General features: G+C 41.1%; 2 protein-coding genes across 2 annotated transcripts; one reads left to right on the top strand and one right to left on the bottom strand.

Moving 5' to 3' along the window:
• Nucleotides 1–3075: 3075 nt before the first annotated feature.
• CTRB1 (chymotrypsinogen B1) lies at nucleotides 3076–17450 on the bottom strand. Its single transcript, XM_070952879.1, has 7 exons — nucleotides 17399–17450; nucleotides 13782–13885; nucleotides 12671–12750; nucleotides 9073–9151; nucleotides 7407–7587; nucleotides 4531–4664; nucleotides 3076–3237 (listed from the first exon to the last, which is right to left on the bottom strand). Exons 1-7 carry the CDS (start codon nucleotides 17448–17450, stop codon nucleotides 3076–3078), a joined length of 792 nt encoding a protein of 263 aa, XP_070808980.1.
• Nucleotides 17451–32108: 14658 nt separating this feature from the next.
• On the top strand, nucleotides 32109–60590 carry LOC139323724 (chymotrypsinogen A-like). The gene is made up of 7 exons (XM_070953188.1): nucleotides 32109–32148; nucleotides 34318–34421; nucleotides 43475–43554; nucleotides 45828–45906; nucleotides 56993–57173; nucleotides 58322–58455; nucleotides 60429–60590. The coding sequence occupies exons 1-7, from the start codon at nucleotides 32109–32111 to the stop codon at nucleotides 60588–60590; spliced, it is 780 nt and encodes a 259-aa protein (XP_070809289.1).
• The last annotated feature ends 358 nt before the right edge of the window (nucleotides 60591–60948 follow it).

Genomic DNA, 60948 nt, shown 5'->3' on the forward strand with positions numbered 1-60948 from the left:
GAAATATTAAAAAGGCAGAATATTATGTTTCCCTGGATGGGAAATGGAGAAGCATGTTTTAAAGACAAAGCAGCTCCCATCTTCCTGTCTCCCCCCCCCCTTTTATCAATGGACCAGAGGCAGAAACCCAATCCTTTGTTAATGAACCATCATCTGCAACACAATGGGACCCATCTAGCAACAGAAACTCACAAAATAGGACCCATCTAGCCACAGAAACTCACTGTCAACTTGCAAAGCTTTCAAGTTGCCATGAGCAGGAGGGCATCTTTCGGAAACTTCACACTCACCACATGGCACCTGGGAAGATTACATCAGCCAGCAAGGCTAGCTAAGACCCCCCACCCCCTGGGAGTCTGACAAGCAATCAGGATACTCTTTTGGGGGTCCAGGAAGTTCAAAGCCAGAGAGGGCATAAAACCCGGGGACTCACACCATCTCTGCCCTTTTCTGTTCAGGAACTCAAGCCATGTGATCCTGTCCACCATTAAACCATCTTTCCAAGCAGTCTCCATGTTTCCAGTGTCTTTTTCCCCACTTGGAGCAGAACCCAGAAGGATATTTCTTCCTACATTGGCACAGTGTTTCATATCTATAAAAGATACAGGACATTATAGTTGGAAGGGACCTTGGAGGTCTTATAGTCCCAACCCCTGGTCAAGTAGGAGACCCTACACCACTTCAGACAAATGGCTGTCCAGTCTCTTAAAAGCCTCCAGTGATGAAACACCCACTACTTCTGCAGGCAACCCGTCCCATTGATTAACGCTTCTTATTGTCACCCCAGTCTTACTTTTCACCAGACTACATACGCAATTCCTGTAATTGTTATTCATATGTTTTAGTCTCCAGCCCCCTAATCATCTTGGTTGCTCTTCTCTGCACTCTTTCCAGAGTCTCAACATCTTTTTTTATATTGTGGCGACCAGAACTGGATGCAGTATTCCAAGGGTGGTCTTACTAAGGCCTTATAATTATCATATAATTATATACTAGCTGTACCCCGCCACGCGTTGCTGTGGCCCAGTCTTGTGAGTATACAATATTTTTTCACCGAGTGCCAATAATGTCCCTCTGTAGCTCAAGTCATGCCTACTTTGCCTCCGTCCCAGTTTGCCGTGGGTGTAAGAGCTGGTTTCCCAGCTTGCCGGTATAACCGCCTTCACCTTCGCAGCTCTCCGCATCACAGGCGGCATCGGGGTCCCTGCCAAAGGTACAGCATACTCCATTAGTCAAGAGGACGCTTGGCGGCGGTTGACATTTGCCGCCATTTTGCTTGTGGGTTTGGCGGCGGCGGAGCTGAGGGGAAAAGACCCGCGCCTACCATTGTGGCGCTGCGACGTTAAAGATCGCTGAAGATAGTATAGCGTTGCTTTTACGTCCAACAGATGGCGCTGATTTTCAAAAAAGCATGTTTTTACCTGTCACAGGTGTGACATCTATATAATATAGGTATATAAAAACACATGTGTATTTGACTGCAACGTTGTGTTAAAATTTCAAAGCAATCGGTGAAGAACTTTCAGAGATTTAGGATTTTGAACAAAAGAACATTTACATTTTTATTTATATAGATTATAGGCAGGAGCCTGGATAGCTCTGCAGACTAAGCACTGTAATTTAACACCAGCTGTCTGCAATTAAAGTAAGTTCGAATCTCGCCAGGCTCAAGGTTGACTCAGCCTTCCATCCTTTCTAAAGTAGGTAAATTGAGGACCCAGACTGTGGGGGCAATAAGCTGACTTTGTATAAAATATACAAAAGTATGAAGGCTATTGCTTAATGCACTGTAAGCCGCCCTGAGTCTTCGGAGAAGGGCGGCATATAAATCAAATTAAATATATATATATATATATATTTGTCTTCTTAAGCAGGAAGCAGGAAGAAAAACTGCTGTCCTCCAATCGCGACACAGAGTTGCAGGCTAGCCAGCATACGTCAGCAACAGCAAATATAGATAAGCGACAGCTCCGACCTCGCAACAGAGAACCCATAGCTTCTAAATGAAACAGAGCCTGAAGATGACAGGGTGTGAGCCTGTCGAAACGTTGCTTTAAGAAAAACTTTTAAAGTCACTGGTAGGATTTTAGCTGAGGTTTTAAAGGACCTTGCAGAGTGCTCTGTAAGGATTTTTAGAAGATTTTAAGCTGGGATTTTAATCAGGATTTTAAATATTTTAACCAAATTATTTACAATGACGCGGGAAAACACCCGAGATTTTAATTTTTTGCATATATATATATATATATATATATATATATGTATGTATGTATGTATATGTATATGTATATGTATATGTATATGTATATGTATATGTATATGTATATGTATATGTGTATATATATATATATATACTTTTATATATATATATATATATATGTTTTTCTTCTAGCCAGTTTTTCCCTACGTAACCAAGGTTTTTTGTAGCTCCAGCTCAGTAGAATCACATCTACTCGGTTCTGGGCTTTTTTCCTTTCTAACACCTAGCAAGCTCTAACTGCTAGGTGGGAGACCTAAATAGATCCATTTCTAGCTCGTTAGCTGTCATCAGTAGGCCACACCCATATCTTATGTATCCTCCCTGTAAAGGCACAGTATCAATTTTCTTACTTCTTCGTAGGGTTTATGTGTGTTTTTCTTCTAGCCAGGTTTTCCCTACGTAGCCAAGGTTTTTTTGTAGCTCCAGCTCAGTAGAATCACATCTACTCGGTTCTGGGCTTTTATATATATTTTATATTTTATATATATATATATATATATATATATATATATATATATATATATATATATATGTATGTATGTATGTATGTATGTATGTATGTATGTATGTATGTATTGTAAGGCCTTATAATTATATCATCTGCATTTTTGAACTGCACCCATGAAGTTCAAGTGGAGCTGCACCTGTTTAATAGCCGCCACATTCTGATTAATAGTGGCATCCCAAGAACCTGTTTAAGAATCCTGCTGCAACTCTGAGACACTCTACACAGAATGCTGGGGGGGGGGGGTAAAAAAAAGAACGATGCAAAATATCTGCTGCTGCTTTTATTGATATTCCATCATTGAAGAGTGTTAGTTATTAGCAAGGATGGATTCAATGAAGGGCAGAAGTTCCGTAACACGGGCATAGACCCCGGGCCTGGAGGGAGAGCAGGTGCTGCTGCCCCAGGAGACGATCCCAACCAGATTCCAGGCTCCATTCTTCTGGCAGACCAGAGGACCACCAGAATCGCCCTGCAGGAGAAACCAGAGAAGAATGTCATCAGTGGCTGCTTGAACGTTGGGTTGGATGGGACTTTGGAGGAGGTCACAAGGGGTAGATCTTCAAGGATGGAGACATTGGCCTTGAGCAGGTCTTTGCTTCCTAAAACCAAAGCAGAATGGCCGGGGAAAGCCAACTCCAGGGACAAAGAAGGACCAGAAAAGACCTGGAGACCTTTATAATACAAATTCATTGACTCTCTGAAGATGGTGAGAACTTAATAATGACTTAATAATAACAGAGTTGGAAGGGAGCTTGTAAATGTTTTAGTCCAACCACACCCCCGCCCAAGCAGGGGACCCTACACCATTTCTGACAGATGGCAGTCCAGTCTCTTCTTGAAAGCCTCCAGTGATGAAGCTCCCACAACTTCTGAAGGCAACTTCTGTTCCGTTGGTTGATTGTTCTCACTGTCAGACAATTTCTCCTTATTTCCAGATTGAATCTCTTCTTGATAAGTTTCCATCCATTATTCTTTGTCTGATCTTCAGGTGCCTTAGAAAATATCTTGACCCCCTCCTCTCTGTGGCAGCCCCTCTAATATTGGAAGACTGCTATCGTGTCTCCCCTGGTCCTTCTCTTCACTAGACTAGCCAGGCCCAGTTCCTGCAACCGTTCATCGTATGTTTTAGCCTCCAGTCCCCTCATCATCCTGGTTCCTCTTCTCTGCACTTTTTCTAGAGTCTCAACATCTTTTTATAGTGTGGTGACCAAAACTGGATGCGGTATTCTAGGTGTGGCCTTACTAAGGTTTTGTAGAGTGGTATTAGTACTTCACTTCATCTTGACTGTATCCCTCTGTTAAGGCAGTTTAGGATCGCATTGGCTTTTTTGGCTGCCGCCGCATACTGCTAGCACATATTTAGCTGGTTGTCCACTAAGACTCCGAGATCCCTCTCACAGTCACTGCTATTAAGCCTGGTTTCTCCCAATCTACATTTGTACTTTTGGTTTTTCTTGCCTAAGTATAGGACTTTACTTTTCTCCACATTGAATTTCATTTTGTTAGATAGGGCCCAATGTTGGAGTCTGTCAAGATCCATCTGGATGTTGAGCCTATCTCCCCACAATGTAACAATGCTTGTCTAGAAGTTCACCAAGTGGGGGACATGAAGTTAGCAAGGCAGGACTAAGGAAATGAGAGAAGAATCAAAGATGGTTTTGTAACTTAAGACCTGCTCTAGGGAGCGGAGAGCAGGGATTCTAGGAAGATACACAACCACCGCTAGAAATTACAGACTGAGATGATCAGAAAAAAGCCATACCATGCAAGAAGATGCCCCTGCAGCTCCAGCACAGACCATCACGTCAACGATGCGGTTGCCCCAAAATTTCTTGCACTCCTGATTGGTCAGCAGAGGAAGAGCCACCTGTTGCAATTTGTTGGGTGAGACCCTGTCTGAAATAGATCAAACGCATAGGAATGAGACAAGACGCCCTCATTTTTATCTCTGACACAATGCTGGAAATGTCCTCAAACACCAGGATCTTACTACCATATGTGGTGGACTTGTCCCGAAGCAAAAAATTATTGGTTCAAGATTAAAAGCTGGCTGGAAGAAATGATACAACAACGTATTGAATTTAAACCAGAGTTGTTCCTATTGGGTATCTTTCCAGAAAAAATTAGTAAGGAAAATGTAAATTTGATTATACAAGGAATAACAGCTGCAAGAATTGTGTATGCTCAAAATTGGAAATCAGAGAAAACACCCTTGGAAGAAAAAATAATTTAAAAAAATTTAGACTGTGCAGAAATGAATAGATTAACCTTGATGATTAAAGATAAGGAGGAATCTGAATATTTTAAAACATGTAATTATTTTTATAGTTGGTTGGAAAAGAGATATAAATATTGATACTATAATTGTGTATAAATGATGACTATAATATTGATTTAGAAATGAAATGTTAGAATAGTTTGGATGTATGTGAAGATAGAAGAAACTCATGGAAGATGGAAAAGAAGCCTAGAAGATAACACCGAGGCATCACAGGGAAGGGAGGATTGATGTATTAAATGTTTGTTTGTCTTAAAAAATAAAAATAAAAAAATATTATAAAAAAATATTTATCTCTGATGCTTGGCTCGGGGATAAATCCATGCAGATTTCTCAGTTTTAAAACCCTTGAAATAAGATCTTCTTTTGTTCCAATCTTGATGGTCTTCGTAGCAGCATGGGTTCTCATGTGAAATGGAGTTTGCTGGCTTCTAGCTTTTGTCCATCAATGGGAAAAAAATCAAGTTTTGGAAGTTGCATAGAAACTGTAGCATTTACTTTTCAAAAAAAGACTGAAGTTGGAGTTTGGGCCTTTAAAAAGCTTGCTTTGGAGAAATTAAATAATAAAGTACCAGAAAAGTAGGTTAAAGGGAATATATATTTAATATTACATGTTTTGACAGCAGCAAGAATTGTATTTGCACAGTATTGGAAAAATGAGGAAACACCTAGAGAAGAAGATGTAATTTAAAAAAAATTTCAGATTGATTGACATTAAAGATAAAAGAAAAAGAAGATGCAGAATATTTTTGAACATGGGACTTGTTTTACAAATGGTTGGATAACAGAGATAGAAATTAGGAGCAGGAAAAGTATTATTATATAAGCAAAATGATCCAGACTACGCTGTTCACTAAGCACCTGTGTATGTAAAATGAAAATGTATAAATAAATCATTTTAAAAAATGAATAAAGAATTCAGGGAGAAATTAGTTAGCAATGTATGTTGGGAGAAGGTGTAAAATATTAATGATATTCAGCTTATATTGAAACTCTAAGGTTTTCTTCTCTATAGTAGAATAGAAAACTGCTGGCTAATTGATTGACTACATAGCATCAGGTCGTAGTTCACTGTTAGCAACCACATACAAGTAATCCTCAACTTACAACCTGCCCTTTAGCAATTATTCAGAATTATGACAGACCTCCCTAGAGGTACTTAGGACCTGGTTCCAAAGTTCCAGCATCTGCCCCCTCACAGTTACATAACCACCATGTCAAGCACTTGGCAACCAATAGTACTTAGACTCATATACCGCTTCACAGTGCTTTCCAGCCCTTGCTAAGCAGTTTTACAGAGTCGCCTATTGCCCCCAACAGTCTGGGTCCTCATTTTACCGACCTCGGAAGAATGGAAGGCGGAGTCAACTGTGAGCCGGTGGGGATCGAACTCCTAGCAATCGGCAGAGTCAGCCTGCAGTACTGCATTCTGACCACTGCGCCCACTAGAGCTCTATTTACCGCCATTATTTACAAAAAGCTTCTATTTACTGCCATTTGCTGTGTCCCACAGTTATGCAAAGCATTTTATGATGTTTTTGCCAAAACCCAGGAATTTACTTCCTGTTTTCAACAAAACTAGGCCATAGTAAACAATTGAGTCATTTAACCCCTGCGATGCTCACTTAATGACTGCCGCAAAAAAGTTTGTAAAATTGGGTAGGTCAAGTGTGTGACCTGCTTTACAACAGTTGGAAGTCAAGGAGATAGACTTTATCCATACTGATCTGTCCGAAACCTGGCTAATTGCAAGAACAGTAACAGAATAACGGAACAGGATAACCGAGATGGAAGGAACCTTGGAGGTCTTCTAGTCCAACCCCCAGCTTAAGCAGGAAACCTTATACTATTTCAGACAAATGGTTATCTAATCTCTTCTTAAAAATTGCTCCAGTGTTGGAGCATTTACAGCTTCTGGAGGCAAGTCGTTCCGCTGATTAATTGTTCTAACTGTTAGAAAATTCCTCCTTAGTTCTAGGTTGCTTCTCTCCTTGATTAGTTTCCACCCATTGCTTCTTGTCCTGCCCTCAGGTGCTTTGGAGAATAGCTTGACTCCCTCTTCTTTGGGGCAGCCCCTGAGATAGTGGAAGACTGCTATCATGTCACCCCTAGTTCTTCTTTTCATTAGGATTAGGAGTGACATGATAACAGTGTTCCAATACTTGAGGAGCTTCCCCAAAGAAGAAGAGTGTCAACCTATTCTCCACAGCAGCTGAAGGCAAGACAAGAAGCAACGGGTGGAAACTCATCAAGGAGAGAAGCAGTCGAGATAAATAAAATGACCCAGATTTCTGTTCATCAGAATGTCCCTTCCTGTCTCTTTTACTGCCTATCCCCAAGAAAGAGAGTCCCCGTTTTACCAGTATGAAGCAAGTATCCCCATCCACTGGTGACGCAGGTCATCCCACCAGGGAAAGCGTCGGTGGCTTTTGGGAGACACACAGGAGATACGCGAGCCGTCAGCCGGGCTGGAGTGGCCAACTTGAGCAACATGATGTCATTTTGGATGGTGAACATGTTATACCGGGGGTTTTTGAAAACCTAACCGAGGAAAGAAAGAGAAGGGTTTAGTTAAAGCCAAGAGAAAGCTGGGATCATCTCTTGGAAATGGCTCTTGTGGCAACGATTACACAAATGGTAAAATCTCTCTGGATTCCCATAGATTACATGGACACATCTCTGCATTGTCTTGATGGTTTGTTCATTTTATTTTTATTTTATTTATGTGCTACCCAGAGACAATTCTGGGTGGCTTACAAGCATTAAAACTAGTATGCATTAAAATAATAATAAGAGAGCACGTTTCATCGTGCTCTCAAAACATTTTTATTTCAGCAGGCTGGCCTGGCCTAACTTTCCCTTTTAAATTTTTAAATCGTTTAATCTGTTTTATAAATTGGGTGTTTTAAATTTTCGGCCAAAATATTTAATAATTTTAATGGACTTTTAATGTTTGTATTATCTTTATTTTATCTTGGCTGTTCACCGCCCTGAGTCCTCCGGGAGTAGGGCGGTATAGAAATTTGATAATAAATAAATAAATAAATAAATAAATAAATAAATAAATAAATAAATAAATAAATAAATAAATAAAAATAAATAACAGTAATAAGGTAAAGGTAAAGGTTTCCCTCGCACATATCTGCTAGTCATTCCCAACTCTAGGGGGCAGTGCTCACCTCCGTTTCAAAGCAGAAGAGCCAGCACTGTCTGAAGACATCTCCGTGGTCTTGTGGCCGGCATGACTCAATGCCAAAGGCGCACAGAACGCTGTTACCTTGCCACCAAAGGTGGTCCCTATTTTTCTACTTGCATTTTTTTGAACTGCTAGGTTGGCAGAAGCTGGGATAAGTAACGGGAGCTTACCCCGTTATGCGGCACGGGATTCGAACCACTGAACTGCCAACCTTCTGATCGATAAGCTCAGCGTCTTAGTCACTGAGCCACCGTGCCCCCCTAGAATAACAGCTACCGTTAAAAGATGGGGATGAGGGGAACAAGAAATATATGAGTAGAGGTGGGGTCTTTCCTAATCCAATGGCCCCTTCCAGAAGGCTGCAGCCCCCATGGGCAGGAGGGGGCAAAGCTAGGTCTTCTTCAAAGGTAGGTTTTCAAACTCCCAGCAGAGTTTATAGAGCTGGGTTTCTCTAATCTCCCATCCAAATACTAACCAAGTCTGAACCTGCTTCGCTTGTTACATCATCCAAAAGTTGGCTAGCTGTGGCCATCAACTTGGATTGCCTCCTGATGAAGTTCCACTCCTGATGACTTCATGAACATCTCCAGAAGTGGTGGGCCATTGAGTTTCTTTTAGGCTGTCTAATCAACAGCCTAATTTCTTTCCATGTTCCATGTCCACAATGCTCTTTGTTACAAGCCATGCATTCATGAAGCCACCTATTCAGACTGAGCCCCCCAAAAATCTAGTTTAGCATCCTTGTTGTGCTGCTCATTCTCCAAGGCTGTGCAATCTGATGGGTATTTTTGTCCCTCCCCGTGCTTCCATGTCACAGTTGCCCTGCTCACCTTGGCTATCTTGATGATTTGAATGTCTTCCTCAGGAGCACTTTTGTCAAATGCACCCAGCACCACCAAGTGGCTTGTCCTGGCACGGAAGTGGAAAATTAGGAAAAATTAGGAAAAAAGATATTCATTCATTTGAAGCCACTTATATCCCCAGTCACAACTACGGTACTGGGGGTTAACATCCATAACATTTTAGCCATTCTGGAACTGACACAATTTAGCCCAGTGTTTCTCAACCTTGGTAGCTGCTGGCTGGGGGATTCTGGGAGTTGAGGTCCACCCATCTTCAAGCTTCCAAGGTTGAGAAACACTGATTTAGCCTTTATTTTAGCACATCCTTGACCAACGAGTAAAATGCTTATGGAACGATTTTGGGCCATCAGACTTCCAAATGCAATGTAACACCACAATCAGATTTAATATGATAGACTTGCAGGGCCAGCGTAATGTGCAACTGCAGAAAAAACCATGGCTAACAACCTGCCTTCCATGGAGGACCTGTATACTGCACGAGTCAAAAAGAGGGCTGTGAAAATATTTACAGACCCCTCGCATCCTGCACACAAACTGTTTCAACTCTTACCCTCAAAACGACGCTCTAGAGCACTGCACACTAGAACAACTAGACGCAAGAACAGTTTTTTTTCCGAACGCCATCACTCTGCTAAACAAACAATTCTCACAACACTGTCAAATAATTTACTAAGACTGAATTGCTATTCTTCTTCTCTTCCTTACTAGTATGTATCTCTTCCCACTTATTACTATAACCATGTTGTTTGTATCTTTCAATTATATTGTTGTTATTTGTTTCCTAGTACGATTTGATAGCTTATTAGTAACCTTGACTATCACTAAGTGTTGCATCTTTTTATTCTTGACGAATGTATTTTATTCTCCTGATGTACACTGAAAGCAGATGCAACACTTAGTTGCAATCACACTTGGCCAATAAAGAATTCTATTCTATTCTATTCTATTCTATTCTATTCTATTCTATTCTATTCTATTCTATTCTATTCTATTCTATTCTATTCTATTCTATTCTATTCTATATTTATACCAGTGTAATATAATGTTATATACATATATGTATGTGGGAATGTGTGGTAGTTATTACTTATTTGGGTTTAGGGATTTCTTTTTTCCCCTTTATTTATTAAGTTATTGAGACATATTTTTGTTTTCGGGGGGGCGTGGACTGCACCAGTGGTGGGCTTCAAAATTTTTTACTACCAGTTCTGTGGGAGTGACTTGGTGGGCGTGGCGTGGCATGGCTTGGTGGGGGTGGCTTGGTGGGGGTGGCAGGGGGACGATACTGTAAAATCTCCATTCCCACCCCAATCCAGGAGAAGGATACTTCAAAATCCCCATTTCCTCCCGATCAGCTGGGACTTGGGAGGCAGAGAATAGAGCCAGTCAGAATTTTTACTACCGGTTCTCCGAACTACTCAAAATCTCTGCTACCGGTTCTCCAGAACTGGTCAGAACCTGCTGAAACCCATCTCTGGGCTGCACCAAAGGAGGCTCATTCAATTTCATTGTACACTGCATGTTGTGCATTGACAATAAAGGTTTGAATTAAATCAGTCCTTGTGTATCGCTCTGGAAATGGAAAATCAGAGCAGATATGCCCACAAGAATTGTGGGGGCCTTGAAAGTATGCTGGGGGTGCTCTCCCCAATGGGAGTGTGAGCGGCCATGAAAAACACCCACTTACTAGGAAACAAGGGAGTGAAATGGCTGTGTGCCTTAGGATGATTGCAGCCCTCTCTGTGGGTTGTTGGCTTTAATTCTGGGCAAATAAATATATAACATCATAAATAATGTTGAGTACTCAATTTTAATATAGAATACAGGATGAGAAGAGTTAGAATAGACCTTGGAGGTCTTCTAGTCCAACCTCCTGCTCAAGACCCTATATGCTATCTGGGAAAAGGGTTGTCCACTCTATTTTTGAAAATGTCTGGTAGTGGAGCATCAAAACCTCCAGAGATAAGCCGGTCCACTGATTCACTGTTCTCACTGACAGCAAATTTCTCCTTAATTCTAGGTTGGATCTTCCATCCATTACTTCTTGTCCTGCCCTCAGGTGCTTTGGAGAATAGGTTGACCCAGTGGTGAAATCCTCCACGGATTGCCACTGGTTCGCTGCCCACATATGTGCAGTGCGCACATATACACAGTGTGTGCCAAAAGTGCACTGCGGGTGCATGCTTCGCGTGGAAAAATAAGGCTTAAGGTACCATATTTTTCGGGGTATAAGACACACTGGAGTATAAGACGCACCTACCTTTTTTGGTGAGGAAAAGAAGAAAAAGAAATCTCCCTCTGCCTCTGAGCAATTTTGCCTCCTTGCAGCAAACAGCAAACAGCCTGCTTTACTTTCATTTTCGTTTTCAGCATAGCTTGATTAGCACAAGGAAAAAAAATATCTGCTCCAGCAATTTACCTCCTTGCAGCAAGCAGCAGAGCCCTGCTCAAAACAGCTGAGAGCAAATCAACTGAGAGTCGGGAGGCCGATCCAATCAACTTGTGCTAATTAGGCTGTGCTGAAGCTGAAAAGAGCTGTTTCTTCTTGCTGTTTGCTGCAAGGAGGTAACTGCTGCGAGGCAAAGGCCAAAGGCGGGGGCCAGTGGGTGGGCAGGGCTACATTCAGTGTATAAGATGAACCTAAATTTTTATTCCCTTTTAGGGGAAAAAAAGATGCATCTTATACTCCGAAAAATACGGTAAATAGAACGGGGGGGGGGGGAACAGCTGTGCCGCATGATTTAGCTTCGCTAGAAAGCAGGATTTCCTGCTTTCTAGCAAATATAAACCGTGCGACACAGCTGATCGTCGGAAATATCAGTTTTTATCACTACCGGTTTTAGCCCGAAACGGTACAAACCATTTTAGACTCCAGTCCCCGAATCATCAGGGGTGTCAAACTTGATTTAATTGAGGGCCACATCAGGGTTGTTTTTGACCTCAGGGGGGGCGTGGGCGTGGCCAGGGGGCATGGCCAGCTTGACATTACTCATGTCAGGGGCGCTTGTGGTGGTCCAAGTGCTCTGCCAGTGAAAACGGGCTCCCAAACTCCGCTTTCGACTGTGACGGCTTCCTGCAACCCTCTGCGAGAGAAAAGGGAGCTCTGTTTTTGCTGGCAGAGGCATCACGGGCCAGTTCTTCGCTGTTTCCAGGGCGATCCCAGTGGCCAGATCTAAGCAACCTGTGATCTGATCTTGGTTATTTTTTTCTGCACTCTTTCTAGAGTCTCAACATCTTTTTTAATTATTGTGGTGACCAAAATCGGATGGAATATTCCAAGTATGGATCATTAAGAGTCTTAATGATTTTCTAAGAATAGCGATGAGGCCCATGCACAACACAGAAGTTTTTGATAAAGTGAAAATTAAGCTTAAGTGAAAATTAAGCCACATGCCAGCTTCCCACTTTCAATTAATTTTTTATGTTGTCTAGGAAACTCTTTCTCAAGGGCCTTGTGGTCTATGACCTCTACAATATTGACCCCAAGCCTAGAAAGGATCTAGTTCCTCAAAAATTTGAACCCCAGAATCTCTCTGGTTAGATCTTCCATGAGCACCATTCTTACCTGACACCGCAGTGGGCAGCAGTGACCACCCAATTCTCATTGATCAGAGAACCTCCACAGAAATGGAAGCCAGTGTTGTCCTGCAGAATGGAGGAGATTGGGTGGATTGTGAGAAAAAGGTCCCGAGATGCTCAGCTTCTCAGCTCACCAGCCCTCTGGGCTGTAGACCAAAATTGTCAAAAGTTTATCTACCCCACTCATCCTCCCCATGTTTGCCACCTGTCCTGATGACCAGAATTGTAATAAGAGTTCTCTTCTCCATCACTTTAGATCAATGATGTTCAACCTTAGCAACTTTAAGATGGGTGGACTTCAACTCCCAGAATTCCCCAACCAGCAAGGCTGGCTGGGGAATTCTGGTTGTTGAAGTCACCCATCTTAAAGTTGCCAAGGTTGAGACATTTCTTTTTAGGTCATTGCATCTGCTGCATCTTATCCCAGCAGAAGTTCTCACCTGGCACCAAAAGGTACATCATTTTTTGACTCTCCACCCAATGCAATAGCAATAGCACTTAGACTTATAAACCGCTTCATGATGCTTTGCAGCCCTCTCTAAGTGGTTTACAGAGTCAGCCCATTGCCCCCAACAATCTGGATCCTCATTTTACCAACCTCAGAAGGATGGAAGGCCGAGTCAACCTTGGGCCACTCTGGCAGTCGGCAGAGTCAGCCTGCAATACTGCATTCTAACTACTGCATACCATGAATAGATGGATAGATGGATAGATGGATGGATGGATGGAAGGAAGGAAGGAAGGAAGGAAGGAAGGAAGGAAGGAAGGAAAGAAGGAAGGAAGGAAAGAAGGAAGGAAGGAAGGCAATAGTAATAGCACTTAGATTTATATATTGCTCACAGTGCTTTCCAGCCCTCTCTAAGCAGTTTACAATATCAGCCTCTTGCCCCCAACAATCTGGGTCCTCATTTTACCCACCTTGGAAGGCTGGAAGGCTGAGCCAACCTGGAGCCTGGTGAGACCCAAACTGCCAAACTACTGGCAGCCGGCAGTCAGCAGAAGTAGCCTGCATGACTACACTCTAACCACTGCGCCATCACCAACTCATTTGGTCTTCTAAATTTCTAGGCAAAGTAAAACAGGTGCTGCATTCTTACCTGCAGGGAGACCTGCCAAGGCCATGAGCCGGGCACAGCATCTTCCCCATTGACTATCCGGGCATAGCCACTGATTGAAGGAGTGATGGCGGGAACACCACAACCTGGCAATGAATCAGAACGTTAATCCCAAAGACGGTCTTTGACCTGGACTCAGACCTGGGAAGGGAATGAACCTGTTTGTCAACCTTGAAGCTGACTTGACCAAAGCCATTTTGAAGCTTCAGTGTTGCCACACTGGGACTGAGGGACAGGGGAATAGAGATAGCTGGGGTTTTGTAGCCAAAACGAAATACTTTCTCCAGGGACGTTCTCACACCTGGTTGGAGAGAGGAGGAGTGACGTTACCAGGCAACCTGATTGGAGGATGTAGCTGATTGCTTGGGGAAGGGGAAAAGCTTTACTTTTAATTAGGTGAAAACCGCGGGAACCTTCAGAGTCGGTTTTCACTAGCCTGTGCCAATATGATATATCCAATAATCCCTACGCACAGTCACTCATGCCCTCGTCACCTCCCGTCTGGACTATTGTAATGTTCTCTACATGGGGCTCCCCTTGAGGAGTACTCGGAGGCTCCAACTGGCGCAGAGTGCGGCCACACAGGTGGTTATGGGAGCGACGTGGCGTTCCCATGTAACACCTCTCCTGCGCGAGCTGCACTGGCTCCCAGTGGTCTTCCGGGTGCGCTTCAAGGTTTTGGTTATCACCTTTAGAGAGCTCCATGGCTTAGGATCTGGTTATCTACAGGACCGCCTGTTACCACCAATAGCCTCCCACCGGCCAGTACACTCCCATAGAGAGGGGCTCCTCCGGGTGCCGTCAGCCAAACAATGTCGACTGGCGGCCCCCAAGGGGAGAGCCTTCTCTGTGGGGGCACCTACTCTCTGGAACGAGCTCCCCCTGGAGATACGGAGGATCCCGGATCTGCGCACCTTCCATCGCGCACTCAAGACTTTCTTATTTCATCAAGCTGGCCTGACCTAAGTTTTTTCCCCTATTTAAATGGAAATTTTAAATTTGGTTTTAAATTATTGGGGTTTTAAATTTTTCTCAGCCAAATTATTTAATTCGTTTTTATTCTATTTTAAATTTTTGTATTTATGTGTTTTATTCTGTGGCTGTTCACCGCCCTGAGTCCTTCGGGAGTAGGGCGGTATATAAATCCAATTTTTTTTTTAAAAAAACTATTCTTTAAGGAATCTACTGGCCTCGGAATTTTGTTTGCTATGGGATTATTATTTGGAACCTTGACACTGTTATTGCCAAGGGTAGAGCAGGGGTGAAATGCTACCGGTTCGAGCTGGTTCGCCCAAACTGATAGTAAAAAATGCTACTGGTTCACCGAACTGGTAGTAAAAAAAGTTTTTTAAAAAAGTTCCGAAGATCATCTGAGCGACATGCAATGGTTGGAACTTTTTTTTTTTTTTTTACTTTTTAAAGCATTTTTAACTACCGGTTCCAGAGAACCAGCAGTAAAAAAATGCTTAAAAAGTTAAAAAAAAAAAAAAGTTCTGACCATCGCATGTCGCTCAGATGATCTTCGGAACTTTTTTTTTTTTTTTACTTTTTAAGCATTTTTTACTTTTTTTAAAAAAAAGTTTTTTATTTTTATTTTTCATAAACACATTTACATGTACAGTCATTTCCATCATTTTTCATTCATCTTTTCTTTTAACTTTCATTTTTAATTTTTACTTTTTCGGGGCTGTCCTTTAACCCTTTACCTTCACTCCAACCTTTCTTCTTCTCCTCCCCTTCTCTTCCCCTGTTTCTCCTCTTACTTCCTTCATTCTTCCTCTCCTTCTCTTTCCTATTTGCCCTTCTCTTCCCCCACTCCTCTCTTCTTCCCCCCTTCTCCTCTACTCCTCTTTCCCCTCCCTCTTCTTCCTCTCCTTTTCCCTTTCTTCTTTCTCCTCTCTTCTCTTTTCCCTTCCTCTCTCTCTACTCCTTCCCCTCTCTCCTGTTGTTTCCCTTTTCAGTTCAATCTAAAGTGGTATCTCCGGAACCAGTAGTTAAAAAGCTTTAAAAAGTAAAAAAGAAAGGTTCTGACGATTGCGCGCCACAGCTGTGATCATCGGATCTTTTTTTTACCTTTTTAAAGCATTTTAAAACTTTAAAAAAGTTTTTAAAAAGGTTCCCAAACTCGCACGCCACAGCTGATATCCCCCCTTGCTGTTCTACTTATCTTCCCAAGCCTCCTTTTGGCGTGTGTACAGCACGCATTTGGTGCGTACTGTGCATGTGTGCGCACTTAGCGCGCAGCCCGCATGCGCAGCCAGCAAACCAGTAGCAAACCGGTTCAGACTTCACCACTGGGGTGGAGCCCATGATTTACTTTCCGTACTGGAGGCCGGGTGTGTAGTGAACACAGCACTTGTGAAGAAGAACAAACCCAGTGGGATCTTCCGTATCCAGGAAGCCTCCAGGTCAGGAGTTACAAAAAGCAGAAATTTAAGCCAGTCTCTTGTGGCTGGATAATGCAGGTGGCATCTCAAATCAGTGGTAATAGCTGAAAAGGACATAACTGATGGAGGCCCAGTTGACAACTCCTGGATTTCAGTTGAGCGGTGGTTAGTTTTGCAGGGACACGGTGGCTTAATGGTTGAGACACTGAGTCTTGGACCGTTAAAGGTCTATAGTTCAGCAGTTTGAGACCCGAGTGCCACGAGAGGGTGTGAGCTCCCGTCAAGTGTCCCAGCTCCTGCCAACCACGCAGTTCAAAAGCATGTACATGCAAGTAGATGAATAGGTACTGCATACAGGTAGTCCTAAACTTATGACCACAATGGAGACCAACATTTATGTTGTTAAGTGAGACATTTGTTAAGTGAGTTTTGCCCCATTTTATGACTTTTCTTGCCACAGTGAATCACTGCAGTTGTCAAATTAGTAACAGGGTTGTTAAATGAATCTGGTTTTCCCCTTGACTCAGCTTGTCAGAAGGTCCCAAAAAGGGATCACGTGACCCCAGGACACTGTGACCGTCATAAATATGAGTCAGTGGCCAAGCATCCGAATGTAAATCGCGTGACCACAGGGATGCTGCAATGGTCATAAGTGTGAAAAACGGCCATAAATCCAGGGGTGAAATGCTCCCGGTTTGGACCAGTTCAGCTAAACTGGTAGCAATGCTGGACAGTGGTTCAGAGAACCAGTAGCAATGGCGGCACAAGGCTCCGCCCACCCACCAGGTCGTGGTTACTTCCTGGTTTTAACCAGGAAGTGACCTGTTTTTTACCCTCTGCGCATGTGCAGAAGGGTTTGCGCATGCGCAGAGGGTCCAAGCGCGCATGCAATGCGTGTACCTCCGAACCGGTTGGGAAGGTAAGTAGATTTCACCCCTGCATAAGTCCCTTTTTTCAGTGCCATTGTAACTTTGAATGGTCACTAAACGAAGTATTGTAAGTCGAGAACTACCTGTCAAACCTTCAGGGACACCTGTGCCTTCGTGTTTAGTTTGGTTGAAGGCCATGAATTCAGAGTCCTTTTCAGAGATGTCAAAGGGAGCTTCCAGCCTCTTCCCTCCCCTCGGGGACCCGTCTCTTACCGCCGTAGAGAAACGTACGTTGGGTCTCCATCCCAACTACAAAGGGCAAGAACAAGCTTAGGATACTCACCACTGGCGGCACCCAGGAGAGCCAAGCAGGAGAGCAGCCAGATGAGAGCCATCTTGCTTCCGGAGGGAACTAGGAGGAGGGTGAGAGCCGTGGATCCTTATATCGGGAGCAGGGATGGACATGTGGCAGAGAAGAAGGTGTGTCTGGGCTGGTTTCCCACCATCTTATCGCTTCAAGACCTTGAAGATAAGCTCAGCTCCCCGCAGGTCAGGCCGAGTGGGTGGATGGGCAAGGGGCCAGGTGACATGGCAAGAAATGGCCATGGGGGGTGGCTGGCTGTGAGGCAGAAGGCTTCTGCTGAAAGCCTCACCCTTCAAACTTGCAACCCATTGACCTGTGTTCGAATGGAGCCCTCTTCAGAACAGAACAGAACAGAACAGAACAGAACAGAACAGAACAGAACAGAACAGATTAACAGAGTTGGAAGGGACCTTGTAGGTCATCTAGTCCACCACCACCCTGCCCAAGCAGGAGATCAGTGATGGCTAACATTTTTGTCGTCACATGCCAAAAGTGGTGTGTGTGTGTGTGTGTGAGACGCGCCTGTGTGTGTCCACACCCATAATTCAATGTATCCCGCCCCTCCGAGCAACCCCTGTTTTTGGTATGTGATGGCATGGTGGGCCGGGTAGGCCGTTTTTTTTCGCCCTCCCCAGGCTCCAGAGTCTTTCTTGGAGCCTGGGGAGGGCGAAAATGGCCTTCCCCACCCTGGTGGAGGCCCTCCGGAAGCCAAAAACAGCCCGTTTCCTGACTTCCAATGGGACTGGAAGCCCCGTTTTTCGCCCTCCTCAGGCTCCAGAGGCTTTCTTGGAGCCTGGGGAGGGTGAAAACAGCCTTCCCAACCCCACACGGAAACCCTCCGGAGGCTGGAAACGGCCCGTTTCCCGACTTCCAGTGGGCCCAGAAGGCCCAAAAATCAGCTGGCCGGCGCGCGCATGCACGCTGGAGCTGAGCTCGGACAACACTTGCATGCCCACAGATATGGCTCTGTGTGCCATCACCATCATGGCCCTACACTATTTCTGACAGATGGCCATCCAGTCTCTTCTTGAAAGCCTCCAGTGATGAAGCTCCCACAACTTCTGAAGGCAACTTCTGTTCCACTGGTTGATTGTTCTCATTGTCACAAAGTTTTTCCTTATTTCTAGGTTGAATCTCTCATTCTAGCTGTGACTTCTAGATACCTTATTTTGGAGGATACAGTGTTGATGCTTTGGGAATCCTTGCTTAATTAAAATTTGCTTCTCAGTGTACCAATAGTTTAGCTTCCTACAAAAACTTGCGAAAGGAGAGAATGAAACCATTAACTTCTTAGGGACAACCACAAGAGTTGGGGTGGACATGTGTCTCTTTAAGAAAGAACCCTCTCTCCCTCTATAAAAATGGGAAACTACTTCCTCTGCTTTCATCCGTGTGGAGCATATGAGATTGCAGTTGGTCAAGGCAACAAGAGGGAGCTCTTTGCTCTTTGCACCAGGAGGCTAGCCTCGTGGTGCGACCAGAACAATCTGGAACTGAACACACTCAAAACTATAGAAATGGTGGTAGACTTCAGGAGAAACCCTTCCATACTTCCACCTCTCGCAATACTAGACAACACAGTATCAACAGTAGAGACCTCAACGTGTAAGCCAACCATCTGCCCGGTATACAAAGTATACGGACTATTGATAGTATTGATATTGGAGGGAAAGAAATTTTTCAACAAAAAATTAATCAAAGAAGCTTTTGTGGACTATTATACCAAACTATATGCTAAAGAGGAGGTGCAGAATGGACTTATAGAAAAATATTTAAACGATAAAAGAGTTACAAAAATTACTGATCAACAAAAGGAAAGAATGAATTATCCTATAACAGAGGAGGAGATAATAGTAGCAATTAAACAGCTAAAAACAGCTAAAGCTCCTGGCACGGATGGTTTGACCGCAGTGTATTACAAAACTTTGCAAGCTGAAATGGTGGAACAACTCAGAGATTTATTTTGCAATATTCAACAAGAGGGTAAAATACCCCCATCATGGACAACAGCTTACATATCTTTGATACCAAAAGAACAAGTCGGTCCTAAAAAAACAGAGAACTATAGACCAATATCTCTTTTGAATACAGATTATAAAATTTATGCGAAAGTATTAGCCAACAGGTTGATGCCAGTAATCCAAAAGGTGATTCATGATGATCAAGCGGGATTTATCGAGGGTAGACACATGAAGGATAATGTAAGGCAAGTAATAGATTTATTGGAATATCTTGAGAAGAATAAACAGATTCCTGCAGTGCTGGTCTTTTTGGATGCAGAGAAGGCCTTTGATAGAGTGGATTGGAATTTTCTACTAAAGACTTTAAAAAAGATGGATTTTGGGGATCAATTTATACAGGCGATTTCAGCAATTTACCAAGAGCAAAAGGCACAGATTATTATTAATGGAAGTTTGACAACAGAGTTTAAAATTGAAAAAGGAACAAGACAGGGATGTCCGTTGTCCCCACTTTTATTTATTCTAACATTAGAAGTCTTGCTAAATACAATACGGGACTCTAATATCTTGAAAGGGATAATGATTAGGCAAGAGGATTACAGAATAAAGGCATTTGCAGATGATCTGGTTGTTACCCTATCACAACCAATGGAATCAATAATCCTGATGAAGGACATTATACAAGACTATGGTAAAGTTTCAGGTTTTAGACTGAATCCAAAAAAGACTAAAATGATAGTTAAAAACATGACACAAGATCGTAAACATGAGCTTGAAAGGAGGGCAGGTTTTGAGACTGTACCTAAGGTAAAATATCTAGGAGTTCAGGTTGCAGAATCAAACATGAAATTGTTTCAAAATAACTATGAGGTGTTGTGGCGAGAGGTGCAGAAAGATATGGAGATTTGGAAAAAACTGCAGCTGTCTCTACTTGGAAGAATAGCAGCAGTTAAGATGAACATTTTGCCAAGATTTCTTTTTTTGTTTCAAATGATTCCGGTGCTTAAAAGTGATAAACAATTGAAAGTCTGGCAAACTGGACTTAATAAGTTTGTGTGGAACGAGAAAAAGCCGAGAGTGAAATTGAAAATTATGCAAGATGTTCCAGAAAGAGGAGGCCTTAAACTTCCAAACCTACAGTTATATTATGATGCAGCAGCTTTAACTTTAACAAGTGATTGGTTTGGAAGTAAAAAGGCTGGAATATTGAATGCAGAAAGTTTTGATCTTGAATTTGGATGGCATGCTTACCTATTTTATGATGACAAAGTTGATAAAGTATTTAAAAGTCATATACTTAGAGACTCTTTGATGCGAGTTTGGAAGAAGCACCGATTCAAATGGGATTATAAAATACCGCTATGGCTGGATCTTGGTCATACTTTGTGGAATACAAATATAATGTCACTCGGGGGGGTTTTATACAAAGAGGTTCTTTTTACAGATGCGGGCAGATGGCAGCTGAAGACATTGCAGACACTGTTGGACGAAGGGATTAATTTAACCTGGTTACAATATAATCAATTACAATTGAGATGGAAAGAGGACCAAAAAACTGGTATTATGTTGCACGAGGAAGAATTGGTTAGACATATAAAAGAGAAAGGTCCAATGCATATCAAAAGGCTTTATAATGTTTTGTTAGAAAGGGATTCAGAAACTGAATTAGTAAAAGATTGTATGATTAAGTGGGCACAAAATTTTGAAGAACCAGTGATGTTGGAAACATGGGAAAAAATTTGGGTTCAGAATGTTAAATTTACACAGTCGCAGAACCTGAGGGAAAATTTTTACAAAATGTTTTATAGATGGCATTTAGATCCTAAAAAGTTGTCATGTATGTACCCTAATGTTCAGCCAAAATGTTGGAGATGCGAATGTTTGGATGCTACGTATTATCATGTTTGGTGGACCTGTAGGAAAGTTAAGGCCTTTTGGATAAAAATTTGGTGGGTCATGCAGAATGTTTTGAAGAAAAAAATTCAATTCTCTCCACAATTGTTTTTATTGGGTATAGTTAAGGGTTTTACATCGGGTGAAACAAAATTGATATTGTATATGATAACAGCAGCAAGATTGTTGATAGGTAAATATTGGAAAAATGAAGCTTTGCCCACTATTGAGGAATGGACTTTGAAGATGGCCAGTTTTGCAGAGATGGCGAAGATTTCAGCATACTTAAAAGACTGTTCACAAGAGACTTATGAATGGGAATGGAAAAGGTGGATAGAATATGTTCAGAACAAATATCAAACTAGAAAGTATCAAATAGCTTTTATTTGAAAATAATGTATTAGAAATATTTTAAGGTAATGAGGGTAAAAAGAAAAATTATACAGGGGAGGGAGGGGTTCAAGTTTTTTTTTATATAAGTGTCATATTAAGGGTTTTTTTTGTGTGTTTTTTTTTATCTTTTTTTATCAGTTATGAGTATAGGGAAGTCTGGGGGGAGGGGAGGGTTAGGGAGGGTTAGGGAGGTTTGGAAGTTTGGGGGGGTGGTGGGGGGGGATAAAGGGGTGAAAATGTAATTGTAAAACTTTTGCAATAAAAAAAAAATAAACAGTAGAGACCTTCGAATTTCTAAGTTCTACTATATCTCAAGACCTAAAATGGACACCCGGGAACTTCCGGTTTGCGAGCTTCGGCGACGGCGGTGATTTTCTAAGACCGCCAGCCCCGCCGCCTGTAGAGCCGCCCCGCGAACGAGGAGCGGCTCGAAAACTCCGAAATCTTGAAGATTGCAGGAGCAGAGACAGCAGGGCACAGGTTGAGCCCCTGTAACCCCCCCAGGGAATTGTTTCTGGGGGTGAAAACAGGAGCGGCTCCCTTCCAACCTGCGGAGACTCCGGGCGGCGTGGGACGATTCTGCCTTCAGCAGAACAAGCCGACAGCAGCAAACTCTTAAAGTGAGAGGAACTAATTCTAACAAATAGCGGAAATACCAACTTGAATCCAGAAACCTGAAAATTGCAAGTATTAGTGCTTTATTGACTTTTTAAATCAAGAGAAAGTGAGCGAGTGAAAGTGATTTGGAAAAAATATGGCGTCCAGCGCTTGAGTTAACGAGCTAGTGAAAGTGAATTTGTGAAGCCTCTCTGCTTTGCTACAAAGTTGAAAAGTTGCTACAAAGTTGTCTTACCTAAAGGAAAACATTTCTTTTTGCTAAAATTTGACTTTGCTTTACTTCAGTTTTATTTGACTAAATTTGGGGGACTTTTTTAGAAGCTTTTGTGGAAGAGGGAAAGGAAAAAGAACTTCCCTCTCTAGAAAAATTAGCCTACGTGGCACAATGGCTTCAAAGAAGCAGGAAGGGAAGGCATCAGGGGGGGGATCCCCCACACATAAACATCAAACGCAACTTCCCCCTGCTCAACAACTACAAACTCAGAAAAAAGAACTTGATGTGGGAGATTTAAAAGACTTTATTGCTAAAACTTTGGATGAAAAATTTCAAGAATCTCAACAGGAAATAGATCATAAACTTCAAAAATCACATGAGGAATTTCTGCAGGAAATTAATGAAGTTAAAGATATGGTGAAGCAGAATCAAAATATGGTGACCAAAAAAATATCAGAAGTGGCGTCTGGCCTGGCAAATTTTATTGGGAAAGTTGATTTTAAAGTTGAAGAACTCAAATTAGAAGTTAATGTTAGGATGAAAGATAATGACTATAAAATTGAAGAAGCTGATAATAAAATGCAGAGAATTGAAGATGAGATTGTCATGATACAATTCCGGGCGATGGAATTTGCCATACGGCTTCGGGGAATTCGAGAGGAGGAGAGACAGGATTTGAGACAAGTTTGCTCTGAAGCCCTGGCTAAGATCTTACAAGTTAACCCTGATTTGGTATTTCACAAAATAGATAAAATTTACAGAGTCAACTCTTGGGTGGCCAGACAAAGACAATTGCCTAGAGATGTGGTCATATACTTTACTGAGAGAGAAATTAGAAATGAAATCCTCCAAAAATCTTTTCACACCTCTGTAGAAGTGGGGGGCTCACGACTTGTAATTTTTAAAGAATTACCTCCTAAAATGCTGAAAGCTAGAAAAGAGTTTGGTTTTCTTGTTAAGGAACTGAAAGACTTACAGATACCCTTCCGGTGGGATGCACCAGCTGGGATAATTTTTAGATATAAGGGAGAAGGATATCGATTGAATACCGTGGAGAAGGCACAACATTTTTATAGTACTATTCTTAAGGAAAGAACACCATCTCCACGTACATCTACAGTTTTGGAGATTAAGGAGAGTGAAGAGAGGCAGTCGGAAGAACAGCCCAAGCAAGAATTAGAAAATGTGCAAGGTGCAGAAGGAGGTTTTCTGAGTGAGCCCTTGCTGGATTCTTCTCCAATTTTGGATTTGATTCAGCTGACTGAAGTTAAAGATCAACGTATAACTAGAGCTCAATCCAAGCTACTTAAACAAAAGCAACAACAACAACAGGAAAGACAAGACAAGATGGCAGCTAAGAGTACCCCACAAGAGAGTGGAGCTATGGGAAGAGCAAGATCGAAGCTTTTGGATGAACTTCAAATATTTTGCTCTGCGCTCCAGAAACAGGCTGATGACCCTTAAGTGTCTATCTTGGAATGTTAATGGGTTGAATTCAGCACAGAAAAGGAAGAAAATATTTACATATTTGAAACAATTTAATAATGATATAATTTGCTTACAAGAAACACATATTACAACTCAAGATCAGAAATATTTGATAAATTCAAAATTAGGAGTGCATTATATATCTTCAACTTCGCAGAAAAAGAATGGTGTGGTTATTTATGTAAATAAAAAATTAACAGCAAAAATTATAGAAGTAGATCAAGATGGTAGGTTTGTAGCAATTGAATTGCTTACAGCAAATGGTCAAATTCTTTTGATTGGAATTTATGCTCCTAACCAACAACAGGATTGTTTTTACAAGATGTTACATACTAAAATATTGCAATGGGACTATAGATCTATTTTATTTATGGGAGACTGGAATGGAGTAATTGATTCTAAATTAGATAAAAAGAGCTTGGCAAAGTCTAGAATTAGACTACCGCAGACTTTTTTTGATATGAAAGAAGATATGGAACTAAAAGATGTTTGGAGAATACATAATCCGAATGAATTGGATTACACTTTTTTTTCCGATAGACATAGATCCTTTTCTAGGATTGATTTTATTCTGTTGTCAAATGATTTACTTATTAAGACAAAAAGAACAAAGATTTTTCCAAGAACTTTGACTGACCATAGCCCTGTATGGATAGAAATTGAGATGGATAAGGTTGAGAGACGTTCTTGGAGATTAAATGAGAACTTGTTTAGATATGAAAAAAATACAATAGAACTTAAAAAGCATTTGAAAGAATTTTTTGAAATAAATTTGAATAAAGGTACCCCAATTGAAATTGTTTGGGACGCTAGTAAAGCTTATATGAGAGGGGTACTTATCTACATGAATTCTAAACACAGACTGTTCCGACAAAAGAAAAGATCTGAGTTGGAAATGGAAATAAAGAATAAGGAACAGTTACTTATTAAAAACCCAACAGATGAAAGAATAAGAAGTGCTATAAAACTTTTGAAAGACCAATTTCAAATGCTTATGGCGGAACAAGTTGCAACAAGTTTACAATACGCAAAGCATAATACATTTTGCAATGCTAATAAACCGGGCAGATGGTTGGCTTACACACTGAGGAAAAAACAAAGTATACGGACTATTGATAGTATTGACATTGGAGGGAAAGAAATTTTTCAACAAAAATTAATTAAAGAAGCTTTTGTGGATTATTATACTAAATTATATGCCAAAGAAGAGGTGCAGAATGGACTTATAGAAAAATATTTAAAGGATAAGAGAATTACAAAAATTACTGATCAACAAAAGGAAAGAATGAATTACCCTATAACAGTGGAGGAGATAATAGCAGCAATTAAGCAGCTAAAAACAGCTAAAGCGCCTGGCACGGATGGTTTGACAGCAGTGTATTACAAAACTTTACAAGCTGAAATGGTGGAACAACTTAGAGATTTATTTTGTAATATTCAACAAGGGGGTAAAATACCCCCATCTTGGACAACTGCTTATATATCTTTGATACCAAAGGAACAAGTTGGTCCTAAAAAACCAGAGAACTACAGACCAATATCTCTTTTGAATACAGACTATAAAATTTATGCGAAGGTATTAGCCAACAGGTTGATGCCAGTAATTCAAAAAGTGATTCATGAGGACCAAGCGGGATTTATTGAGGGCAGATATATGAAGGATAATGTAAGGCAAGTAATAGACTTATTGGAATATCTTGATAAGAATAAACAGATTTCTGCAGTGCTGGTTTTCTTGGATGCGGAGAAAGCCTTTGATAGAGTGGATTGGAACTTTCTACTAAAGACTTTAAAAAAGATGGGCTTTGGGGACCAATTTATACAGGCGATTTCAGCAATTTATCAAGAGCAAAAAGCACAGATTATTATTAATGGAAGTTTGACGACAGAGTTTAAAATTGAAAAAGGAACAAGACAGGGATGTCCGTTGTCCCCACTTTTATTTATATTAACATTGGAAGTCTTGCTAAATATAATACGGGACTCAAAAATCTTGAAAGGTATAGTGATAAGGCAAGAGGATTATAGAATAAAGGCATTTGCAGATGATCTGGTTGTTACCCTATCACAACCAATGGAATCAATAATCCTGATGAACGACATTATACAAGACTATGGTAGAGTTTCAGGTTTTAAACTGAACTCAAAAAAGACTAAAATGATAGTTAAGAATATGACACAAGATCGTAAACATGAGCTTGAAAGGAGGGCAGGTTTTGAAATTGTACCTAAGGTAAAATATCTTGGAATTCAGGTTGCAGAATCAAATATGAAATTGTTTCAAAATAATTACGAGGTGTTGTGGCGAGAGGTTCAGAAAGACATGGAGACCTGGAAAAAGCTGCAACTGTCTTTACTTGGAAGAATAGCAGCAGTTAAGATGAATATTTTGCCAAGATTTCTGTTTTTGTTTCAAATGATTCCGGTGCTTAAAAGTGATAAACAACTGAAAGTCTGGCAGTCTGGTGTGAATAAGTTTGTCTGGAACGAGAAAAAGCCGAGAGTGAAATTGAAAATTATGCAAGATGTTCCAGAAAGAGGAGGCCTTAAACTCCCAAACCTACAGTTATATTATGATGCAGCAGCTTTAACTTTAACAAGTGACTGGTTTGGAAATAAAAAGGCTGGAATATTGAATGCAGAAAGTTTTGATCTTGAATTTGGATGGCATGCTTATTTATTTTATGATGATAAAGTTGATAAAGTATTTAAAAGTCATATACTCAGAGATTCTTTGATGAGAGTTTGGAAGAAGCACCGACTCAAATGGGATTATAAAATACCGCTATGGCTGGATCTTGGTCATACCTTGTGGAATACAAATATAATGTCACTCGGGGGGTTTTTATACAAAGAGGTTCTTTTTACAGATGCGGGCAGATGGCAGCTGAAGACATTGCAGACACTGTTGGACGAAGGGATTAATTTAACCTGGTTACAATATAATCAATTACAAATGAGATGGAAAGAGGACCAAAAAACTGGTATTATGTTGCATGAGGAAGAATTGGTTAGACATATAAGAGAGAAAGGTCCAATGCATATTAAAAGGCTGTATAATGTTTTGTTAGAAAGAGATTCAGAAACGGAATTAGTTAAAGATTGTATGATTAAGTGGGCACAGAATTTTGAAGAACCAGTGATGCTGGAAACTTGGGAAAAAATTTGGGTTCAGAATGTTAAATTTACACAGTCGCAAAACCTGAGAGAAAATTTTTATAAAATGTTTTATAGATGGCATTTAGATCCTAAAAAGTTGTCATGTATGTACCCTAATGTTCAGCCAAAATGTTGGAGATGTGAGTGTGTAGATGCTACATATTATCATGTTTGGTGGACCTGTAGGAAAGTTAAGGCTTTTTGGATAAAAATTTGGTGGGTCATGCAGAATGTTTTGAAGAAAAAAATTCAATTTTCTCCACAATTGTTTTTATTGGGTATAGTTAAGGGTTTTACACGGGGTGAAATAAAACTAATATTGTATATGATAACAGCAGCTAGATTGTTGATAGGTAAATATTGGAAGAATGAAGCTTTGCCTACTATCGAGGAATGGACTTTGAAGATGGCCAGCTTTGCAGAGATGGCGAAGATTTCAGCGTATCTAAAAGATTGTTCACAAGAGACTTACGAATGGGAATGGAAAAGGTGGATAGAATATGTTCAGAACAAATACCAAACCAGAAAGTATCAAATAGCTTTTATTTGAAAATAATGTATTAGAAATATTTTTATGTAAAGAGACAAAGAGGAAAAATTATATAGGGGGAGGGATGGGTTCAGGTTTATATATTAGTGTTATTAGTTATGAGTATGTAATAGGGAAGTCTGGGGGGGGAGGGTTAGGGAGGGTTAGGGTGGATGGGAAGTTTGGGGAGGGAGGTGGGGGGGTGAAAAAAGGGGTGAAAATGTAATTGTAAAACTTTTGCAATAAAAAAAAAAAAAAAAAAAAAAAAAAAGACCTAAAATGGACACCCAACATCAAAAACGTCATCAAAAAAGCCCAACAAAGAATGTTCTTTCTGCGCCAACTCAGAAAGCTCAAACTGCCCAAGGAGCTGCTGATACAGTTCTACAGAGGAATTATTGAGTCTGTCATCTGCACCTCCATAACTGTCTGGTCTGGTTCTGCAACCCAACAAGACAGACACAGACTTCAGTGGATAATTAGAGCTGCAGAAAAAAGAATGGCTACCAACCTGGCTTCCATTGAGGACCTGTATACTGCACGAGTCAAAAAGAGGGCTGTGAAAATATCTACAGACCTCTCACATCCTGAACATCAACTGTTTCAACTCCTACCCTCAAAATGACGCTCTAGAGCACTGCACCAGAACAACTAGACACAAGGACAGTTTCTCCCTGAATGCCATCACTCTGCTAAACAAATAATTCCCTCAACACTGTTAAACTATTCACTAAGTCTGCACTACTATTAATCTTCTCATTGTTCCTATCACCCATCTCCTTCCACTTATGACTGTATGACTGTAATTTTGTTGCTGGTATCCTTACGATTTATATTGACTGTTTCCCTATGACTATCATTAAGTATTGTACCTTATGATTCTTGACAGAATCTTTTCTTTTATGTACACCAAGAGCGTATGCACCAAGACAAATTCCTTGTGTGTCCAATCACACTTGGCCAATAAAGCATTCTATTCTATTCTTTCAAGTCCCTTCAGATTTCATTGCCCCAAATAGCTTGAAATATGTAGTGCAGTAGCATCTTTTTTGAAGCCACTTCCCAATTAGCTGAGTCCCCTGGCAATTTTCAATCACATTGAGGGATCTGTCTGAGCTCAGCTACTAAGCAGGTTAGACTTGGTGGTGGCCTCTGAGATTCGTGGCTTGGGAGGCCACTACCATGTCCCAGAGACACAGGCTAGGCTGGGAAGTCAACAAGACATCCTGGAAGAAGCCAAAGGAAGCCACGTTCATGTTCTTCCCAAGAAAACTGTCCATGAAGATATCAGGAATTGAGCCTGATTCAGAGCTGACTTCACCTTTGAAGTATCTTACAGGTTGCCCTCAGGCTATCTTGGACTATCTAAAGGCTATCTAAAACATTCTTGGGGCTGGCGCTCACAAGGGAACGTCTTTCGGTGTCGGTGGAGCCACCGGAAGTCTTGACTTGAACATTCTTGATCCCTGAGAGCAAAGTTTGAATTCCTGGTGGATAACTTTTTATGATTCAACTAAATGATGGAATTAGCTCTTCATTTGATATATCCTTTTGGAAACTGTGCTGAATTGCACAGTGTGAGGCTTTATTTAATTCTCCTCATTAAGAAAGCCTAAATTTTTAATATGACCCATTTAATAAGTTTGAGATGCCCCAATTTGCAGCTTATCCAGTTGCTTCCATCCAGCCAAAATCCTCTCCATGGGGGAAGAAGGTGATGTTGGTATTCCTCTGTGTATAGGTGTGTAAGTGCACGTGTGTAAGAGATTCAGGAGCCAAGACTGAAGGAAAGTTCCCAGGAAAGGGGCTGGAAAGGTTGAAACGAAGGTAAGAAAATCCTCTGGAAGGGTTAGAAGACAGGCCCAAGTAGCCTCCTATATTTTTACATAATCCATGGACTCCTTAATAACAGCAAAGGATCCTCAGGGGAAAACAAGAGAAAAAAGTGCTACTCAGGGCTTGCAAAAATAAGGTTGGCTTAGTTAGCAACTGGGAAGAACTCTGAATGCAAGATCTCCTGCTTCTCTATCAGCCGCAAGTGAGATCGGTAGGATTCACACAATAGGCCCTTCAGTGCTTAACCTAATCTTGGCTATTGAATCAATTATTTGCTTTGGCTTGTGCGACCTACATTAAAGAGGAAAGGAGGGAGGGAGGAGAAAAGGAAGTGAGAGAGGAAGGAAAGAAGGGGAGAGAGGAAGAAGGAGGGAGGGAAGGAAGGAAAGGAAAGAAGGGAGAGGAGAGGAGGAGGGAAGGAGGAAAGGGAGGAGGAGGGAGGGAGAGAGGGAGGAAGAAAGGGAAGGAAGAAAGAGGAGATGAGGAGGGAGGGATGAAGGGGAGGAGGAAAGAGAGAGGGAGGAAGGAAGGAAGAAAGGAAGGAAGGAAGGAAAGAAAGTAAGTGCTGGATCATTCCAAAAATCCAAACATGACTATGGCCTGATCTTCTAACGGAGATGCTGTTCATTTGTATCCAGGGAGACCTGTGGAAACTTGGAAGGGCTTGCACCTGATTCCTGGAAAGGAACAGAGAGGATTGGCTAGCTGGTGATGGTGGCTTCCCTTATCTCCAGCTATTGGCAGGGAGAACCTCTTGCATAAGAGTAGCAGGTGTTCGTTCACTTTAGCTGTGAACATTCTGGCAGGAAACAGGTGCGTTGTTGGGAGGAGAAGGCCAGGTGGCTTCTGAGATGACCCGTCACTGGAGGACCAGGTTTAGGTGATAACAAGCCTCCCTTTTCTATTGCTAACATCTGTCACCAAGCTGGCATCAAGAAAGAGCTTGTGACTAAGCAAGTGCAGTTCGTGGAATTTCACAGCTGATCTGAAGGTCATTGCCTTCCACTCCAACCCTGCAGAATTCTCCCACTCTTTTTTTCCATAAATTTTCTTTAATAGCACCTATAATTTTTACTTTATTGATTAGCCCATGGGCCATATCAAAGTGCAGAGTTCCAAACACAAATTATTACTAAAATCCGATAAAAACAATTTAAAATGGGATGGGAATAAAATACAATTTAAAATGAAATTGGAGTAAAATACAATAATTTAATATATGGATAAAGAAAATATGATAAAATTATATTTCAGTGTCACCCCTACAATCTACCCCAATCAGTCCCACATACGCCAATCTCAACTGAACCATTTCGCTTAAGTACTGTGCTGTGTTTAAATGTTGTTTTCAAATTCTGGCCCCACATAAGGTAAGTTGTTTTGATATGGGGTTCCCAATGGGTCTTTCGTTTAATATTTATACCAAAGGTGGGTTCTAAATTTTTTTACTGCCGGTTCTGTGGGCGTGGCTTATTTTGTGGGTGTGGCTTGGGGGGTTAATGTGACTGGGTGGGCAACTTTTTTTTTTTACTTTTAAAAGCATTTTTTCTACAACCTTAAGAGGTTGCAGAAAAAAATGCTTTTAGAAGCCTCTGACAATCCCAGCTGAGCCGCGCGATCATCAGAAGCTTTTAAAAAAACTGGAGAAGACCTTAATAAAGGTAACATGATGCATTTTCCCACTTTAAACCACGTTGGAAGAAATGGGTGCTAACTTTCTACAGCCAAATGTTAAACTCCAGCTGGCTTGTTGGACACATTTAAGGATGGTGCATTTTTGCTTTGTTTTACTGTAGCGACTTGTCATAGTTTATCTAGAAGAGCCTTGGAGGCGCAGCAGACTAAAGTGCTGTTAAGTAACACCAGCTGCCTGCAATTACTGCAAGTTCAAATCTCACCAGGCTCAAGGTTGACTCAGCCTTCCATCCTTCCGAAGTAGGTAAAATTGCCCCGTTTGTGGGGGCAATAAGCTGACTTTGTATAAAAAAGAACACCGCTTGGGGGGGGCGAAAGCCCTACTAAGCAGGTATATACAAAAGTATGAAGGCTATTGCTTAAAAGCATTGTAAGCCGCCCTGAGTCTCTGGAAAAGGGCGGCATATAAATCGAACCAATCAATCAATCAATCAATCAATCAATCAATCAATCAATCAATAATCCAGATATATTATCTAGATATATTCTTTTCCAGAGAAAAGAAGGACTAGGGGGCGATACAATAGCAGCATTCCAGTATTTGAGGGGTTGCCATCAAGAAGAGGGAGGTCAACCTATTCTCCAAAGCAGCTGAAGGCAGGAGAAGAAGCAATGGATGGAAACTAATCAAGGAAAGAAGCAACCTGGAACTAAGGAGAAATTTCCTGCCAGTGAGGACAATTAATCAGTGGAACGGAAGTTGCCTCCAGAAGTTGTAAATGCTCCAACACTGGATGTTTTTAAGAAGAGACTGGACAGCCACTTGTCTCAAATTGTACTGTACAGGGGGCTGGACTAGAAGACCTCCAAGGTCCCTTCCAGCTCTATTCTGATTGATTGATAGATTGACTGAAATATATTGACATCTGTGGATTCTCAATTTCCCACCACCCACAGACCAACATGGCTCTGTTTGCCTCTCTTTGCAAGGTCCAAGAGAAAGGTACCCAGAATCTTCTGATTGTCTCCAACACAGTGGCCAAGGAATTTATTTATTTTTTTAAAAAAATAATTTTTATTCAACATTTTTCACATTTAAAATCACAGTTACACTTTTACAGCTCTCTGTTATTGGAATTTTTCCTTATATTCATCATATCCTTCGGCTTATTGTGTACATATACATTCTTATTTCTTAAGTATTTATTTATCTAATATATATATACAATATATACATAATTACTACACTCTAAATATATATTTTTCCTTCTGTTTATCTTCTCTTAACATTCACTATACATTGATTTTAGACTTCTTTTCCAGCCAGTTATACCACCTATTCCATGTCTCATAATATACTGTTTCCTCTCTGTCCCTTAATTCCATCGTTAATTTGTTCATTTCTGCACATTCTAGCACCTTTTTTATAATCATTGTGTTTGATGGAGCATGTTGTTATTTCCAATTTTGGGCAAATGATATTCTGACTGCCGTAATTATATGTAGCATAAGGAATCAAATTTCTTTATTCATCTTTCCTTTTATAATACCCAGAAAGAATAACTCTGGTTTCATGTCAATTTTTAGTTCAATAATTTCCTCCAATCACTTTTTAATTTTTAACCAATAATCTCTGGCTTTGGGACATGTTCACCACATGTGGTAGTATGTCCCTTGTTGATAATTACATTTCCAACAATTTGGTGGGGTTTTTTGGAGACATTTTGAGTGGCCAAGAAATTTAATTTAGCTGAGATCTCTTTGAATATCTTCCTAAGTCCAAGCTCCTGCCAATTATTGATCATATTATAAAGAGACAGGTGTGTCCATTCCCATGGACGTATATGTCCTGGACTACTCCTGTGTCACAGGCTGCAATGGAAAACTTAGCAGAGTGTTGTATGTTGGGTATACAAATCTTTGAAAACTTTCCCCATACATACACAGTATAAAAGTAGCAGCATCTGTACCTTCCCTTCTACTAAGCTGCTGACTCAGAAGGTTCAGACATGGCTGCGTTGTGGTTCTTAACCTGTCTGGCATTTTTCAGTGCCGCGGCTGCTTTTTCCCTGCCACCCCGTAACTGTAAGTATCCAACCCATTGTGAATTTTTCTACAGTCCTTGAGGTGAGGAATGTCCTCCCCGACCCTTGCTGAATTATCCAAGGTTTGGTCGGCCAACTAGCTGGCAAGAGCAATAAAGATGATTAGGGGACTGGAGGCTGAAACATATAAAGAACGGTTGCTGGAACTGGGTATGTCTAGTTTGATGAAAAGAAGGACTAGGGGAGACATGATAGCAGTCTTCCAATATCTCAGGGGCTGCCACAAAGAACAGAGAGTCAAACTATTCTCCAAAGCCCCTGAGGGCAGGACAAGAAGCAATGGGTGGAAACTAATCAAGGAGAGAAGCAACTTAGAACTAAGGAGAAATTTCCTGATGATTAGAACAATTAACCAGTGGAACAACTTTCCTCCAGAAGTTATGAATGCTCCAACACTGGAAATTTTAAAGAAGAGATGGACAACCATTTGTCTGAAATGGTACAGACTTTCCTGCCTAAGCAGGGGGTTCGACTAGAAGACCTCTAAGGTCCTTCCAGTTCTATTCTGTTCTGTTCTGTTCTGTTCTGTTCCGTTCCGTTCCATATCGATATCGATATCGATATCGATATCGATATCGATATCGATATCGATATCGATATCGATATCGATATCGATATCGATATCTATCTATATCTATCTATCTATCTATCTATCTATCTATCTATTATATATTATATATTATATATTATATATTATATATTATATATTATATATTATATATTATATATTATATATTATATATTATATATTATATATTATATATTATATATTATATATTATATTCTATAGCTGCAAAGGCAGCTTTCCCCCCTGGACTTTGCTGTTCATCGGCTGGCTGGGAAGATTGCAGATGGCGAGGACCCAATTCCAGGATTCTGTATCCGTCATCAATCCATGCCAGCTGCTAAGTGCCCAAATTTTGATCCCATGACCATGGAGCGGCTGCGTCCATAGTCAGGGGCTGCTGGCTGCTTCCGTCTGTATTATTCCTAGGTTGACATTGATGGCCACTAACTGAAAGCAAATTGTAGAATTCGGGAAAGATGATTTTCTTTGTTGCTTCCAGCCTGCGGGGATCCTGCCATTGAGCCTGTCATCAAAGGCTACTCCCGTATCGTCAACGGAGAGGATGCAGTGCCCGGATCGTGGTCTTGGCAGGCGTCTTTACAGGTAATGGGCACGGGGAAGGGATGGTTACCTTGCCTCTTGCTTGATGCTTTCTTTTTCAGAAGCTTTCAACTGCTTCAACTTCCTCAATGTCGCAGGGCTTGACTAAAGAGGTTGCAGAGCCTCTGACCATGCACAGAATGCACAGGCTGCAGAACTAAAGCTGAGTCCAAATAGGTATCCTAAAGAGCAACCAAGATGATTAGGGGACTGGAGGCTAAAAGATACGAAGAACGGTTGCAGGAACTGGGCATGGCTAGTCTAGTGAAGAGAAGGACCAGGGGAGACAGGAGAGCATCTTCCAATATTTGAGGGGCTGCCCCAGAGAGGAGGGGGTCAAGCTGTTTTCCAAAGCACCTGAAGGCCAGACAAGGAATAACGGATGGAAACTGAACAAGGAGAGATTAAAACTAGAAATAAGGATAAATTTTCAACAGTGAGAACAATCAACCCATGGAACAGAAGCTGCCTTCAGAAGTTGTGGGAGCTTCATCACTGGAGGCTTTCAAGAAGAGACTGGACTGACATCTTTCAGAAATGGTATAAGCTCTCCTGCTTGGGTGGGGGGTTGGACTAGATGACCTACAAGGTCCCTTCCAACTTTGTTAATCTGAATCTATCTAAAATGATCACAGGCCTGGAGACTAAAACATATGAAGAACGGTTGCAGGAACTGTGCCTGGCTAGTCTAGTGAAGAGAAGGACCAGGGGAGACAGGATAGCATCTTCCAATATTTGAGGGGCAGCCACAGAGAGGAGGGGGTCAAGCTATTTTCCAAAGCACCCGAAGGCCAGAGAAGGAATAATGGATGGAAACTGATCAAGGAGAGATTCAACCTGCTAATAAGGAGGAATTTTCTGACAGTGAGAACAATCAACCCATGGAAGAGAAGTTGCCTTCGGAAGTTGTGGGAGCTTCATCACTGGAAGCTTTCAAGAAGAGACTGGACTGCCATCTGTCAGAAATGGTGTAGGGTCTCCTGCTTGGGCAGGGGGTTGGACTAGATGACCTACAAAGTCCCTTCCAACTCTGTTAATCCGTTAAGATTTCAGTAGAATCAGGTTTCCACTCACGCAACCTTTCAATGTGCAAATGAGTTTCTACACACTAACACAGGGTACGACCATCCAAGCGTTTCCATCCAAAGCTTTTATTGTATCCTTGGCACGCCTTCTGCACAACATTTTATCAGGCCTCCAGATGGCCTTCTCTTCCGTTTCCTCCTTCCATATGGTCTCCCTTGTTTCCCTTCTGATTTTTTTAAAATCGTAGATTGGAGCACCCAGTCCAGTCTTGGTTCTTCTGTGCTTGCCTTTCGGCAGCCTCTTCCACATTTTTTCACCCCTCCCCTGACACACACACACACACACACACACACACACACACACACACACAAACACGTGCAGGGATAGCTGTGGCGTGTGGTCAGAAATGCCACAATGGCAGCTGCGATAGTGCCATCTTTTGCTTTTCGTGGGCATCACATACCAAGCTCTTGCCTAAGGAAAGACAAAATTCTTTTTCTTTTTTTTTAAGGCTGTGTTATTTTCGTGTATGGACGTGCATGTGTGAAGTTTTCTATCAATTGGAGTTTAAACCATAGGGGGACCCGGCACCCCTGCATTTTTCATTTCCTTATCTCACTCAGATGGGTGGGCCTCTCCCTTCCGTTTCAACCCGGCGCTTTAGAAAATCTTAGTAAGACCACACCTGGAATCCTGCAACCAATTTTGGTCACCCTACTACAAAAAAGATGTTGAGACTTTGGAAGAAGTTCAGAGAAGAGCCACTAAGACAGTGTTTCTCAACCTTGGAAGCTTGAAGATGGGTGGACTTCAACTCCCAGAATCCCCCAGCCAGCGCTGCTGGCTGGGGGATTCTGGGAGTTGAAGTCCACCCATCTTCAAGCTACCAAGGTTGAGAAACATTGAACTCAGATGATCAGAGGCCCCTGGAGACTAAAACATACGAAGAACGGCTGTAGGATTTGGGTCAGGCTAGTCTAAAGAAAAGAAGGATTAGGGGGGACATGATAGCAGGATTCCAGTATTTGAGGGGCTGCCACAAAGAAGGGGGTCAAATTATTATAATATATAATAATTATCAAATTATTATAATATATAATAATTATCAAATTATTTATTTATTTATTTATTTTATTGCAAAAGTTTTACAATTACATTTTCACCCCTTTTCCCCCCCCCACCTCCCTCCCCAAACTTCCCATCCTCCCTAACCCTCCCTAACCCTCCCCCCCAGACTTCCTTATTATGTACTCATAACTAATAACACTGATATATAAACTTGAACCCATCCCTCCCCCTATATAATTTTTCCTCTTTATCTCTTTACATTAAGATATTTCTAATACATTATTTTCAAATAAAAGCTATTTGATACTTTCTAGTTTGATATTTGTTCTGAACATATTCTATCCACCTTTTCCATTCCCATTCATAAGTCTCTTGTGAACAATCTTTTAAATACGCTGAAATCTTCGCCATCTCTGCAAAACTAGCCATCTTCAAAGTCCATTCCTCGATAGTAGGCAAAGCTTCATTCTTCCAATATTTACCTATCAACAATCTTGCTGCTGTTATCATATGCAATATTAGTTTTATTTCACCCCGTGTAAAACCCTTAACTATACCCAATAAAAACAGTTGTGGAGAGAATTGAATTTTTTTCTTCAAAACATTCTGCATAACCCACCATATTTTTATCCAAAAAGCCTTAACTTTCCTACAGGTCCACCAAACATGATAATACGTAGCATCCAAACATTCGCATCTCCAACATTTTGGCTGAACATTAGGGTACATACATGACAACTTTTTAGGATCTAAATGCCATCTATAAAACATTTTATAAAAATTTTCCCTCAAGTTCTGCGACTGTGTAAATTTAACATTCTGAACCCAAATTTTTTCCCATGTTTCCAACATCACTGGTTCTTCAAAATTTTGTGCCCACTTAATCATACAATCTTTAACTAATTCAGTTTCTGAATCCCTTTCTAGCAAAACATTATAAAGCCTTTTAATATGCATTGGACCTTTCTCTCTTATATGTCTAACCAATTCTTCCTCATGCAACATAATACCAGTTTTTTGGTCCTCTTTCCATCTCAATTGTAGTTGATTATATTGTAGCCAAGTTAAATTAATTCCTTCATCCAACAGTATCTGTAATGTCTTCAACTGCCATCTGCCCGCATCTGTAAAAAGAACCTCTTTATATAAAAACCCCCCGAGTGACATTATATTTGTATTCCACATAGTATGACCAAGATCCAGCCATAACGGTATTTTGTAATCCCATTTGAGTCGGTGCTTCTTCCAAACTCTCATCAAAGAGTCTCTAAGTATATGACTTTTGAATACTTTATCTACTTTGTCGTCATAAAATAAATAAGCATGCCATCCAAATTCAAGATCAAAACTTTCTGCATTCAGTATTCCTGTCTTTTTACTTCCAAACCAATCACTTGTTAAAGTTAAAGCTGCTGCATCATAATATAACTGTAGGTTTGGGAGTTTAAGGCCTCCTCTTTCTGGAACATCTTGCATAATTTTCAATTTCACTCTCGGCTTCTTCTCGTTCCAGACAAACTTATTCACACCCGACTGCCAAACTTTCAGTTGTTTATCACTTTTAAGCACCGGAATCATTTGAAACAAAAACAGAAATCTTGGCAAAATGTTCATCTTAACTGCTGCTATTCTTCCAAGTAAAGACAGTTGCAGCTTTTTCCAAGTCTCCATGTCTTTCTGGACCTCTCGCCACAACACCTCATAATTATTTTGAAACAATTTCATATTTGATTCTGCAACCTGAACTCCAAGATATTTTACCTTAGGTACAATTTCAAAACCTGCCCTCCTTTCAAGCTCATGTTTACGATCTTGTGTCATATTTTTAACTATCATTTTAGTCTTTTTTGAATTCAGTCTAAAACCTGAAACTCTACCATAGTCTTGTATAATGTCGTTCATCAGGATTGTTGATTCCATTGGTTGTGATAGGGTAACAACCAGATCATCTGCAAATGCCTTTATTCTATAATCCTCTTGCCTTATCATTATACCTTTCAAAATTTTAGAGTCCCGTATTGTATTTAGCAAGACTTCCAATGTTAAAATAAATAAAAGTGGGGACAACGGACATCCCTGTCTTGTTCCTTTTTCAATTTTAAACTCTGTCGTCAAACTTCCATTAATAATAATCTGTGCTTTTTGCTCTTGATAAATTGCTGAGATCGCCTGTATAAATTGGTCCCCAAAGCCCATCTTTTTTAAAGTCTTTAGTAGAAAATTCCAATCCACTCTATCAAAGGCCTTCTCTGCATCCAAAAAAACCAGCACTGCAGGAATCTGTTTATTCTTATCAAGATATTCCAATAAGTCTATTACTTGCCTTACATTGTCCTTCATATATCTACCCTCAATAAATCCCGCTTGGTCCTCATGAATCACCTTTTGGATTACTGGCATCAACCTGTTGGCTAATACCTTCGCATAAATTTTATAGTCTGTATTCAAAAGAGATATTGGTCTATAATTCTCTGGTTTTTTAGGACCAACTTGTTCTTTTGGTATCAAAGATATATAAGCAGTTGTCCAAGATGGGGGTATTTTACCCCCTTGTTGAATATTGCAAAATAAATCTCTAAGTTGTCCCACCATTTCAGCTTGTAAAGTTTTATAATACACTGCAGTCAAACCATCCGTGCCAGGAGCTTTAGCTGTTTTTAGCTGTTTAATTGCTGCTGTTATCTCCTCCTCTGTTATAGGATAATTCATTCTTTCCTTTTGTTGATCAGTAATTTTTGTAACTCTCTTATCATTTAAATATTTTTCTATAAGTCCATTCTGCACCTCTTCTTTGGCATATAATTTAGTATAATAGTCCACAAAAGCTTCTTTAATTAATTTTTGTTGAAAGATTTCTTTCCCTCCAATATCAATACTATCGATAATCCGTGCACTTTGTTTTTTCCTCAATGTGTAAGCCAACCATCTGCCCGGTTTATTAGCGTTGCAAAATGTGTTATGCTTCGCGTATTGTAGGCTTGTTGCGACTTGTTCCGCCATAAGCATTTGAAATTGGTCTTTCAAAAGTTTTATAGCACTTCGTATTCTTTCATCTGTTGGGTTTTTAATAAGTAACTGTTCTTTATTCTTTATTTCCATTTCCAACTCAGATCTTTTCTTTTGTCGGAGCAGTCTATGTTTAGAATTCATATAGATAAGTACCCCTCTCATATAAGCTTTACTTGCGTCCCAAACAATTTCAATTGGGGTACCTTTATTCAAATTTATTTCAAAAAATTCTTTCAAATGCTTTTTAAGTTCTATTGTATTTTTTTCATATCTAAACAAGTTCTCATTTAATCTCCAAGAACATCTCTCAACCTTATCCATCTCAATTTCTATCCATACAGGGCTATGGTCAGTCAAAGTTCTTGGAAAAATCTTTGTTCTTTTTGTCTTAACAAGTAGATCATTTGACAACAGAATAAAATCAATCCTAGAAAAGGATCTATGTCTATCAGAAAAGAAAGTGTAATCCAATTCATTTGGATTATGTATTCTCCAAACATCTTTTAATTCCATATCTTCTTTTATATCAAAAAAAGTCTGTGGTAGTCTAATTCTAGACTTTGCCAAGCTCTTTTTATCTAGTTTAGAATCAATTACTCTATTCCAGTCTCCCATAATTAAAATAGATCTATAGTCCCATTGCAATATTTTAGTATGTAACATCTTATAAAAATAGTCCTGTTGTTGGTTGGGAGCATAAATTCCAATCAAAAGAATTTGTCCATTTGCTGTGAGCAATTCAATTGCTACAAACCTACCATCTTGATCTGCTTCTATAACTTTCGCTGTTAATTTTTTATTTACATAAATAACCACACCATTCTTTTTCTGCGAAGTTGAAGATATATAATGTGCTCCTAGTTTTGAGTTTATCAAATATTTTCGATCTTGAGTTGTGATATGCGTTTCTTGTAAACATATTATATCATTATTAAATTGTTTCAAATATGTAAATAATTTCTTCCTTTTCTGTGCTGAATTCAACCCATTAACATTCCAAGATAGACATTTAAAGGTCATCAGCCTCTTTCTGTAGCGCAGAGCAAAATATTTGAAGTTCATCCGAGAGCTTCGATCTCGCTCCTCCCATAGCGCCACTCTCTTGTACGGTACTCTTAACTGCCTTCTTGTCTTGTCTTTCCTGTTGTTGTTGTTGCTTTTGTTTAAGTAGCTTGGATTGAGCTCTAGTTATACGTTGATCTTTAACTTCAGTCAACTGAATCAAATCCAAAATTGGAGAAGAATCCAACAAGGGCTCACTCAGAAAACCTCCTTCTGCACCTTGCACTATTTCTAATTCCTGCTTAGACTGTTCTTTCAATTGCCTCTCTTCACTCTCCTTAATCTCCAAAACTGTAGATGTACGTGGAGATGGTGTTCTTTCCTTAAGAATAGTACTGTAAAAGTGTTGTGCCTTCTCCACGGTATTCAACCGATATCCTTCTCCCTTATATCTAAAAATTATCCCAGCTGGTGCGTCCCACCGGAAGGGTATCTGTAAATTTTTCAATTCCTTAACAAGAAAACCAAATTCTTTTCTAGCTTTCAACATTTTAGGAGGTAATTCTTTAAAAATTTCAAGTCGTGAACCCCCCACTTGTACAGAAGTATGAAAAGATTTTTGCAGGATATCATTTCTAATTTCTCTGTCAGTAAAGTATATGACCACATCTCTGGGCAGTTGTCTTTGTCTGGCCACCCAAGAGTTCACTCTGTAAATTTTATCTATTTTATGAAATACCAAATCAGGATTAGCTTGTAAAATCTTAGCCAAGGCTTCAGAGCAAACTTGTCTCAAATCCTGTCTCTCCTCCTCTCGAATTCCCCGAAGCCGTATGGCAAATTCCATCGCCCGGAATTGTATCATAACAATCTCATCTTCAATTCTCTGCATTTTATTATCAACTTCATCAGTTTTATAATCATTGTCTTTCATCTTAACATTAACTTCTGATTTAAGTTCTTCAACTTTAAAATCAACTTTCCCAATAAATTCTGCCAGGCCAGACGCCACTTCTGATATTTTTTTGGTCACCTTATTTTGATTCTGTTTCACCATGTCTTTAACTTCATTAATTTCCTGCATAAATTCCTGATGTGATTTTTGAAGTTTATCATCTATCTCCTGTTGAGATTTTTGAAATTTATCATCCAAAGTTTTAGAAATAAATTCTTTTAAATCTCCCACATCAAATTCTTTTTTCTGAGTTTGTAGCTGTTGAGCAGGGGGAAGTTGCATTTCATGTTTGTGTGTGGGGGATCCCCCCCTAATGCCTTCCCTTCCTGCTTCTTTGAAGCCATCCTGGCTCGTGATCTAGTTTTTCTAAAGAGGGAAGTTCCTTTTCCTTTCCCTCCTGCACAAAGACTTCTAAAAAAGTCCCCCAGATTTGATCAAATAAGGGTTAAAATAAAGCAAAGTCCAGTATTGAAAAGGGAAAAATTTCCCAGTTGTTTCTCTTATAACAAGCAAGGCAACTTTGTAGCAACTTGGAAACTTTGTAACAAAGCAAAGTAACTTCACCAATCCACACTCGCCGGCTCGTTAACTCTGAGGCTAGGTGCCATGTTTTTTCAAAGCACTTTCACTCACTCGCATTTTCTCAAATTGAAAAGTCAACAAAGTGCTAATACTTGCGTTTCCAAATTTCAGGATTCAGTAGTTTCGCTGTTTATTAAAGCTGGTTCTTTCGCTTTAAGTTTCCTGCAGCCGGCTTGTTCTGCAAAAGCAGAATCGTCCCACGTCGCCCGGAGTTTCAGCAGGTTGGGAGGGAGCCACGCCTGTTCTCTCCCCAGAAACTTCCCTGGGGGGTTACAGGGGCTCAACCTGTGCCCTGCGATCTCTCCTTCTTCAATCCTGTGGATTTAGAAGTTTTCGAGCCGCTTCTTCGTCTCGAAGCGGCTCTACAGGCGGCGGGGCTGGCGGAGCTTCAAAGAGCGCCGCCGTCGCCGAAGACAAGGAAACCGGAAGTCCCCTATTTATTTATTTATTTATTATTTATTTATTTATTTTATTTTATTTTATTTTATTTCTATACCGCCGTTCTCCTGCGGGACTCAGGGTGGTGTACAGCCAAGATAAAACATTGCATATAAAATTTAAAAACAATTTAAAAAACAATTAAATAATTTCGGCCCAAGATATTAAAAACAACCCAATTAAAACCGAATTCAATTAAAACTGAGAGGATGGGATCAAATTATTATAATATATATCAATTATCAAATTATTATATAGAGCCGAGGTGGCGCAGTGCTTAGAGTGCAGTACTGCAGCTACTTCAGCTGACTGCTAGTTCAGCAGATCAGCGGATCAAATCTCACCGGCTCAAGGTTGACTCAGCCTTCCATCCTTCCGAGGTGGGTAAAATGAGGACCCCGATTGTTAGGGGCCAATATGCTATTTAGTATACTGTCGATTGTTGTAAGCCGCCCAGAGTCCTCGGAGAGTGGGCGGCATAGAAATATGACAAATAAATAAATAAATAAATAAATTATCCAAAGCACCAGAGGGCAGGACAAGAAACAATGGATGGAAACTAATCAAAGAGAAAAGCAACCTGGAATTAAGGAGAAACTTCCTAACAGTGAGGACAATTAACCAGTGGAACAGCTTGCCACCAGAAATCATGGGTGGTCATCACTGGAGGCTTTTAAGAAGAGACTAGACAGCCACTTATTTGAAATGGTCTAGGTTCTCCTGCTTGAGCAGGGGGCTGGACTAGAAGACCTCCAAGGTCCCATCCAGCTCTGTTCTATTCTAAATTGTCTAGTCCTGATTCTCAACTCCCCATTTAAATCCAGAGAGGTCAGGGCAGGCTACTTGTTCCAGAAGGACCTGAACAGGAGGCTCAGATTACTGGATAGCTCTCCAGGGCCACACAATGTGTGTCTCTTGCCAACTACTACAACCTGATGTGGGTCTCACACTGTCTTTGTGTTGGCTTTCCTCGCAGGAGCCAAGCGGATGGCATTTCTGCGGTGGTTCTCTGGTTAACGAGAACTGGGTGGTGACAGCTGCTCATTGTGGGATGACGTGAGTACCCCCCCCCTTCTTCCTTGCTGTGGGGAAATTGCATCAGGCACTAGAGCTTGTCGGGGAGATATTTGGGGCAATAACAAGTGTATATGTCTTAAGGGACACGGTGGCTCAGTGGCTAAGATTCAGAGCTTGTCGATCGAAAGGTCGGCAGTTCAGCGGTTCGAATCCCTAGTGCCGCGTAACGGGGTGAGCTCCAGTTCCTTGTCCCGGCTTCTGCCAACCTAGCAGTTCGAAAGCACGTAAAAAATGCAAGTAGAAAAATAGGGACCACCTTTGGTGGGAAGGGAACAGCGTTCCGTGCGCCTTTGGCGTTGAGTCATGCCGGCCACCTGACCATGGAGACGTCTTCGGACAGCGCTGGCTCTTCGGCTTTGAAACGGGGATGAGCACCGCCCCCTAGAGTCGGGAACGACTAGCACATATGTGCGAGGGTGACCTTTACCTTTATGTCTTACTACCTGTGGCTAAAGCAAGGGAGAAAAGGAAGATGAACCTTTTGTAATTGTTACTTGTAAACGCTGTTCAGGCATGGCAGTATTGGGTTAAAAAAAGATCACTCTTGATCAGTGGTGAAATCCAAATTTTTTTACTACCGGTTCTGTGGGCATGGTTTGGTGGGCGTGGCAGGGGAAGGATACTACAAAATTGCCATTCCCACCCCACTCCAGGGGAAGGATACTGCAAAATCCCCATTCCCTCCCCACTCCAGGGGAAGGGTACTGCAAAATCCCCATTCCCACCTCACTCCAGGGGAAGGATACTGCAAAATCCACATTCCCACCCCTCTCCAGGGGAAGGATACTGCAAAATCTCCATTCCCACCCCACTCCGGGGGAAGGATACTGCAAAATCTCCATTCCCACCCCACTCCAGGGGAAGGATACTGCAAAATCTCCATTCCCACCCCACTCCAGGGGAAGGATACTGCAAAATCCACATTCCCACCCCACTCCAGGGGAAGGATACTGCAAAATCCCCATTCCCACTTCACTCCAGGGGAAGGATACTGCAAAATCCCCATTCCCACCCCACTCCAGGGGAAGGATACTGCAAAATCCCCATTCCCACCCCACTCCAGGGGAAGGATACTGCAAAATCTCCATTCCCACCCCACTCCAGGGGAAGGGTACTGCAAAATCCCCATTCCCACCCCACTCCAGGGGAAGGGTACTGCAAAATCCCCATTCCCACCCCACTCCAGGGGAAGGATACTGCAAAATCCCCATTCCCACCCCACTCCTGGGGGAAGGATACTGCAAAATCTCCATTCCCACCCCACTCTGGGGCCAGCCAGAGGTGGTATTTGCCGGTTCTCCAAACTACTCAAAAATTCCGCTACCGGTTTCCAGAACTTGTCAGAACCTGCTGGATTTCACCCCTGCTTTTGATCTTTAATAAAAGGTGGGTGGTAATACAGGTAGCCCTCAATTTACAAAATATGCTCAGTGACTATTCAAAGTTACACTGACACTGAAAAAAGCAACTTATGACCATTTTTCACACTTACAACCATTGCAGCATTCCCCGAGTCACGTGATTTGGATGTTTTGCAACTGGCTCCTATTTATGATGGCTGCAGTGTCCCAGGGTCATGTGATCTCTTTTTGCAAACTTCGGACAAGACAAGTCCATAGGGAAGCCAGATTCACTTAACATCCATGTGACTAACTTAACAATGGCAGTGATTCCCTTAACAACTCTGGCAAGAAATGTAAAATGGGGCAAAGCTCACTTAAGAAATGTCTCACTTAGCAACCTACATTTTGGGCTTAACTGTGGTCGTACGTCAAGGACTACCTGTGATTCCAAATTTCCCAGGGCAAAGATGAAATCAGTTTTAAATTGCGGGGTGATCCCATCATCCACAGCAGAGGTCCTCAAACTTGGCAGCTTTAAGACTTGTGGACTTCAATTCCCAGAATTCTCTGAGAGAATTCTGGGAGTTGAAGTCCACAAGTCTTAAAGCTGCCAAGTTTGAAGACCTCTGATCCACAGCATCAGCACCTCAGAAGGACATTCAGATTAGAGAAGGACTTCCATGAAACCCAAACCGCTCCACACCCTGAAAGTGAAGTCCTTAAAGTGAAGTGAAGACTCTCTGGGACTTCAGCTTGTTTGTTTGAGAGCTCTTGAGCACATAATTTCACCTTCCCAATCCTCGGTTGTTGAAGTCACCTACCCACTTCTGCAAGGTTGATGCCAAGCCATGCTGTGCCCATGCTTTCTTGATGTGTGCCTGGCATTCACTTTTTGTTTGCCTCCTGCAGGACCAGCGATGTTGTGGTGCTTGGAGAATTTGACCGCTGCTCTCCCGAAGAGGACATACAGAAGCTGGCTATTCAGGAGGTGGGTGAGGTCGCTAGATGTCAAAGTAAGCTGCATTCACAGAGGGATACAGTCAAGATCAAGGGAGGTACTAATACCACTCTACAAAGCCTTGGTAAGACCACACTTAGAATCCTGCATCCAGTTTTGGTCACCAGACTATAAAAAAGATGCTGAGACTCTGGAAAGAGTGCAGAGAAAAGCAGCCAAGATGATGAGGGGACTGGAGGCTAAAACATAGGATGAACGGTTGCAGGAACTGGGCAGGGCTAATCTAGCGAAGAGAAGGAGCAGGGGAGACATTATGGCAGTCTTTCAATATTTGAGGGGCTGCCGCAGAGAGGAGGAAGAGGGTCATGCTATTTTCCAAAGCACCTGAGGGCCAGACAAGGAATAATGGATGGAAACTGAACAAGGAGAGAAGCAATCTGGAAATAAGGAGAAATTTTCTGACAGTGAGAACAATCCACCCATGGAACAGAAGTTGCCTTCGGAAGTTGTGGGAGCTTCATCACTGGAAGCTTTCAAGAAGAGACTGAACTGCCACCTGTCAGAAATGGTGTAGGGTCTCCTGCTTGGGCGGGGGGTTGGACTAGATGACCTACAAGGTCCCTTCCGACTCTCTTAATCTGTACTTTGGCAAAGTAGACCACAGCCTACTTCTTGGAAAGCTAGGAAAAGGTGGGGTAGACAGTACCACCATTAGATGGATTCATAACTGGCTGGCCAGCTGCACTCAGCCTGTGATCTAAAATGGAACTACATCTACATGGAGGGAAGGATGCAGAGGGGTACCGCAAGGTTCTGTTTTAGGCCCAGTACTCTTCAACATCTTCATCAATTATTTAGATGAGAGGATAGAAGGGGAACTTACCAGATTTGCAGATGACATTAAACTGGCAGGAATAGCCAACATCCAGAATATATGCTCAAGATTCAGATGGATCTCGACAGACTTGAACACGGGGCCCTATCTAACAAAATGAAATTCAGTGTAGAGAAGAATAAGGTTTTACACTTAGACAAGAAAAACCAAATGTGGACAGGTACAGATTAGGTGAAACCTGCCTAAATAGCAGTAACTGTGAGAGGGATCTTGCAGTCAATAACTGAAATGTGGCTTTGGCTAGTCTAAAGAAAAGAAGGATTAGGGGTGACATGATAGTAGGATTTCAGTATTTGAGGAGCTGCCACAAAGAAGATGGGGATCAAATTATTCTCCAAAGCACCAGAAGGCAGGACAAGAAACAATGGATGGAAACTAACCAAAGAGAGAAGCAACCTGGAATTAAGGAGAAACTTCCTAACAGTGAGGACAATTTACCAATGGAACAGCTTGCCACCAGAAATCATGGGTGCTCCATCACTGGAGGCTTTTAAGAAGAGTCTAGACCAGTGATGACTAACCTTTTTGCCATTGCGTGCCAGGAGTTGGGGGGGGGGTGTCACGCATGCGCATGCCCACATCCATAATTCTATGCACCCCACCCCTGCCCATGCGCATGTGACACACCACCACCCCTGCTCCTGGCATGTGATGGCCCGGAAGGCCCGTTTTTTGTGGTCCCCAGGCTCCAGAGCCTTTCTAGGAGTCTGGGGAGGGCAAAAACAGCCTTCCCCATCCACCACCCCCGGAGGTCCTCCAGATGCCAGAAACAGCCCGTTTGCCAACTTGCTCAGAAGGCCCGAAAATCAGCTGAGCTCACGTGCCCACCAATATGGCTACATGTGCCACCTGTGGCACGGGTGCCAAGGTTCGCCATCATGGGTCTAGACGGTCACATGTCTGATGGTCTGGACCACTGGTGGTCTGTGAGAAAATTTTGGTGGTCTGCAGAAAAAAATATTTGCATTTTTTATATTGCACTAAATCAGGGGCCCCTGGGACAGATACGTGTAATGAACGTTTGTGTTGCTGCAGAGAGTCTCCCCCTTTGGGGTCTTTTTGTGCGGGTTGGAGGGGGGTAGAAATTCCGACTTGGGGTCTGCTTCAGCCTCCTGGTGTGGGGCTTTGGGTGAAGGCTGGAGGGAAGTGCTGCTGGTGGCGAAGAGCTGGAGGGCCTCGTTCCGGTGGGAGTGCATCAAGGCCTGGAACTGGCTGACCATCTCAGCCCGCTGAGCCTCCAGGCGCCGGTACCTGGCCTTGCACTCCCACAGGTCTTCCCTCTGCTTGGAAAGCCTATGCTCCTAGTCCTCAGTGAGGTGCTCCTGCTGAGCCTCCTTCTTGGCCAGATCCAATTTGAACTGAGCTGTTTTGCCAACTCTTTCTCGTGGTGGCTGCTTAGCTCCAACAACTGCTTCCTGTTGGGGCCCTAAGGAGCCCAGCAGTGGTGGGTTTCAAATTTTTTTACTACCGGTTCTGTGGGTGTGCTTGGTGGGCATGGCAGGGGATTCCCACCCGACTCCAGGGGAAGGATACTGCAAAATCCCCATTTCCTCCTGATCAGCTGGAATTTAGGAGGCAGAGAATAGATGGGGGTGAGGCCAGTCAGAATTTTTACTACTGGTTCTCCGAACTACTCAAAATTTCTGCTATCGGTTCTCCAGAACTGGTCAGAACCTGCTGAAACCCACCTCTGGAGCCCAGGCAGACAGGTGATGAGTGGGTGGGAGGGGAGGGGCGAGTAGAGGTTGGCAAGGTGCTCCTTTTTTTTTTTTTTTTTTTTATTGCAAAAGTTTTTCAATTACATTTTCACCCCTTTTTTCACCCCCCCCACCTCCCTCCCCAAACTTCCCATCCTCCCTAACCCTCCCTAACCCTCCCCCCCCAGACTTCCCTATTACATACTCATAACTAATAACACTAATATATAAACCTGAACCCATCCCTCCCCCTATATAATTTTTCCTCTTTGTCTCTTTACATTAAAATATTTCTAATACATTATTTTCAAATAAAAGCTATTTGATACTTTCTAGTTTGGTATTTGTTCTGAACATATTCTATCCACCTTTTCCATTCCCATTCATAAGTCTCTTGTGAACAATCTTTTAAATACGCTGAAATCTTCGCCATCTCTGCAAAACTGGCCATCTTCAAAGTCCATTCCTCGATAGTAGGCAAAGCTTCATTCTTCCAATATTTACCTATCAACAATCTTGCTGCTGTTATCATATACAATATTAGTTTTATTTCACCCCGTGTAAAACCCTTAACTATACCCAATAAAAACAATTGTGGAGAAAATTGAATTTTTTTCTTCAAAACATTCTGCATGACCCACCAAATTTTTATCCAAAAAGCCTTAACTTTCCTACAGGTCCACCATACATGATAATACGTAGCATCCAAACATTCGCATCTCCAACATTTTGGCTGAACATTAGGGTACATACATGACAACTTTTTAGGATCCAAATGCCATCTATAAAACATTTTATAAAAATTTTCCCTCAAATTCTGCGACTGTGTGAACTTAACATTCTGAACCCAAATTTTTTCCCATGTTTCCAACATCACTGGTTCTTCAAAATTTTGTGCCCACTTAATCATACAATCTTTAACTAATTCAGTTTCTGAGTCCCTTTCTAACAAAACATTATAAAGCCTTTTAATATGCATTGGACCTTTCTCTCTTATATGTCTAACTAATTCTTCCTCATGCAGTATAATACCAGTTTTTTGGTCCTCTTTCCATCTCATTTGTAATTGATTATATTGTAACCAGGTTAAATTAATCCCTTCGTCCAACAGTGTCTGCAATGTCTTCAGCTGCCATCTGCCCGCATCTGTAAAAAGAACCTCTTTGTATAAAAACCCCCCGAGTGACATTATATTTGTATTCCACAAGGTATGACCAAGATCCAGCCATAGCGGTATTTTATAATCCCATTTGAGTCGGTGCTTCTTCCAAACTCTCATCAAAGAATCTCTGAGTATATGACTTTTAAATACTTTATCAACTTTATCATCATAAAATAAGTAAGCATGCCATCCAAATTCAAGATCAAAACTTTCTGCATTCAATATTCCAGCCTTTTTATTTCCAAACCAATCACTTGTTAAAGTTAAAGCTGCTGCATCATAATATAACTGTAGGTTTGGGAGTTTAAGGCCTCCTCTTTCCGGAACATCTTGCATAATTTTCAATTTCACTCTCGGCTTTTTCTCGTTCCAGACAAACTTATTCACACCAGACTGCCAGACTTTCAGTTGTTTATCACTTTTAAGCACCGGAATCATTTGAAACAAAAACAGAAATCTTGGCAAAATATTCATCTTAACTGCTGCTATTCTTCCAAGTAAAGACAGTTGCAGCTTTTTCCAAGTCTCCATGTCTTTCTGAACCTCTCGCCACAACACCTCATAATTATTTTGAAACAATTTCATATTTGATTCTGCAACCTGAACTCCAAGATATTTTACCTTAGGTACAATTTCAAAACCTGCCTTCCTTTCAAGCTCATGTTTACGATCTTGTGTCATATTCTTAACTATCATTTTAGTCTTTTTTGAGTTCAGTTTAAAACCTGAAACTCTACCATAGTCTTGTATAATGTCGTTCATCAGGATTGTTGATTCCATTGGTTGTGATAGGGTAACAACCAGATCATCTGCAAATGCCTTTATTCTATAATCCTCTTGCCTTATCACTATACCTTTCAAAATTTTTGAGTCCCGTATTGTATTTAGCAAGACTTCCAATGTTAAAATAAATAAAAGTGGGGACAACGGACAACCCTGTCTTGTTCCTTTTTCAATTTTAAACTCTGTCGTCAAACTTCCATTAATAATAATCTGTGCTTTTTGCTCTTGATAAATTGCTGAAATCGCCTGTATAAATTGGTCCCCAAAGCCCATCTTTTTTAAAGTCTTTAGTAGAAAGTTCCAATCCACTCTATCAAAGGCCTTCTCCGCATCCAAAAAAACCAGCACTGCAGAAATCTGTTTATTCTTATCAAGATATTCCAATAAGTCTATTACTTGCCTTACATTGTCCTTCATGTATCTGCCCTCAATAAATCCCGCTTGGTCCTCATGAATCACTTTTTGGATTACTGGCATCAACCTGTTGGCTAATACCTTCGCATAAATTTTATAATCTGTGTTCAAAAGAGATATTGGTCTGTAGTTCTCTGGTTTTTTAGGACCAACTTGTTCCTTTGGTATCAAAGATATATAAGCAGTTGTCCAAGATGGGGGTATTTTACCCCCTTGTTGAATATTGCAAAATAAATCTCTAAGTTGTCCCACCATTTCAGCTTGTAAAGTTTTGTAATACACTGCAGTCAAACCATCCGTGCCAGGAGCTTTGGCTGTTTTTAGCTGCTTAATTGCTGCTATTATCTCCTCCTCTGTTATAGGATAATTCATTCTTTCTTTTTGTTGATCAGTAATTTTTGTAACTCTCTTATCCTTTAAATATTTTTCTATAAGTCCATTCTGCACCTCTTCTTTGGCATATAATTTAGTATAATAATCCACAAAAGCTTCTTTAATTAATTTTTGTTGAAAAATTTCTTTCCCTCCAATGTCAATACTATCAATAGTCCGTATACTTTGTTTTTTCCTCAGAGTGTAAGCCAACCATCTGCCCGGTTTATTAGCATTGCAAAATGTATTATGCTTCGCATATTGTAAACTTGTTGCAACTTGTTCCGCCATAAGCGTTTGAAATTGGTCTTTCAAAAGTTTTATAGCACTTCGTATTCTTTCATCTGTTGGGTTTTTAATAAGTAACTGTTCTTTATTCTTTATTTCCATTTCCAACTCTAATCTTTTCTTTTGTCGGAACAGTCTATGTTTAGAATTCATGTAGATAAGTACCCCTCTCATATAAGCTTTACTAGCGTCCCAAACAATTTCAATTGGGGTACCTTTATTCAAATTTATTTCAAAAAATTCTTTCAAATGCTTTTTAAGTTCTATTGTATTTTTTTCATATCTAAACAAGTTCTCATTTAATCTCCAAGAACGTCTCTCAACCTTATCCATCTCAATTTCTATCCAAACAGGGCTATGGTCAGTCAAAGTTCTTGGAAAAATCTTTGTTCTTTTTGTCTTAACAAGTAGATCATTTGACAACAGGATAAAATCAATCCTAGAAAAAGATCTATGTCTATCGGAAAAAAAAGTGTAGTCCAATTCATTTGGATTATGTATTCTCCAAACATCTTTTAGTTCCATATCTTCTTTCATATCAAAAAAGGTCTGCGGTAGTCTAATTCTAGACTTTGCCAAGCTCTTTTTGTCTAATTTAGAATCAATTACTCCATTCCAATCTCCCATCAATAAAATAGATCTATAGTCCCATTGCAATATTTTAGTATGTAACATCTTGTAAAAATAATCCTGTTGTTGGTTGGGAGCATAAATTCCAATCAAAAGAATTTGACCATTTGCTGTGAGCAATTCAATTGCTACAAACCTACCATCTTGATCTACTTCTATAACTTTTGCTGTTAATTTTTTATTTACATAAATAACCACACCATTCTTTTTCTGCGAAGTTGAAGATATATAATGTATTCCTAATTTTGAATTTATCAAATATTTCTGATCTTGAGTTGTAATATGCGTTTCTTGTAAACATATTATATCATTATTAAATTGTTTCAAATATGTAAATAGTTTCTTCCTTTTCTGTGCTGAATTCAACCCATTAACATTCCAAGATAGACACTTAAGGGTCATCAGCCTGTTTCTGGAGCGCAGAGCAAAATATTTGAAGTTCATCCAAGAGCTTCGATCTTGCTCCTCCCATAGCTCCACTCTCTTGTGGGGTACTCTTAGCTGCCTTCTTGTCTTGTCTTTCCTGTTGTTGTTGTTGCTTTTGTTTAAGTAGCTTGGATTGAGCTCTAGTTATACGTTGATCTTTAACTTCAGTCAACTGAATCAAATCCAAAATTGGGGAAGAATCCAGCAAGGGCTCACTCAGAAAACCTCCTTCTGCACCTTGCACATTTTCTAATTCCTGCTTAGACTGTTCTTCCAATTGCCTCTCTTCACTCTCCTTAATCTCCAAAACTGTAGATGTACGTGGAGATGGTGTTCTTTCCTTAAGAATAGTACTATAAAAATGTTGTGCCTTCTCCACGGTATTCAACCGATATCCTTCTCCCTTATATCTAAAAATTATCCCAGCTGGTGCATCCCACCGGAAGGGTATCTGTAAGTCTTTCAATTCCTTAACAAGAAAACCAAATTCCTTTCTAGCTTTCAGCATTTTAGGAGGTAATTCTTTAAAAATTACAAGTCGTGAGCCCCCCACTTGTACAGAGGTGTGAAAAGATTTTTGGAGGATTTCATTTCTAATTTCTCTCTCAGTAAAGTATATGACCACATCTCTAGGCAGTTGTCTTTGTCTGGCCACCCAAGAGTTCACTCTATAGATTTTATCTATTTTATGAAATACCAAATCAGGATTAACTTGTAAAATCTTAGCCAGGGCTTCAGAGCAAACTTGTCTCAAGTCCTGTCTCTCCTCCTCTCGAATTCCCCGAAGCCGTATGGCAAATTCCATCGCCCGGAATTGTATCATGACAATCTCATCTTCAATTCTCTGCATTTTATTGTCAGCTTCTTCAATTTTATAGTCATTATCTTTCATCCTAACATTAACTTCTAATTTGAGTTCTTCAACTTTAAAATCAACTTTCCCAATAAAATTTGCCAGGCCAGACGCCACCTCTGATATTTTTTTGGTCACCATATTTTGATTCTGTTTCACCATATCTTTAACTTCATTAATTTCCTGCAAAAATTCCTCATGTGATTTTTGAAGTTTATGATCTATTTCCTGTTGAGATTCTTGAAATTTTTCATCCAAAGTTTTAGAAATAAATTCTTTTAAATCTCCCACATCAAGTTCTTTTTTCTGAGTTTGTAGCTGCTGAGCAGGGGGAAGTTGCGTTTGATGTTTGTGTGTGGGGGATCCCCCCCCTGATGCCTTCCCTTCCTGCTTCTTTGAAGCCATCGTGCCACGTAAGCTAGTTTTTCTAAAGAGGGAAGTTCTTTTTCCTTTCCCTCTTCCACAGAAGCTTCTAAAAAAGTCCCCCAGATTTAATCAAGTAAAACTAAAGTAAAGCAAAGTCCAATTTTAGCAAGAAAAATTTTTTCCTTTAGGTAGAACAACTTTGTAGCAACTTTTCAACTTTGTAGCAAAGCAGAGAGGCTTCGCAAATCACTTTCACTAGCTCGTTAACTCAAGTGCTGGACGCCATATTTTTTCAAATCACTTTCACTCGCTCACTTTCTCTTTGATTTAAAAAGTCAATGAAGCACTAATACTTGCAGTTTTCAGGTTTCTGGATTCAAGTTGATATTTCCGCTATTTGTTAGAATTAGTTCCTCTCACTTTAAAAGTTTGCTGCTATCGGCTTGTTCTGCTGAAGGCAGAATCGTCCCACGCCGCCCGGAGTCTCCGCAGGTTGGAAGGGAGCCGCTCCTGTTTTCACCCCCAGAAGCGATTCCCTGGGGGGGTTACAGGGGCTCAACCTGTACCCTGCTGTCTCTGCTCCTGCAATCTTCAAGATTTCGGAGTTTTCGAGCCGCTCCTCGTTCGCGGGGCGGCTCTACAGGCGGCGGGGCTGGCGGTCTTTAGAAAATCACCGCCGTCACCGAAGCTCGCAAACCGGAAGTCGGCAAGGTGCTCCTTGACGTGAGTGACATTGAATTGGCTACACCCGTCCAGTCACATGACCACCTAGCCACGCCCACCCAGCCAGTCATTAGGCAGATCATATTAGTGGTCTGCAGAATTTAAAATTATGAATTTAGTGATCCCTGAGGCCCGAAAGGTTGGTGACCCCTGAACTAGAAGACCTCCAAGGTCCCTTCCAGCTCTATTCTACTCTACTCTACTCTACTCTACTCTACTCTACTCTACTCTACTCTACTCTACTCTATTCTACCCTACTCTACTCTACTCTACTATACTCTACTATACTATACTATACTCTATTCTTCATTCCAATATTCTATTCTATTCTATTCTATTCTATTCTATTCTATTCTATTCTATTCTATTCTATTCTACTACTCTACTCTACTCTACTCTACTCTACTCTACTCTACTCTACTCTACTCCATTCCAATATTCTATTCTATTCTATTCTATTCTATTCTATTCTATTCTATTCTATTCTATTCTATTCTATTCTACTCTACTCTACTCTACTCTACTCTATTCTACCCTACTCTACTCTACTATACTCTACTATACTATACTATACTATACTATACTATACTATACTCTATTCTTCATTCCAATATTCTATTCTATTCTATTCTATTCTATTCTATTCTATTCTACTCTACTCTACTCTACTCTACTCTACTCTACTCTACTCTACTCTACTCTACTCCATTCCAATATTCTATTCTATTCTATTCTATTCTATTCTATTCTATTCTATTCTATTCTATTCTATTCTATTCTACTACTCTACTCTACTCTACTCTACTCTACTCTACTCTACTCTACTCCATTCCAATATTCTATTCTATTCTATTCTATTCTATTCTATTCTATTCTATTCTATTCTATTCTATTCTATTCTATTCTACTCTACTCTACTCTACTCTACTCTATTCTACCCTACTCTACTCTACTATACTCTACTATACTATACTATACTATACTCTATTCTTCATTCCAATATTCTATTCTATTCTATTCTATTCTATTCTATTCTATTCTATTCTATTCTACTCTACTCTACTCCATTCCAATATTCTATTCTATTCTATTCTATTCTATTCTATTCTATTCTATTCTATTCTACTCTACTTTACTCCATTCCAATATTCTATTCTATTCTATTCTATTCTATTCTGTTCTGTTCTGTTCTGTTCTGTTCTGTTCTGTTCTGTTCTATTCTATTCTATTCTATTCTATTCTATTCTATTCTACTCTACTCCATTCCAATATTCTATTCTATTCTATTCTATTCTATTCTATTCTATTCTATTCTATTCTATTCTATTCTATTCTATTCTATTCTACTCTACTCCATTCCAATATTCTATTCTATTCTATTCTATTTATTTCTATTTCTATTATTTCTATTTCTATTTCTATTCATGAGCCAGCCGTGCGCAGCAGCAACCAAAAAAACCAACACAATCCTAAATTGCATTAACAGAGAGATAGAATCAAGATCACCTGACGTATTAGTACTGCTTTACTAAGACCATACTTAGAATATTGCATCCAGTTTGGCCGTCATGATGCAAAAAAGATGTTGAGATCCTAGAAAGAGTGCAGAGAAGAACAACAAAGATGGTTAGGAGACTGGAGGCTAAATCATGAAGAACAGTTCCAAGAAGTCATTTGTCCAGAATGGTATAGGATCTCCTGCTTGAGCAGGTGGCTGGACTAGAAGATTCCCAAGATCCCTTCCAACTCCATTATTCTATATTCTCTTACTATCACTTCATATCAAAAGTCGTATTAGCATGCATAACTTTGATTTCCGGATCTGGAAATCAAAAGCTGGCCAAGGGTGATTGGTAAACCCAGGGGTGAAATGCTCCCGGTTCGGATCGGATCACCCAATCTGGTAGCGATGGCGGCAGATGGTTCGGAGACCCGATAGCAAAAATCCCTGCGCATGCCCAGCTGAGCCGCATGATCATCAGAGGCTTTTTTAAAAAAAGCTTTTAAAAGCATTTTTTTACAACCTCTTCTGACGAAAAAATGCTTTTAAAAGTAAAAAAAAAATGATGATCGCGCGGCTCAGCTGGGATCGTCAGAGGCTTTTCAAAGCGTTTTTTCTGCAACCTTTTGGCCAAAGAGGTGGTAAAAAAAAATGCTTTGAAAAGTCTCTGACGATCCCAGCTGAGTGGCCTGATCGGCAGAGGCTTTTCAAAGCATTTTTTGCAAGCACTTCAGCTGAAGAGGTGGTAGAAAAAAAAATGCTTTGAAAAGTTAAACTTTTTTGTTTGTTTAAAAAGTGGTTTGTTTAACTTTGAAAAGTTAAACAAACCACGCCCACCCAGTCACATTACCCCCACCCCCACCACCAAGCCACACCCACAGAACCGGTAGTAACAAATTTTACATTTCACCCCTGGGTAAACCCATAAGCAAAGATAAGCCAGAAGGGACTTCCTCCACATCATCATCTCCTTGCAGCCTTAACAGCTTTTCTCTTCTCCCACCAGGTCTTTGTCCACCCTGAGTGGGACTCCGGGAATATCAACAATGACATCGCCCTCATCAAACTGGCCACCCCTGCCAGGTTCACTGAGACCGTGTCTCCCGTGTGCCTGACCGATGCCACAGACTCCTTCCAGAGTGGGGACATTTGTGTCACCAGTGGCTGGGGCAAGACGCGCTACAATGGTAGGTCTGAGAGGAATCTTGGTTATTGAGGGGGCTGCTTCTTCCTCCTGCTTTGGATTGAAAGTAGCATGCAGTAGGGAAGCGGTGAAAAGAGGGTTAACCTAACCAGCTTTGGCTAAACATGGCCAGATCTAGGACGGACAAAATCTGGAAGGCAGCAATGGGAAAAGTCCTCTTCTGCTCCCAAGAAAGGTTCATTAGGTCGATATAAGTCACCTGGAGTTTTATTTAATGTACAACTGCAAAGAGACCAGCTAAGCACAGCAAAAAATATCTCGGCAGCTCAACCTGTAAGTTGGAGAATTGGAGTAATCAAAATTAAGAAGCTCAGCATCCCTCAGTCCCACAAGCTCCTGTTGGTCTGGAGACCACCGATTTCTCCTGGCAGCCAGGATCTCCAGGATCCAGAGAAGGGATCTCTGCTCCCAGTGAGTGAAGGAACTGGGAAAGTTAGTGAGAGATTCTTCTCACACTTCACCAAGGAGTAGGGAGGTGTATTGTACAACCTGAGGGGATAAGTGGAACCTCAGTGCCAAGGGAAGGGAAGGGAAGAAAAAGAGAAGGAAAGGGAAAAGGTGAAAGTGAGACAGGAATAGAGGGGAGAGGAAGGAGTGGTGAGGAGGGAAGGGGAGAGGAAGGGAAGGGAAGGGAAGGGAAGGGAAGAGAAGAGAAGAGAAGAGAAGAGAAGAGAAGAGAAGAGAAGAGAAGAGAAGAGAAGAGAAGAGAAGAGAAGCTTGCTAGTTTCTCCTCGCTGAAATCAACAACTCAACAATTTTCTGCATGGCATTGAAGTACAAAAACTTGAATCCTGACTGCCTTGAAAAGTTTACATTTAAAATTCAGCTGCTGGGAATTAACAGAGGAAGGGAAGGCAGGGGAAATAGGAAGATAAGTGGATTTCTCTCTGTCCACTGCAAGCACTTCAGGTTGCAATAATAGGCCAAATGTGTGTTGTTGTATTTCCAGGATGATGCAAAGAGGGATCTGGGGAGGGGGAGGGAAGGCTAAGAATAATTGAACATGGAGTAGCTGATCAGCCTTCTGGGATGAGTTCTGAGCTCAGGGGAGGCCAGGGAGCAGCCAAAGATGGATCAGATCCTTTACACCGGAAACCTTCTGGCTGCTGATTTAATCTTTTTCTCTTGCAGCTTTTGACAACCCGTGCAAGTTGCAACAAACAGCCCTGCCTCTCCTGTCCAATCAGCAGTGCATGGAATTTTGGGGCAACAAAATCACTGATTCGATGATCTGTGCGGGTGCGGCGGGCTCTTCTTCATGTTCGGTAAGCGTGCACCCTCCCCCCCTCCAAATCTCCTCCATTTGCTCATCTCTGGTTTTTTAGGCTATTCTTATTGGGGTTGCAAATTCTAAACCTCAGCAACTTTAAGAAGCTGCTATATTTGGGCTGCAGTCCTCCACATCTCCACTAGAGGGCACCGAAAGATTAGAGTTGTCTAGATCGGGTTTAAAGTAGATGGGATTTAACAGATTAACAGAGTTGGAAGGAACCTTGGAGGTCATCTAGTCCAACCCCCCGCCCAAGCAGGAGACCCTACACCATTTCTGACTGATTGCTGTCTAGTCTCTTCTTGAAAGCCTCCAGGGATGAAGCTCCCACAACTTCTGAAGGCAACTTCTGTTCCATGGGTTGATTGCTCTCACTGTCAGAAAATTTCTCCTTATTTCTAGGTTGAATCTCTCCTTGTTCGGTTTCCATCCATTATTCCTTGTCTGGCTTTGGATGCCTTGGAAAATAGCCTGACCCCTTCCTCTCTATGGCAGCCCCTCAAATATTGGAAGACTGATATCATACAATATAAACATTAAAATACTATAAAACAAAATTAAATTTATCTTTGGCTTCCCCCAATTTAAAACCCCTTACCCATAAAATTCACCAATTAAAATTTTTTAACCCAGCCTGGCTTGCTGAAATAAAAAAGTCTTCAGAGCCCGGCGGAAGGTCCGGAGGTCCGGGATCAGTCGTATCCCTGGGGGTAGTTCATTCCAGAGGGCAGGTCCCCCCACAGAGAAGGCTCTTCCCCGGGGGGTTGCCAGCCGACATTGCCTGACCGATGGCACCCTGAGGAGGCCCTCTCTGTGGGAGTGTACTGGCCGGTTCTACTATAAATTCTACTATTTCCTTATGAGTTGGTACTTAAAGGAAACAAATTTTTAATCCAAGCTAGGGACTAAGGTTCACCCAACTTTTTGGGTGTGTGTGTGTGTGTGTAGAAAGTTAGCACCCACCCCTCTCCTAGAAGAGTGAAATATTTTCAGAAGTATTAAAAAGGCAGAATATTATATTTCCCTAAAGGGAGAAATGGAGAAACATGCTCTTGGAAAGCAGCCCCTACTTTTCTCAATAGCCCTCAGCAGATGTCAGCACTTAAGAGGTAAAGAGATAGATAGCTCTATTCATAAGCAAATTCCCTACAGCAAGGTCTGAACACAGGTAGGCTTAGCCACAATAGGAATTGCCCAACAGGCCCCTTCATTGCATCAGCCAAACTTCAACCAAACTTAGCTCAGACAAACATGACCCCACGTGGACCCATGAGAGTCGGACAACAGCCAATAGAATACATGTTCGTGCACAGGAACAGGAAGCTCAAATCCAAAGCCCAAGAGAAGGTATAAAAACCCCTCACTCTCAAGTCCATGTGGTCAGCTGCCCAGAACCATGTGCTTGGTGGTTCTGCTTCATCATTGAACCATCTTTTCAATCAGCCTCCAGCCTCCATTTTGTCTCCAGTGTCTTTCTCCTGGCTTGAACCATGACCTGGATATTTCTTCCAACAGTGGGGAGCCAGTGGCCTTGGGTCAGCTGGGATTTATCATTTTTCCCATGTTGAAGGATGACTTATAAAAAAAACAGTAGTTGTATTCATAGCACACATAGTTGGATTAATCATTCACCCCAATTTCTCAGTTATTCAAGTCTTGCACGATAAGCTACTAAAGTGGGCTAGTTTTAACAAGCCACATCGAAATTAACCAGGTTTACACTACATATACAAGTTTAGCGGGTGGCACAAATGTAGCAGTTGTTTTTTTTTTTTTACTAACTTGGTTCTTAAAGCGCAACATGCTTTAAGCCCACATTTCAGCTAAAACCTGCAAGATCTTTTGGCTTCCAGATGCCAAGTGGGAAAAATTGGGGCCAATCTGACCCCTAAAATTCTGCCTGACGGGGAAAAAAAGTGGGATCTCCAAGGAACTCAAATCTTTTTTATTTGTTTTTGTTATCTGCAGAGTGACTCTGGTGGACCACTGATATGTCAGAGTGGCAACATTTGGAAGTTGGTGGGCATCGTTTCTTGGGGTAGCAGCCACTGCTCGACCACCATGCCAGCTGTCTATGGTCGGGTCAGCACCTTGAGTGGCTGGGTGGAGCAGATCATAGCCAATAACTGATGTCTCTGAACCTTGGAGAAGGAGAGAAGGCAATGAATGCATTAAAATTACTTTTCCCTTGAGCCTCGTCCTTGTCTTGCTTCTGGGTGGCCCATCCAAAGCAGAAAGATAGACATATAGATAGATTCACAGAGTTGGAAGGGACCTTGGAGGTCATCTAGTCCAACCCCCCTGCCCAAACAGACCCTACATTATTTCTGACAGATGGCAGTCCAGTCTCTTCTTGAAAGCCTCCAGTGACGAAGCCCCCACAACTTCTGAAGGCAACTTCTGTTCCTTTGGTTGATTGCTCTCATTGTCAGAATATTCCTCCTTATTTCTAGGTTGAATCTCTCCTTGATCAGTTTCCATTCATTAT

The sequence above is a fragment of the Pituophis catenifer genome, unplaced genomic scaffold, assembly GCF_029215685.1.
Source record: "Pituophis catenifer annectens isolate HBS135680 unplaced genomic scaffold, rPitCat1.0.hap2 SCAF_13, whole genome shotgun sequence".
Taxonomy (NCBI): domain Eukaryota; kingdom Metazoa; phylum Chordata; class Lepidosauria; order Squamata; family Colubridae; genus Pituophis; species Pituophis catenifer.

Coding starts and splice junctions, on each gene's coding strand:
- CTRB1 (XM_070952879.1), bottom strand. CDS start 17,450: ATGGCTCTCATCTGGCTGCTCTCCTGCTTGGCTCTCCTGGGTGCCGCC. Junction 9,152..12,670: donor GCTGCCCACTGCGGTGTCAG/GTAAGAATGGTG, acceptor CTTCCGTGCCAG/GACAAGCCACTTGGTGGTGC. Junction 7,588..9,072: donor AAATCATCAAGATAGCCAAG/GTGAGCAGGGCA, acceptor TTCCTCGGTTAG/GTTTTCAAAAACCCCCGGTA.
- LOC139323724 (XM_070953188.1), top strand. CDS start 32,109: ATGGCTCTGTTTGCCTCTCTTTGCAAGGTCCAAGAGAAAG. Junction 34,422..43,474: donor CTTGGCAGGCGTCTTTACAG/GTAATGGGCACG, acceptor CTTTCCTCGCAG/GAGCCAAGCGGATGGCATTT. Junction 57,174..58,321: donor GGGCAAGACGCGCTACAATG/GTAGGTCTGAGA, acceptor TTTCTCTTGCAG/CTTTTGACAACCCGTGCAAG.